A 72,089-nucleotide genomic window follows, 5' to 3' on the forward strand; every position below is an offset into this window, starting at 1 on the left:
CTCTGGATCCAAGGCCCCCTTCTTACTCCACAATGACTATCCTCTCTCTCAAGCTCCAAAAAGCTTCACTAAGGGTTAGATCTTGCTCCAAAACGATTATAGCGGCTAGGGTTTATTGTTCTGAGTGAAAGAGGCACTAAAGGAGCCTTAGGGAAGAGAATGAGGTGTTTAAATAAGCTCCAAGTCCCGGATTTAGGGTTTTCCTTGCCCAGACCAGACTCGCCGAGTCACCTTGGCTGACTCGCCGAGTCGGTCGCTTACTCCTCGACCCGGACCCCGCTCGGACTCGCCGAGTCCCTCCTTGGACTCGTCGAGTCTCTCCTTAAAATTGGGGTTTTCTTTCTTTTCTTGGCTTTCCAACTTTGGGTGTTACACTAATGCTAATTACATCCAAAATCTAGTACAAAAACATTCAGAAAAGCACGAGTTTCCTAGTATGCTTGGAAGTATTGATTGCATACATTGGCCTTGGAAAAATTACCATGTTGCATGGCAAGGTCAATATACTCGAGGTGATCAAGGTTGTCCAACAATTATGCTAGAAGCAGTTGCATCACAAAACCTTTGGATATGGCATGCATATTTCGGGGTTGTCGTGTCTAACAATGATATTAGTGTACTTAACCAGTCACCGTTATTCAATGATGTATTACAAGGTTATGCTCCTTAATGCAATTTTACTATTAATGGAAGAACATGCACAAAAGGATATTATCTTGCAGATGGTATATATCCTGAATAGGCTACAATGGTTAAAAGTTTTCTACATCCGGCTGACCCAAAAATGATCAAATTTAAAGAAATGCAAGAGGCTACAAGAAAGGATGTGGAGAGAGCATTCGGTGTTCTTCAATCTCATTGGGCAATTGTAGGAGGTCCAACAAGATCTTGGCAACTTAAAAAGATAAATGATAGAATGTATACATGCATTATATTACATAATATGATAGTAAAAAATGCAAATAGTAATTGGTGAGATGATATTTCAGAACGTTTTATTAATATGTAATTTCATTATGTTGTATTATAATAAATAAGATGTTATCTTTTTAAAATCTTTTTAAGATTTATATATATTTTTATTGTTTAGAATAAAAAATATGAAGTAACTTAATAAATTAAATTATTGAATATAAAATAAAATAAAGTATATATATATATATATATATATATATATATATATATATATATATATATATATATAGTTTGTTTATTGCAAAAAAAAAAAAAAATATTACTTTCTGTATAAATTGAGAAAGAAAAACAAAAAGAAAAAATAAGTTTTTATAATAAATTGAAAAAAAAAATAATAAATATTTATAATAAATTGAGAAAGAAAAGAAAAAAAAAAGAAAAAAAAAATAAATCTCATACCACATTGAATGGAGGATTAAACCCCCATTCATTCAACTCACCTCACAATGCATATTATATCTATTCAACTGTTAGATATACACTTTTTTCTCATTAAAATCCCCATTGGAGATGGTCTTACACTTAGTTTCTAATAAAATAATAGTTTTATTCTTTTTTAACATGTGTTATCTTATTAGACCTCCTAACTAATGCATATATTATTCTTTTGTCACGTGTCATTCTATTATGTCTTCTAATTAATATTTGCCACTTGTCAACCTATTGATTATTCATTTTAAAATTTTCACTTTATTTACATTAAATTAATAGCATTAACATAAAATTAATATAAATTATAAAGTGATATAATTTCATATATTTATTTAAATCAATGATTATAATTTCATATAACTAAAAGAATCTCTTAATTAAAATTTTATTTAAAATAATTGATTAATAACTTTGAATTTTTACTTATAAAAAATTAATTTATTTTGTAACAATAGACTTATAATATAATATGTTGATCAGAGTTTTGTTTTATTTTTAACGAATTTAAATGTTTAAACTAAACATTTAGGTAGGTCGAACAAATTAAAAAGTCAAAAATACTTCATGGTGTTACTAGTAGATATACTTTTTAATCATATTTAATAATTTAATGATTTATAAAACTAAAAGAAATGGATAAAAAAATCATTTGTGGGTCCGGGTCGGGTCACCCGCTAAAAAGGTCAAATTGGTAAATTGGGGATACGTATAAATATGAAAACGAATCAGTTTGTAGTATATGCTTGTGCAGCATAGAGGGATGGAGGGGAAGAAACCAGAAGGTTTGTCGGGTGAAGTAACGAATCAGCATCCATGTAATCTTCCGATGTCGGTCATCTCTTCGGCACTTTTATTCATCATTCGGGTTTTCCCCAAATCAATGATCGATCATCAACAGCATTTTATCTTTGATTGTCTGCGTATTATCAAGATAAAAGTAAGTTCTTAATTACAGTACGCGTTAAGTTAATCTTTGATTGAGATTCACTGACTAATTTTTAGGGTTTACTACATAGAATCCGGACTGAAACTTATAAGGGATTTCATATCCTTGATTATGTATGATTGCCTCTAACACGTAGTGTGTGGTATTGTACATTAGACATGGATTTTCCTGAAGTAAACAAGAAATTACTTGGTGAACTTGAAGAAATGGGTTTCCCATTGGCTCGAGCAACGAGAGCACTTCATTATTCCGGTTAGTTCATTGTCTACTTTTTTGTTGCAGGATCTTTTTATAAAGTAGTGTCATGTATTAGACTCGGACAATAGAACAAAACACCCAAAAAGATGTTTATTGCATTTTTATTGTTAACATGAGCATAAAGTTTCTTTTGTGAAGGTAACTCTAGTTTACTGGATGCTATTAGTTGGATTGTTGATCATGAGGATGACCCTGAAATTGATCAAATGCCCTTGGTGCGATTCATATTATAATTGTTACATCCTTGAAAAATATCACATATCTTTATATTATTACTGTATTAATTGTGTTCTGATCCACCAGGTTCCATTAAGAATTGAAATTGAGGGTTCCGACTCTTCTTCTTCTGTATCACAAGAAGTAAAGCTAAAAGCACAAAAACTAAGGTTTTTTCATGTCTTTTTTTTTTTGGTAAATGTTATTCTCCCATGATTGTTTGTTTTCTGTATTGAATACCTCTGTTTATGCACAATTCAGAGATAAAGCACGCAAAAGGAACAAGGAGGAAAATATGAAACTTGAACCAAGTAGAGAGAAGGTATCGTGGACATTCCCTTATCATGTCATTAAGGGCTAAATGCAAGAAATAACAACATACTTTCATTTATTTGTATATCATAGCATCCTTACATCATTGTACTTCCAATTTTTTATTCTCATAAGGAATCGAACTTTGAAATTACTATTTCTTGCATTTAACTCTTTTGTTCCTCATTTGTTTTAATTGTTTCTCTAAACTCATATACAGGAAAAAATTTATCACTCTCTTTTACATTTATAGGAAAGAATTCGGGCAGGAAAAGAACTTCAAGAGGCAAAGAGAATTGCAGACGAAAACGAAAGAAAACGGTCACTTTTCTAGAAATCCCAAATTGTTCTTTTTTAATAAAAAAAATTGGTTTCTCTTAATGTATTTATATAAGCTTCTTTAATTACTTCATAATACTCAGTTCTATAGCCTTGAGGAAAGCAGAAAAAGAAGAAGAAAATAGAGCACGTGAAAGAATTCGTCAGAAACTACACCAAGACAAGGTTGCTCCTGAAATAGCAACGTATTTTCATTGATTTGTTTGTATTAGTATCAATGTTATACAAATAAAAAGCAATAGATTTTTACAAGTATTTTAACCTCATAAGAAAAAAGGTTGAAAGTACAATTCTAAGATTGGTAAATTTATAGTCAGTGCTCTTTATGCCATAGGTGGAAAGAAGAGGGGGAATCCAAAGTCATGCATCTCTTAAAACCACCATACCTGTGGTGCAAGAAAATAAGGTTAGCTTATGTATTTAATGTCTAATATTGTGAACAAGATGATGAATTTTTTTATTATTGAAAATCAGATATCGCCTGTTATTACTTCTACTAGAATCAGTGTTAATTCAACAACAAAGATGGATCTCATGAGAGACTGTTTAAGGTCCCTCAGGCGAAACAATAAGGTGTGCTTTAGTTTAACTACTGTTACAGATATTTTTTTATAATTTGAATAAGCTTTTTATTAAATTTGTTGCAAAAACAGGAAAATGATATGAAAGTGAAGAGAGCTTTTGAGACTCTTTTAATTTATGTCAGAAATGTTGCAAGAAATCCCAATGAGGATAAATTCAGGAAGATCCGATTGAGTAATCCAGCTTTTAAGGTAATTGCTAGTGTGTGTGTGTGTGTGTATAGAAGTAAAAGTATTTTGCTATTATGTGTGTAGAATAATAGAACTGAAATTACTACATTGCTATTGGTGATTGAAAAAACAGGAAAGAGTTGGGATATTTGAAGAAGGGGTTAAGTTTCTTGAGGTTTGTGGGTTTAAAAGAGCTGAAGGCGGTGAGTATTTGCTTCTTCCGAGAGATGAAGTTGACGTGGCGGTGTTGAAGTTTGCTGGAAATGAATTGCAGTCTGCTATAACAAATCCATATTTTGGACTTTTATCAACCCAAAAATAATCATGTAAATTCAACCATACTTCCTTCCATAATAAGACCCCATAAATTATAAATAGATATTTTGATTAAAATTCTCATATTTATGTATCAAATCACATGTCAGGTAACTTTTTTTTTTTTTTTTAATATTTGTTTATTATGACATCCTGCTTTAGGACACATTCCACGGTGTCACACATCCTTGGGGGCTACATTTGGTCAATCAAAGAATTAAGAAATGTAGGAGAAATGCATCAAATATGTAGTACTCATTTATGAGGAACATTGTTTATGCTTGTATTTGCTCTGCTGTTTTGTCCAATCATTGTTAAAGAAGAGCCACAAGTGCATAAACATAAATAAAAATACAAGAAAATTTAGTTGCCTCTTTTACTTTAAAATGAGCTTTCAAATTTCCTTAAGACTCTTCTAATTTATGTTAGAAATGTTGAATGAAATCCCGATGATGGATTCATGAAGATTCCGTTGACTTGTACAACTTTTAAGGGAAAGTACTTTTGTTTCTTTTTTTTTTGGAAAATTTCATATATATATATATATATATATATATATATATATATATATATATATATATATATATATATATATATATATATATATATATATATAGAGAGAGAGAGAGAGAGAGAGAGAGAGAGAGAGAGAGTCAAGATCAAATAAGAAGGAAATTTTTGGTAGGAAGGTAAGAAGTTTTTTTTCTAAATATTTTTTTCGTTAACAAACAAAATGAATCATTAGATGATTCATTTGTAAGATGATTCACAAGAAAAAATTCTCAAAATAACATCTCGATGATTCATTTATACAATGATTTTATTGTTATTCACTAAAATTATCATAAAAATGAATTTTTTCTTAATTTACTTAAAAATGAATCATAAAGATGTTTTTTTGAGAATTTTTTCTTGTGAATTATCTTACAAATGAATCATCTAGTGATTCATTTATTTTGTTCGTCAAAAAAATATGTAGAAAAAAAACTTCTTACCTTCCTACCAAAAAAAAATTCTTACCGGATCTATATATATATATATATATAACCTATAAATTCACACACAACACACACACACACAAGGAGTGACTCTCTCAATTGAGAGGTCATGGGTTCAAATCTCATTGGTGACATATGTGGTAATTTATGAGTAGATTAGTTTGTTGTTCCAAAAAAAATGATAATTAATATATTTAAAAATTCAAAACAATATCTTTAAGTTAAATTATAACGAAATTATTAAAATACATATTTGCATTCTCTCCCTTAATCAATCTTCTTATTCACAATAGCAAAACTCATTGATTGCATATTATAATTGTTAAACAATGTGATTCATCTCCTAAAATCAATTTACAACCAGTGGCGGATCCAACTTGGAAGTCAAGTGAGGTGCAAAGTTAACCGTTGACCGGTGTAAAAAAAAACAAAAATTAGAATAACATTCGAACGTTTAACTAAATATCATTTTACAATTGAAATCTACGAGGACACATCGCTAAGAAATATTTGATAATACTTTCATTTGTAACCTTGGAAAATCTTTCTCGTTCAACCACGCTAATTACACAATCATTTAAAAATTCATCCGCAATTCGATTCCGCAAATCCGACTTTACAAGCTTCCTGGCGGAAAAACACCTCTCCACCGTTGCGATTGCAACCGACAAGACCAATGACAACTTCACTAACCGATAAATAAAAGGAAAGGAAAGAATCATCTTGGTTTTCACCATCACTTTAACAAGGTTAAATATACTATTCTAAGTGGCAAATCTTCCATCCTATTGCATATAAGTCGGGTAAACCGAAAGTTCATATAAAATATCCAACCTATCTTTATAGCTGAAATCATGTGGATAGAAATCGATCAATTTCTGTAACTTTGATGGGTCAAAGTCACAAAATGAATCACGTGGATTCAAACTCATTATACAAATAAGCAATTCAGAACTTACTTCATTAAAACGATCACCGAACTCTTGAATTTGCATATCTAAAACCATGTTGAAACATACACACATACATACAAAAAAAAAAAAAAAAAAAAAAAAAAACCTCATAATAATGGCGATTGGAGATATTGGTATATTGTCTTCGGGCTCTTGGATTAACATAAAATTCCTCCATGTCTGACATTTGAATGTCATTATTCTCACAAAAAGAGGTGATATCCAATATAAGTGCATTAAACCCATCATTTGTCATCTTTTTTTAACGTTGCAATTGTTTATTTCACCAAACTTATAGCATTCACGATATCTTGATCCTTTCTTTGTAGAGCTTGTGATAATAATTATGTGATCCCCAAAAATTTCAACATCAATTGCAACCGGAACACAAAATTAAGTGATTGAAGATATATTGGAAGACCATTTGCTTGGCATTGACTAAAACTATTAAGGCACACATCTTCAATATATTCAAGCACCTCAATTGTAGATGAAAACAAGCCAACCAAACGCGATAGAGTTTTGTAATGAGAATTTCAACGTGTATCTCCGACTCTAGTAAGAGAAAGACTCTAACATCATATTTGTTCATTTACAAGAAGCACACACAACATTCATTAGAACAACTACCATATCAAAAAAGACTCCAACATCGTGATGTTTTTTTGCAACCATCACAATGACTAGTTGAAGTTGGTGAGCAAAGAAGTGAACATAATATGCAAATGTATTTTCTATAATGATTAAAGATTTTAAACCATTAAAGTTCCTAATCATATTGTTTGCTCCATCATAACCTTGAACCCTAATCTTCGTCAAACTCAATCCATATTCAGAAAATAAAGAGTCAATAGCATATTTTAAAGACAATGCAAATGTCACTTCACATGAATAGGACTAATAAATCTTTCTTTAACGATATACATGATCTCAAACTGAGAAACTTGGGAACATCAGAGTAGTTCTAAAAGACTTTGATTGTGCAACAAGGGAGTAGAAATTGTGTACATGGTTTTTGGTCGCACATGGGTATAAAATTGAACAATATACAAAAATGTTTGACAATTTTATTGATTGAATCTTCGGCTGAAACTTACAAATCTTTATTTTGGCAGGTACCCTTGCTCGTCTGGATAGGGATGCTCCACATTATAAAAAGTATGTTACTTCACTATTTTTTTTAATTATTTTTATCTTTATTTATATCACTAGTTAAAGTATATTGCTATTTCTAAAGTTATAAAGTTATAGAGAGTTCATTTTGATGAAGTACAATCAACAAGTTTCTAGCTTTTTTTATCATCACCATTTATGATTTGTTAAACATAAGTATTATATATTTTTCGACTTTTTGACACTTGTACATTCTAAATATGCATAAAGATTTTAAGATACAACCAATAATAGATAGGATTACTAGTTAAAGAAAAAATCAAATTCTTTATTTGCACTCTTTAATCATTGGAGTATTAGTAACTAAAAGCATGTGCTAGCCATCTCAACTTATGTAACATCCCCACATTGAGGTATTTCCAAAATTAACTCTTAAGTATGAAGGTTTATGTTTTTATCCCTTGTGTAACACTTGAATTAGGTATGTTCCTTTTAGCCCTTTTAAATTAAAATATTGCAATTTGGTCCTTGGGGTTGGTACGTGGGGCGTACCACATGGTAGGTGTAATGTCGCAAAACTTTCAACAAATTTTAACTTTTCAAAACAACTCATTTAATAAAAACTATTGTTTCCAAAACATTATTTGAAATTGGAATCGTTTACAACATAGTTTTCAAAACACTTTCATTATCAAAGTTCGCATAAATCATAAGTCCCAAAAACATGAGGATGTGTACGGTCACGCCTTCACCTTGCTATCCACTGAAGTAACTGAAACCATAAACCAAAACTGTAAGCACGAAGCTTTGTGAGTTTCCCCCAAAATACCACGACACGGACAAATAACATATACCAACAAATAGCATGCATTAGGGCCTTCAACATAACTAGAACGCCCTACCAACCTACAGTCTATCTGGTATGCCCACAAGGCCTTTAGTCTTACTAGAACACCCCACCGGCATGCAGTTTATCTGGTACGCTTACATAACCTTTAGTCTGACTGGAACGCCCCACTGGCCTACAGTCTATCTGGTATGCTCACAAAACCTTTAGCATGATTGGTATGCTTTACCGGGCCTTCATCCTATCTGGAACGTTCTCCAGGCCTTCGGCCTGATTGGTACGCCCCACTGGCCTTTAGTCTATCCAAGACGCCCTGGGTCTGTTGGCCTTTAGCACCAAGCAGGACCGCCTTAACCTAACTACACATACACCATGTCAATACACATATATAAGCCAGTAAACTATATCAACATATCGATATAAACATTATCGGGTTTGTTGATTGACAGCACGAAGCAGTACATACTCAACCCACCCACACCATAACGACATATAAACAACTAAACATATAACCAGATAATCAGGAAGATCTTACAAATCTCTAAGCATAGCATCATCCTGCATACCAGGATACAAATCTAACATATCAATGCAGAACAATAGCGTACATATCCGGATATCAAAACCAAAGGGTCGGCCTTGGTGCCTTCGACCCATAAGTACAGTGAGGAACACTCACCTCTTGATCTGATCCATAGTTGATGACGCCCCGAATTCGAATCTCAACTCTAACTAATACCTATCCATCGAAGTGAACAAAATAACCATCAAAATTCCAAAATATCAAAATACCTAACATACCCTTTAGGTCAACTTGGTCAAAGTCAAAAGTCAAAGTTAACAATCCATGTTAACTCCAACACGCCATGTTGATTTGCAAATCCAAATGGTCGGCCTTGGTGCCTTCGACCCATAAGTATAGTGAGCAACACTCACCTCTCGATCTGATCCATAGATGATGACGTCCCGACTCCAAATCTCAACTCCAACCAATACCTATCCATCGAAGTGACCAAAATAACCATCAAAATTCCAAAATACCAAAATACCCTTTAGATAAACTTGGTCAAAGTCAACAATCCATGTTAACTCTAACACGTCGTGTTGATTTGCAAACATATCATGTTCCTCCCGCATCCAAACAGTCGGGAAAACCCTAGCCAACACGCCGTGTTTGCCAGAGTTCCAGCAACTTAATCCATTAAGCTGCTTCCTTTGATTCCCAGAGCTCCAAAGCTTAGATCTGGACCAAAATAATAATAAGAAGGATAAAGTTTCCAACTTTATCCTCTGGGACTACTCCATAGGATCCAAAACCCATCTATAAGTTTTGAAAATGCAAGGACTTAACCAATAAGTACTTAATTCTTAAATTTGATGCCCAATACTTTCCAGAAGAGGTTCTAGCACTAAAACCATCCTAAAGGTAGGTGCTTTATAGACATGTATGTCCAATGTATGTCTTGAACCCATATTAGGTCAACAATGAGGATTATGAACTAATCTCTATGCATGGCATCAAAACTCAACTATAAGCTAGATCCAACACTCTACAAGGTCACCTTGACCTGTAGATTCATAAAGTTGCAAACTTTATGAGATTTAACCATTCCAACACTTAAGAACAAGAAGCTAAAGGGACAAAACTCAATATCTAGCAACATGGAATGATAAAAATTGGATCTTGGATACTTACAAAGGTCCAAAAGAATGCCAATTTGAAAGATAGATCTTGCTTTCTTCTTCCAACTTCTTCCTTATTTGTCTCCAAAAACACCATACTAGCTCGCAAATAAGAGGGAAAGACAATTAGGGTTTCTTTCTAGACTTAAGGGTTAATAGGGGGTAAGGGTGAAAAAACCCTAGCCTCTTCATTCCTTTAAATATGGAGAAAAACCTGGAAGATTATGGGTTCATTTCCAGCGACCAACACACCATGTTCTAGGAGGCAACATGCAGTGTTGCTCTTAATAAGACCCACGTCTTTTCTTATTTCAAAACGTTGTGTTGGTGCCTCCAACACGTTGTGTCCAATCCCAAAAACGTGATTTATACCCAAAGTAGCTCCTCAAATTTTCGGGTGTTACAGTACGCTTAGCATACTAAGGAGGAAGCTTGATCACGTAGTCGAGCCTCGTACTCTGGGCGTATGAGGGTTACGCTAAGCGTACGAGGGTTTAATGAAACCTGAATTTTAGGGTGTTGCACCCTATATAAACTCCTTAAGTCCCTAGGGCTGGACTCTTTATCAGCCTCCATTGCCCTAAAACCCTAATATCATTTTTTAGTGTTCTTGAGCCTTGGTCTTGATTTTTGGTGATTTATGCTCCTTGAAGTAATAGAAGAAGAAGTTGGAAGACTCGTTCATTGGAGGGAAGCTTATAGATCCAAATTTAGCTCCATCTTTTGGTGACTTTTGAGGTGTAAAGTCTCAACCTTGATCTTTGTATGCTTAGTATTCTTTATGTTATGGTTATATGCTTCTTTGTCCCTTTTTGGTTGGTCTTGATGGGTTAAGGACATTTAAGAAGCTAAATCTTATAGAACTGGATGTTTGGAGAGTTCCTAAAGCTTAAAGGTGCAAACTTTATGGTGTTTATGGTCTCATGCATGTATTAAGTCATCCATTAAGATCTTTTGAGCTCTAAGAGCCTCATTAAGCCATGCATGCATATAATTTTGGCAACTTTACGTGATAAACCACCTCAAGGAAGTCAGATCTAAGATTGGGAGTGAAGTCTTAATCGATTAAGAGATTGAAATGGAAGTTGGCCAAATAGGGGAGTACGATGGGCGTACAAGCATGTATACTTAGCGTACAAGCCCTAAAGTGAGTATGTTGTGCGTACGAGTTGAGTACACCCTGCGTACTCAGCAGGTTCGGCCTCAGAATCTTGAACTTTCAGTTTGGTCCATGTTTGGGCTTAGATGTTTAGGTCCTTCTTGGGCCATCAGGTTTTTGGGCCGATGCTTATTTTGAGTTCGCTTGGAAAAGGCTTACAAAGGATTTGGGTCCAATTTGGAAAATTGGGCAATGATTGGGCATTGGGTAATTAATTTGGATTTTGGCCTTTTGGATTATAGGTTTGGTCCTTAGTCTTGGACCAAGCTAGGTAAGGCATAAAATGGTCTTTTTACCCTAATATTAAATTGATGGTTATGGATTGGATTCCAATTATTAATTGGATGTTATTTGGTATTGATAGCTTGGGGATTTTTTAGACCAGTAATGAGAGATTTATCAGTGTGATTCAGCAGTTCGAGGTGAGTTTCCTCACCATGTGTTAGTGGGTCGAAGGCATCAATGTCGGCCCATGACCTATTAAGCTAGAATACTAGATGTATGTGTGACTCTTGTATGTGTATGTGCTTGTATGCTTACTGGCGGGACCCGATGATTTTTCTGTATGCTATGATCAGTTATGCTTATATGATTTATATGTGGGCGGGACCCGTTATGCGAGTTTGGGCAGGGACCGTTATACTCATTTGGGTAGGGTCCGTTATACGAGTTTGGGTGGGGCCCATTATAATCATTGGACGGGGCCCGTTATACAAGTGTAGGTGGGTCCCATTACACTCTTTACTTGGGGCCCATTATATGATTATTATGTATGGTATGTGGTAATTTCGAGAACTCACTAAGCTTTGTGTTTATAGTTTTGAGTTTATGTTTCAGGTACTTCCAATTCCAAAGGGAAGACTTCAGGATGATTGCAGAGCACACACCACCTCATTCCGTATTTTGTGATTTACTCTGATATGATATGATAATTAATACATTTGTTTTATCTAGATTTTTATGATGATATTATTTGGGATACTGGTTTTATTAATTTAAAAATAAAATTTTTGGGTCTTATTTTTGGGATGTTGCAAGTTTGTATCAGAATCTTGGTTTTGTACATACTCTTGGGTGTGTCTGAACTCAAACTGAGGATTTGGTAAAGTTTTTCAAAAAAAATGTATTTTTAAGAAAAGAGTTTTCTAAGACAAGAAGTGTGTGGTGCATACAATCAACCGAGCTTAGGTAAGTTTTCCCAAAATATCCATACATGTTATCTGATATGATTTGAATTGCGGATCTATGAATCGCATGCTAGTTAGGGCTAAGGACCTACTTAGTTTTTGCATGATAGAATGCTAGGAGAGATGCATTAGTATGCCTACTGTATGAACTTGTAGACTTGCATGCTAGTACTAATCAGTCAGTGATAGGATGGCCTGATTAGGTTATGCTTGGTTCTGGTTACTTGATGCTCAAATGTTGCTTGCTTTGTGCTTTTAGGAGTTCTCACTAACTTCAGCTAACTAGTAAGAGAATATGCTAAGTTACATATTATGGGAACTAAATAATTTTAGAAGGTTAGGTTTTAACTTTATTGCGCAGCTCTTGTTTGAGTCCAATCGTTTTAGTGTGAGACCTCTCATTCGAAGAATTATCTGGTTTTAGTGATATGTAATTGTATTCGTGAGATAGTTAGAGGAAGTTATCGGGAGTTTCTTCTGCATCTGATGGCAGAGAGTGGTGTGAGGTTCACCCTAGGAAAACCTAGGATGAGATCTAGTGCTAGGAGCCTTGTCTTGATGAGGGTTGATTGTTCGGATATAAGGTGACTTGTCGGTAATCCTTGAGGAAAGTATGGATATACGTGGAAGGTAGTATGGGCCCGTACTACTAGAAGCAGAGAATATGTACTCGATTCAAGAAGAGAAACAATGAAGCTTGTAGAGATTGCAATCCCTCGATATATTTTGATGCTTATTCTAATGGTTTATATGGTCTATTTTTTAGTATGGTGACATTGTGAGGCAAACCTGTTGGCAGTTCTGGTGCTGGAGAGGGATCGAGCTCATGTTCTAAAGTCGGATAGTTAGATGATCAGACTAGGGAGTTCATCTCATTTGAGATTATGCGTTGCATTCTTGAGCAGACTCCAGTGATCTTTGGTACGATTAAGGAGGACATTTTGGAGATTATGGATGAGTGGTTAATCGCTTTTCATCCTGAGATGATGGCCTTGCTTGGGGAGCATCCATTGACATTCAGGGAGTTCCGAGCATGTGGAGCTTCAGACTATCACGAGGCGAAGGACCCGATAGCAAGCAGGAGGTGGTTAGCGGATGTTTCTAACGCCTTATGCACCAACAGTTGCCTCGAAATGGGAAAAGGTCATAATTGCTTCCTGTCTTTTGAAGGACATGGCACGAGATTGGTGGGAGGAGGTCGATCACGCTGTGGGTGATGAGGTTGTTGATTCGATGACCTGGGATGATTTTGACCAGGTTCAAGGCGAAGTTCACACTAGTGATTTGAGTCGTCCTTTTATACATTTTAAAGTGTTGTTGTTCATAAAATTATGATCTTGAGTGTTGTATGTAACCCATGCATGCGTTAGATGGTCTTATTGGGTTAAGACCATAGGGTTTTGGACATTAATCACTTTATATCCTTGAAAAGTCATAAAGTTGGAAACTTTATGACTTAGGACATCATTTTGGGCTTGGATATAACTTTTGGATGGAAGGGCTTAGTGGGATAAGCTCTTAATGGAGTTTTGGGATTGGGCAACATATGTTGGGTGTACCTGGAAGTACATTGTGCGTATGCGGTCAACGCCCCACTTTTGGTCAAGATTAGAGTACGATGGGTGTACTCTCTTGATATGTAGGGCATAATCCGTTGGGAAGAAATATTGACTTTTTGACTTTGAGCGTTGACTTTGAATTTGACCAGGGTTGACCAAGTATGACTTAAGGGTATTTTAGGTATTTTGAGCTATAGTTAAGCCTTAGTCTCTATCTGTTGAATAGGTGACATGTGGAGGTGGTATTCGGAGCAGTGTATTGTTCAGCTATTCGTCAGACTGAGAAGTGAGCTTTCCTCACTGTATCTGTGGGTCGAAGGCACCAATGTCGGCCCATTAGATTATTTATGTTGGTCAGGATAATGTTATGATAGTTTGTAATTGTTCAGTAGATTTGTATGATTATCTGTATTTGTTGGCTCTGTGTTTATGTTTATCTGTTGCATATGTCGACATATTATGTTGGGTTGAGGCGATCCTGCTTTGTGTTGTAGGCCAAGACACCCGGGGACGATCAGATAGGTTGTAGGCCCTGCGAGGAGGTCCAGTCAGGTCGGCGGCCCGTAGAGCAGTCCAGATAGGCTGTAGGCCCTACGAGTCGGTCTAGTCATGTCGAAGACTTGTAGAGTAGTCCAGATAGGTTGTAGGTCCTGCGAGGCGGTCCATTCAGGTTGGTTGCTTATATTTGTAGGCTTGTTGTTATGTGGTGTGTTGGTACTTTGGGGTAACTCACTCAACTTTGGCTTAAAATTTTTAATTTATTGCTTCAGGTACTTCTGATGATGGTAGGAAAGCAAAGTTGTGATCATACGCAACTTCTTGTTTTATGTCATTAGGTCTTCGGAAAACTCTGATATGAAATAATGATTTGAAACAATGACTCTTTTGTAAACAATGTTGATTGATGGTTGATTTTGAAATGTTAACATTTCTTTGAATTTTGGGAGTGTTACAACTTATATAAAACTTAATGTTTATGGAAAAATAGAGGGTAGATCGAAACCATAACAAAAATAATGCTAAACTAAAAAAATAAGCAAGGGCAAAAAGGTAAATAAATTTTCAAACTTGAAATTCCAAAATTTTGAAGCTATTAGTCATGGGTTTGAACTAAGAATTTATCATAACCATTTAAATTGTGTTATTTATAGGGGTTTTAAGGATTATGTATGCCGAAAGTTTGCAGAAGATATATATACAAATGTGGGGTGTTTGATGCCAAATATCTATGAGTATGACCAAAACTTTCACTTGAGCTACATGCCAAATTTTAATATCTGTTTAAACCATTTAAGTTATGAATTCTCTTTTGATCCTGTAATTTTGTCAAAGTATAGAATTCAATGAATCGTGTGTTTCACTTCAAGTATTCACAAATAGTCATATTGAGATATCTATTTAACTTTCTCAACATAGAAGATGAAGTCCTATGTTTATTAATTTGTTTTACAATCAGAAAATAAATATTTTTTATTAACCAAGTAAAATACTATGATAAGAAAAATGTATTCACATGTCCCTTTCCTTTTTGTATTTTCTATTTGTATGGACTACTAGGAAGCCTAAGGGTGTCATGTTAAGTCGTTCAACTTTATTTGTACAACAAAGCAAGAGGAAAGCCCTACAAAGTATGAAAAATGTAATTACATGTTCCTTTCCTGTAAAATTCATTACTCATGTAATTTACATTTCTGACCCTAGAAATAAGATTTTCTTACATTTTGGTCAATAGCTTCCTTAATTGTAGGACACGTTTTTTTAGTACGTTGGGCGTACACTCGGGTATGTTGGGGTACGTGAAAAAACCCAAACCCTAATTTCTAGGGTTTGAGCCATATTTAAGCATCATTAACTCCCAATACCTCTTCCCATCATCAGCCTTCATTGCCCACTTCGTCCCTTACAAACCCTAATCTCCATTGGTGGTGTTTTGAGCTCATTTTTTGGTGTTTGGTGTCCATTATGGAAGAAAATAAGCCATTAGAAAGCAAGAAAGGAACTCTAAGCTTTGAGATCTGAGTTTTACACTCCTTGAGCAACCTACAGAAGGTATAAAGTTCTGAACTTGTGATTATCTCATTAGCTCTTGCTAGATATGGAGTTTTGTGCTTTTAGTCCCATATTCTTGGTCTAAGTAAGTATGGACTACCAAATGAGTTGTCCTTTTGGACATTTTAGAGTGTCTAGAGTTATAAAAATGGGATCTTGATCGTTCACATCACTCCATGCATGCTTTTTGATGGTTGAGAAGATTATGATATGTTAGGGTTTTGGTGTTGGGCACTTAATAGTCATGTAAGATCATAAAGTTGGAAACTTTATGATTTTGAACGTTATTTAGGACTAGATCTGGGCTTTAGGAGAAAGGACTTAAGAGAATATGCACTTAATAGGCAGATTGTTATCTGGTCAAGTACGGTGGGCGTACTTCGTTGGAGTCTCGTTTCTGGAAGGGTGAGTACGTCATGCGTACATGCTGAGTACGTTGGGCGTACTTAGGCTAAAGTTAACTTCTTTGACTTTAACCTAGGGGTATTTTAGGTATTTTGAGAAGTAGTATGAGATTGGGTCGTTTTTTGTTGTATAGGTGACCTGTAGAGTCAACAGATGAAGTTGTGATTTGTTCAACTATCTTTTCAGGCTATGAGGTGAGTTTTCCTCGCTGTACTCATGGGTCGAAGGCACTAAGGCCAACCTACTAGATTTCGTATCCTGGTATATTAGATTGTTGTTTTGCTGAGTATGCATTAGATTGGTAGATTTGCATGATTACATGTATTATTAGTTATTGATTGTTATTATATATGTCGACATGTTATGGTTTGTTGGGTTGAGGCGGTCATGCTTTGTGCTGAAGGCTAAGACACCCGGGGGTCCAGATAAATTGAAGGCTTGCAAGGCGTTTCAGGCCGAAGGCCCAGAGAACGATCCAGATAGGCTATAGGCCATGCGTGACGGTCCAGTCAGGCTGAAGGCTCGTATATGCATGTTGTTATCTGTTTTGGTTATGTGTGATACTTTGAGGGAACTCACTAAGCTTTGGCTTACGGCTTAGGTTTTATGTTTCAGGTACTTCAGATGATCATTGTCTATTTTCCTTTCAATTTCTTGTGTTGTAAGTTTTACTTACAACTACTGCTCATGTAGATTTACTATTTCGGGATTCTAATTAAAATTGTCTGAAAACGATCCAGATAGGCTATAGGCCATGCGTGACGGTCCAGTCAGGCTGAAGGCTCGTATATGCATGTTGTTATCTGTTTTGGTTATGTGTGATACTTTGAGGGAACTCACTAAGCTTTGGCTTACGGCTTAGGTTTTATGTTTCAGGTACTTCAGATGATCATTGTCTATTTTCCTTTCAATTTCTTGTGTTGTAAGTTTTACTTACAACTACTGCTCATGTAGATTTACTATTTCGGGATTCTAATTAAAATTGTCGTTTTAGAAACACAACACTAAAAATGAAACAACAAAGTTATATTTGGGTGAAGTTTTTAATGGATAATGTCCTGAAAAGAAAACAAAATATAAGGAAGTACAATGTTATTATCAGGTGAGTTTTTTAAAATGACCGGTCATATGACTTGATTTAAAAAAGAAAATCTAGACAAAACCATGAACAAAATAACAAATGAGAGAAATAGGAATTGCAAAACCTCAAAATACTTAATCACAAACCATCTTAGAACACTTGCTAAAGAATGAACAAACTACATTAATCCGTATGAAATCTAATTAAAGCCCGGATTTGTATAAAAAAAACATTTGGAATACAAGAGGTAATTGGTCTACATCTTCAGAACTCTGGTTTTCTTGCAGCTTTCCAAGCTGTATACTTTCGGGTTTCTTGTTTGTATCTTTTCAACTCCCTCACAACCGCAAGAATCACATGTAGCGAAAGTGGCAGAAAGAAAGGCTGCAAATACACACAAAATATTATTTTATGAATTTTTTATTTCATATTTACCATTCACCATTTACCAATTAACATAACTATTACTTTTTAATAAGGAAAGAAAGAAACTAACCGAATAGACAGCAAAGTTGTGCTCAAATGAGTAGTAACTGACAGACATTACAGATGGATGAAAGAAGGCATCCTCAGCCAATGATCTTGCATGCCTCGAGTAAACTGCCAAAAATACCACATAAATCATTAACAAAAACATATATATTTTATATATACAAATTCAACAATAATACCAGCTGAAGCATCATAAATGCCTTGTGATGCATTACTCTGAGCTAACTTTGCAGCCTCGAGAGAAAACTTCACCTGTAAAAGCCAAGATGTAAGAAAGTTGCTTCTGTATTAATTATTAAGTCCTTCTTTCTGTATTAAGTAAGGAACCTGTTTTCCAATCTCATCCTTGATGATCATTCTTGGTAGTGATTGCACCTGCATTGAGATTGGACAATTTTTTCAGTCAACATTTCTGATTCAAGTGATTATTATTATTATTAAAATAATCTGAAAAATACCAATCTTGAAAGTGACCCGAGTGTTGCGCCACATTGGCGAAGATTATAGCATGCATGTTGACGAGCCAACACATCTAGTTCCCTGAATTCATAAGTAAACAATTTGATTTAAAAAAAAAAATGAGGGGTAAAAAGTATAAATGATACAAATTAATACCATTCTGTAAAGCCTCTCTCACTGGCTAAAAGAAGAGATGTTCCTGATGTACCCTTGTGGAAACCACTTGATTTTAAACCAAATAATTGTCGAAGCTGTCCCATGAAAACTTCAAATATTTGGTTAACTTCCTGTTTCAGATTCATCATCATCATCATCAATACTAGTCACAAATCACAATATATATATAAAACTTGTCAATTTGGAAGATTTGTAAGAGTGCATATTTGTTTATAACCTGGGGAGAAATTTTATGTATGAGAGGGTGCATGCTATTGGTATTTTCCAAGCAGTTGGGAGGATTCAAAATTACAATACCACCCCATGTCTGCAATATGTAACGCTTTTACAATGAAATCAAGATCCCAAATGTATTTATTGGTGAGAAAAGTAAATTTAAACATAGAAGTTCACCGGAGATATAAAGCCATTTGTCACTGAAATCTCTCCATTTGGAAGCTGTAACCTGAGTGGGCATTCATTGGCAGATGGTATATATCTGAAATTAAGTGCAAACACACACAATGCACACATCAAGATATCAATTAATAACACCACAAATTGCAAACTCTTTTTTAGTTCTTCATAAAGGTGATATTGAGTTAAAGAATATACACCACAAATTGCAAAATCTTTGACCTCCCACCAGCTGCAATGGAAGTATCCAGATGCCATTCATTTGAATTCACCTACAAAGCTTACACAAACCTCACTTAAAAAACCTCTAATCACACACCATAGTAATAATAATAATCTTCTGTTGGAAAGTAATTAATTACTTGTCAACTTACAAAGAATGGGAGATCTTTGGTGCTAAAGACATGACTCTCTTGTTCAGCATCCCAATAAGAATATGAAGATTTTGGAGTGTGATACAGAACCTGACTTTCCACACTTATATTTGCTATAGGGCCCAATGCTTCAAGTGTAGGGGCTAAAAGTTTCTCATCTACCTCCTGAAAATCCCTTCATATAGAATCAGATGTTTTAGTACCATATGTGGGATCCAATAAGAATGTGATGCATAATTGCATATACATATGTGGGATCTAAAAAGTAAGAAATCAAGAAAATCTTTCATACCAATCATAAATCCAATCGCTTGGATCAGCATTCAACAAATTGAAAGAAAGCACAATTTTCCCATCAGCACCAGCAGGCATAAACTCCCCTTGGATACTCTCTTCTTCTTTCAGACCACTCACAAATATCTTGATGAAAATTTCAGCTACTTTCTCTGCGAGCACATTCATCTCTGAAACCCTACCTACAATCCAAGCATGTCGATACTTCCCCACCACTGATCTAATCCTATCCCCTTCACCAGTATTCACAACTACAACAGTGTAAACCCTGTTCCTTCCTACAACAGATTCCAAATAATCATCAAAATTGTCTTCGTTCTTCAAGGTCTCATCATGATTCAACTTGCTTAGTGCTCCACATCTCCATGCCCTCTCTCGATCAACGTCGCCATATTGTACACAATCGTTGCCGGAGTCTAAACTCACTGAGACTGTGTAATTGTTTTCACAAGTACCACAAACGGAATTCCGATCAGCAAATCGTAACATGTGATTGGTAACCAAAAACCCTAACTTTTCAGCGTTTGACTTAACTGGAGTACTGTGATCGAGATTTACGAACACTACGTGGAATTTACACGGATACAAGAACGGTTTTGAATCAATTGCGTTTGATAGTGAATCTATATCTCGAAAAGGAAGTGGTGATCGATAGATCTCTATCGATTTAAGCAACCATGGTAAACCTATTATGACATATCCAAAACAAATCATCAATAATGCGCTTGTACAAATAGATTTTAAGTGTATCCATATGATACCTATATGTACAAATAGAGTAAGAGAGATACCCAACAGGAAGGAGAAGAAAACAGATAGGGTTAGTGCGAGACGCTTCAATCCAGGTTTTGTCTTTCGCATGGTTTTATGGTCGAATATCAATGTCTCCGAGTTCTCCTTTCTATCTTCTTCTGATGGCGACAATTCAGTTCCCATGGTTTCAGAGATTTCCGCCATTGATGGACCTTCGAAGGTCTCTCTTCAGCTCGCTATAATATTCTCTAGCTCAAAAATCCGGACTGGAAGAACTTTTAAAATAATTAATAATTTTAGCCCTTGAATTTACAAGTATGAAAGTTTAGTCCCTGCACGATAGTTATGGGTATTTTATGATATCAAGCGTATTTTATTGAACCTAACTTCGGATATTTTCATATTATTCAAGCATTTGAATCAAGATGGACTTGTTAAACATAGTTCTAATAGCTGTAATTGAGCTACTACTGTTGAATCGGGCTTTAACTAATTTCTATGTAAGCAAGCTTAAATTTACAAAAGAAGAGTCGTTAAATTACCAAGTCGAGTTTAAACTTGGCTTAACGCTATTAAAACTCGAGCTATTTGCGGCTTTTTTATAATATTGACTCGAGGTAGAAAGAAAAAACACATGCAGTAGCACAAAGTTGTATATTTTATTCAAAAGTTTGTACATGAAAACCCAAGTTTTGTTTTTAATAAAAACAAATATAAAACAAAGTTAAATCTTTGTTATCATCGTACAACGAAGGAGAAGGTAACGAACAACAAATTGCGTCGCTAAGTCTTTTTGTATGGTAAAATCATTCTTTTAAAAACTATATCCATAAACCTAAGGGATATAACATTGTTATGCATGATTTGTTGTATTCTATTAAGAAGTTTCACCGAATCTGACGTAAAAAAATCAAACATATTAAATGCAAATAGTACGAACACGTGTTGATTTTCCATGCATAATTTCTCATTTTTGGTGACTTTGCACGTAGCAGTTTTTAATGCAGTTTGTCCCGCCGTGAAACCATGTTAGGTGTGTCAGACCCAACAAATAAAAGGGGTACAATAGACTCCAAATACACTGCTTTAATGCACTAAAAAGTAGTACAAGGCAAGTAGGGTCGAACCACAGAGACACGGGACAAAAGTCTATACCTTTTTGCACAAGGTACTTTGGTCACAAAGAGGGGGTTTGTTTGCAAAAGTAAATAACTAAATAACAATCTACTTTAAAAGCATGCACAAAATGAAATATATTTGTAAACAAATTGATTGAATGGTTCTAGTTCTAGTTCTCAATGTTGTTGTTCAACTTGATTATGACTTGATCTAATTCAAGATTGCTATTCTATGTTGGTACTGAAAGATATTAACACACTCTAATAACTCTCGCTTGCCAAATTATCTAACCAAAACACGCTCTTTGATTAGACCTAGCTTTACTAATTCAACCTAAACACGCTCTTAGATTGTATTGAAAAACTGCATTAAGTTTTGTACAAGCTTCCCAACAATGTTCATTTCTTCTCATACGCTCGGAAGTGTGAAAACATGTGATATATGTTTTACAATAAGAAAACTTATTGCTTGTTACCAATTATTAACTCAATAGAACGATTAGGTGCCCTAAAAGTTAATTAACTGCACAAAAATTCAATTCATGAAAGTAGCCAATCAAACACAAATCAAATTCAAGGATTCTAGTTTAAACAAAAACATAATCACTAGAATAGAATCACAAATCAAACATCAAATCATATGCTTCAAGTCAAGCAATCAACATTTTTTTGAACAAGAACTAGAACTAGGGTTTCTTAGCCACACATGGCTAAGAACAAATCAGATAAGAATAAGATGGAATTGGAATGTTTAATCCTTACAAAAGTGAAATCCAAATGTTTGCAATGATTAAGTCTTCTCAAAAGCTCTAAGAATTCTCCCAAAATTGCCCTAGATCACCAATAACTGCTCTCAAAACCGTTCTCCCCTTCAAAATGACGTCTCTTCCTCTTTTATTAAAGTTCACGTGACTTGCCATAAGGCCATGCGTTTTTAGCATGGCCATGCCTTTTGCCCATGTGTTTTTTGGCATGTCCATTTGTCTTGACCATGTGTTTTTGGCATGGCCCATGCTTTTTTGCTAAAATTCCAAAAAGTCTTCACTGTTGGCTCCATCTTCAGTCCAGCTTCACCACGCGTCATGTTGCTCAAATATGAGATGATAAAGGACAAACACGAACCGTGTCAAAGTGACAAGAACCGCGTTTCAAACGTAATCCTTTGCTATGAAGATAATGCAACAATGACTCGGGTTATGTCTTCATGCTTTCCTCCATGGAATTACCGGTTCATTTTCTCTGCATGCTCCAAAGCTCCAAGAATCCAAGCTCCATGCATCCATGCATCCAAGCTCCATGTTCCATGCTCCATAATGCCTGCAAAATAAATGAAAAATAGTGAAATACCAGACATTCTTAATGAAATATGCAACTACCCTAATAATCAACTAAATGCAAGAATTATGAAGTAGAATGCTATAAAAAGATGGAAATAAACATGCAAAATAGGTGCATAAAATGCACCTATCAAACCACCGGCCCTCAAGCCCACGAGAGGAGATATCCCTATAAGGTCCACACATGTGTGTTTCCCTCCAACCTATCCAAAAATCAAAAAATATGTTGGTCTAAGAGTTGACCTTCATTTTGTCGGGTTAGTCAAGAAATTCGTAGGTGCATCTTTCTTGACAAAAACTTCGGCACGTTTAAATATGTCGAACAAAACATCGACAACTATATCGTGCCTGTATTTGAACCTCGAGAGCTCTTTACAATTAATTGCATAATATTATACACGATATGTACTTGAATAATTTTATGAGTAACATGATTATTCATGAGATGCAGATCACTGTGTATGATATGCACATTATCATTCTCCTTTATAAACTTCATGGTCAAAATGTAACATCCGATTCCTGGTGCGCAGTTAATTCAAGCATTTCTTGTGTTTTTCTCTGGGACTCGACGAGTTGGAGGCCCAACTCGTCGAGTAGAGTCGAGATCCGTGAACAATTTAAGTGACCTACTCGACGAGTCGGAAGACAGACTCGGCGAGTAGGTGCTGTTTGGGTAAAACCCTAAATTGAGGGTTTGCACCCTATTTAAACACCTTATCTCAGCCTTCATCGTCCCTTATACTCCCAGAAGACATCATATCGAAACCCTAGCCCGTTTTCGTGTGTTCTAAGACCATTTTGGTGCTTTTTAGTGGGTTGTGAAGCTTGAGAAGAGGAAAGGGGTTTGTGAAACCAAGGGGAAACAAGAAGATCCAGAATTTGGAGCTCATTTTCAGCTTATTGGAGGTATAAAGTTGAACCTTTGTCTATAGATCTTGATTTTTGGTCCTTTTCCTTCATCTTTCTAAGCCCTAGAGAGGTTGTATTCGGGATTAAGTGTTGGAAGTCAAGCGTATGCTTTAGATCCAGGTCTATTGGGGGGTTTTATGGCACAAAAGGTGCCCATTTTGCTACCATGAACACCCATGCACCTTGGAGGCCATCTTTTATGGTTTTTTGGGCCAAAGACCCCTTGCATCTGATAAGTTTGTAACTTTACGTGTAAAATGGACATTAAGAGGCAGATCTATGGTTTTGGTGTGTTAATACCCATTTAAATGGACTGTATAGTGTTGGAAGTCATCTGCTTAGAGTCTTATAATCAGAAGTATTGAATGCGAAACGAGAATTTGAACTTATAAATCGAATCTATTTTCTGAAATCAAACTGGGACGTATCTAATCGGAAGCCTTCAACGATTTTGGAAATTATTAGTGGAATCAATTATGAAATAAGAAGTATACATAATCACGATTGGAATTTAATGTCACAAACTCATAAATCATTCACCGGGATCGGAGTTTACTGGAATCGGAAGTAAACAAGTGGAATCGGAAGTCGCATTCTTTCGATGTTAACTGGTATCAGAATTGATAATCTCATTTGATGCTGATTTTGGTATCACAAATCGGAGTTATCAATTGAATCGTAGAGGTATGCAGTCGATCGGAGGCATTTAATTTCATCAAATGTGATTTTGACTTTTGAAAATCAAATATCGGGTTCGTATCTGTTTAATTGACGACGAAGCTTCACTTTGCAATTTCAATCCTCAGAGTTCTTTTTGTTGGGCAGTTTCAACCCATTTTTTCAAACTATTCATAAATTCTTGGTTTTTGCCATTTTAACTCTTTCTTTCCAAAATATTTTCGTTTCTAATTCTTTTCTTTGGTCTTATTCTTTTCAACCCCTTCTAAATAATTGCTTCTTATTCTATTCTTTTTGTCTAAAATTTAAAAAATCGAAAATACAAAATTAATTTTTGTTATTTTTCTGGTTTTAATTTTTGAGAATTGTGAATGTTCTAAAAGGGATTTATTTCATCTAATCTGATGACTTTTGAAGACTATTGGTGATTCTTCTTAACTTTTCGGATACTCTTCATGGTATTTGATGATTATTCAATGAGAAGCTCGTATTTGGAAGACGATATTTGTTTCTCTTAATTTGAAGACCCCATGTACTAATGAGTCTCACAATTTAAGGGGAGAAATGCCAAGAAGATCGAAAATCGTGATCTTCATCAGTTTCAACATCTAGGGAGAGATTGTTGATATTTGAGATATTGAAATTGATTTAACAATTTTGATTATTTAGGGAAGCCTTTTAGGGTTAATCGTTTTATGATTCCCTACAGTGCCTTTACAGTAGAAGTTCTTCATTGAGCTCTTCTAAGGCTTTGTTTTTATATTAAGACATTGGTTTTATATTTATGGTATATATTTTATGTTCCTTATAAATAATCATTAAGTTAGATTTTGATGTAGGTTTTTTACCAGATTAGGTTTTTCTCTGTACGTTCATATCATAATCAATACACACAAAAACCTTTATCAAATTACTTGCATATTATGGTGATTGATTCTTGATTGTTCTTGATATTCCGTATTTGTCATCTCATATTTATTCCCATCAGTGAAGATTCAAAAGTTGTTGGTGTTCTTAGCTATGATTCAAGCTATATCAACCTTTTATATTCTTTTTTGACCTCTGTAAGTCTTCAAGATTACATCTTTATGCTTATAAGTTGCTAGATCTAGGTTCTAAGCTTGTTTTTGGTATATCTGATGAAGTTTTGAAGTTTGGATGTGATAAAGTTGCAATATTATCATTTCACCTTGTCCCATAAGTATTTTGGTCCATGAATCTAGTATTTCCTGGTCTTTAGGTACCATGCTTGGAGTTAGGATCTCCTTTTTGTCACTTTTGACATAGAATGGTAAGTGAGATGCATGTCTATAAAGTTACAACTTTTAGGAGCTATGGAAGTATATTAAGGTCTTCTAGAAAGTATGAGACTTGGACTTGTCGGATTAAGCACTTAAGGGATTAAGTGATTCATCAGCGGGGCCACGATGCGATATAGGCATGGTCGTGATGTGGTGGCAAGGGAGCCATCATGATATGATGTCGTGACCACGATGTGGTCAAGGGCTTTAGTCGTGACGCGATGGTCAGTTTAATTGACCATTGACTTTTTACCGTTAATCGTTGACTTTTTACAAGTTTGACTTTTGATCAAACTTAGGTAAATTTGAGTATTTGACTAAGGAATGGTCTCGATTTGGCTTTATGTAGCTTGAGTTAGCTATTCTGTTGCTGAGGTTGATGTTGAGCTTCTGTTTGAGTAGATTATGTGAGTTTCTCACTATATTATGTATGACACTAGGTGTCAATGTATGTTTGTTGGCTTCGTGACTCATATGTGTATGTTATATGCTTGGTTGAAATTGACCATTGGGCAAGGTCCTTCGGCTGAAATAGGTCGTAGGGTTGATATGGACCCCGAGTAGAAACATGCCATATGACAAATATAAGTTGTTGGATTGAAAAATACTCGTTGGTTGAAATAGGTCATTCGGTTGAAACAGACTTGTTGACTATTTAAAAAAATTGTATTTTTAATAATAATTAGCTATGTCGGTACACATGTTAAAATAATTAACCATATGAATAATATGACATTAATTCCTGTTTAATTCATTTTATTTAGTGAAAAGTAAAAATATTTTATATGTTTAAAATGTTTGTGATTTAGAAATAATAATGTATCATATTTTTTATTTTTAAAGTACAAACCTTTTAAACGTATAAAATATTTTTATTTTGCTTTAAATAAACTCAATGAAACAAAATTAATATCATATTGTTAGTTATTCTAGCATGTGAGTGTAGTTAATTATTAGTTAACAAATATATATTTTTTTAAATTTTATGTTTTTATTAAGGAGTATATTCAAAATTTGATAAAACTAACTAATTTTTTAATAATCAATTTCAAAAGTTTATATCTAACCAATATAAAATTTATAGTACTTATATTATAAAACTAAAATCAAAACTGAAACATATTTTTACTGTTAAATCAAAATCGCATACTTATATTTTTAAAATAAAGTAACAACATATATTTTTTTTATAATAATGTATTTTTTTTATAATAATACATCGTATTTTTTTATATAAATAAATATATTTGTATAAGAAAAACAAAGATAAATCTTAAAAATTACATCATGTAAAAATTAAAAAGTAATAAAATAATGTTTTATATTCTAAATATTTTTGGATAGAAAATGAAAATATATATATATATATATATATATATATATATATATATATATATATATATATATTTACTGATGCATTGTAGTTTGAATATTTTAATTAAAATCTAAACAACGTAAATTATTTATATATTAAATAAAATATATTTGCTAAGTTTTAATTTTTTATTTATATAAATAATATCTTTTCTTTGTTTTAGTTTTTCTTTAGTTTTTTTTTTATGATAATTAACACCAAATTTTAATAAATTTATTTAAAATATTAGAAATGGTTATGGGGCGAAATTTCACAAATAGTGTTTAGACAAGTTTCAAAAAATGACAAAAATAGTCCTTAGCTAAAATTCTTTTAACTTTACGAATTAATTTAACGGACATCCACAATAAATATCATTTATGTATATGGTTTGATCCCACTATCTATGCACAAAAAGATAAATAAATAAATAAATAAAATTGTAGGTAGACAATCGGAAGAACAATTAAAAATGGGATTGGTTAAAAAGATACATCATTTTGCCATATAAACACCTTAATTAATTTTTAAAATATTTTTATTGGTTGAAATTACATTGTGTTCCGAAAAAAGTTGATTATAACTAGTTAATTTAATGATTGACTTTTTATAAAAATGATAATAGGATAAGATAGTACCGTTTGCTTGTACTGTGGAAATAGTTTAATTTTTTTAACTATGATGCATGCATGATCGATGTGCGATTAAAATATTCTGGGTAATTAAAGTTGACAAATATAATTGTGGATAATTAGGGAAACAATTCAATATAGTAAATCAAATTGCAGGTTTTAGGCACATTTGCTAAAAATTGAATATGAATTAATCTAAAAATTGCAGGTTATTGCGTGGAACATCCAAACGCCTGCAGGTTCAATGGCAGTTTTCATTGACCTGAACCCTCCCGAATACTTTGTCAATGTCAACCATCTTTTGTATATATATACATCCCATCGTCCATTTCACTTCGACATCATCTTGCACCTAAAAACAATTACAGACAAGTAGAAGAAAACAAACCAATTTCACCTCTCTCTCTCTCTCTCTCTCTCTCTCTCTCTCTCTCTCTCTCTCACACACACACACACACACACACACTTCATGGGTAATGTGATTCCTGCTTGTTGCATGGTAAGTCATGATCAAGGGTCATTCCCGAAAGTAATTTATTGGGAAGGAAACACAAAAACCCTAACAAGAAAAAGACCAGTAGTTGCAGGAGAAATCATGTTTGAGTTCCCAGAGAGCATGGTCTGCGATGCTGATCGCTTCTTTATTGGCCACACCATCCCGGCGTTATCCATTGATGACCAGCTCAAGCCTGGTAAAACGTATTTCGTTCTCCCACTCGACATCTTCTCTACCGAAATTCTCTCAGCTTCTTCAATATCAGCCTTTGTTTCCCACACGCCTAAACAAATTAACCCAGCTCATCTCAAGGAGTGTCCTCTAGAATACATAAAGGGATCAAATGGGAGAGTTTTGATCAAGGTGAAACCCGAGTTTATGGCAAGGCATCTTACTTGTAGGGGTGAAGGTCATGATGATGATGATGATCAAACAAACAAAGGTACTATAGGTGGAAATAATTCAAGTCGTAGTTGTTTGTGTAGTACACCTGAGCTGAAGAAGGAGTATAAACAGTTAGTTCGGTCTAAGGATCAAACATGGTCTCCTAATCTTGAGACTATTTCAGAAGCGAAGAGGATTTGGTATTCTCCATATAGAGTGATAGGATTGGAATGGAAAGAGAAAGATGAGTTGGACGCATAACCAAAAAAGAATGTTGCAATGGTAGTTTTTATAATTATGTCGATCCCAATTCTTTATTCTTTTCAAATGTTCTACTCATGTGGATGTATATAGATTAATTTTGGAATGAAATGTAACAAATAAACTGTATAAACATCAATAACATGTAAGATTGATTTTTTCTTTTTGATATCTAACAAATAGTAAGCTTGACGTTGGATACAAACTTCATAACAATATTGTTTGTTTTAGTTAGTTTTTTAAATGGTGCTCATCTTTATCTGTCTCATTTTAAGTTCATATATAGTTGATATAATGTATATTTTATGTGTTAATTAATACCCATAGTTTTTTGAATGTTCGTTTGTTCACTTATTGTGAGACTAATATTTTAGATTGTGATGTAATATATACATTCTTCCTTAATCTACCTTTTATATATATATATATATATATATATATATATATATATATATATATATATATATATATATATATATATATATATATATATATATATATATATATATATATATATAAAGGTATTTTAAAAATCCTCATTAAAAATAAGGCATTTTCAAATTGCATTAAATCTTAGTTGAGAACTTGAGCAATTTCTTTAGTTATGACCACATTGATGACATAGTCCACATCTACGAGTTTCATCATGATGACAAACGTCCATCTCGTTATGAATACGGTTTGAACGCCTTCGACCTCGGCTAACAGAAAGTTTTGAGTAATCTGCTTCGATTATCCAATCAGAACCTGACCAATAATCAATATGAGAAAGTGGTGCAAACACATCATTGTATTATTGTTTATATGTCGCAGCAGTGTAAATTGTATTAATAATGGAAAGAAGGTTATCCCCTCTATATCGACAAACCGCAAGAGCATATGAACATGGAAATCTTTCCATCTGCTACTTACCACATGTGCATTGATGTTGAAAATAATGGACACTATGTGTATTCCCTCCCTTTCCATTTATCCGAAGCTTAGTGACAATTTTTTAGACACCTTTATTGTAGTGAAACTCGGATATCGTATGACTTTGTGCATGGGTCTCACGTTTAGTGGAGAGGCGGCACATACGTGATGGTAGATGTGTATTACAGTTCATTGTAGCAGAACTATGCTTTTGAAATAGTTGCACAATTCTATTGAATGTAAGATCAATACACGCCCTAATTGGTAACTGTCTTGCTCCTCGTAACGCATTATTCATACTCTCAGAGATATTTGTCGTTAATAAACCCCATCGATGATTTTCATCATATAAAAGGCACCATTAAATTTTAGGAATTTCTTTTAAATATTCCCATGCTTCCCATAGTCCAACAAAGTGTTTTAAGTCTCACATTATTGTACCTTTTCATGAGATTACTTCTAATGTGTCAAAGATAAAAGCGATGATATGCTAATGGCTCTTTCCACTCCTTTAGATTTTTCATTGCACGAATTATTCCTTGATGTATGTCCAAAATAACACGTGATTTTCTATCTTGAGTAACATAATGTCTAAATTGATAGAAAACCCAACACCAATCGTGTGAAGTCTCTTCATCAACAACTGCAAAAGCGACTGATAATATATAATTGTTGGCATCTTTGGTAACAACAATAAGCATTTTTCCTTTGCATGAACCCTTCAAATGATAACCATCAACAGAAACAACAGGTTGACATAGATGAAATGCATGAATAATATGTCCAAAAGCCTAAAAAACATATTTGAATGTTGCTACATTTGATGAACCATTTGTATTATGAAACCACTTAACAATTATACTAGGATTGGAAACCTGTAAAGCTGCAATGTACTTGGGCAACTCAGCAAAGTTACTCTCCCAAATTCCATAAATTTTCTCAATGGCTCTTCGTCTACCACGCCATGCCTTTCCATATGTAACATCAACATGCAAAACATTTTTAATATCTACTTGTATCTGTTTCATCGGATAAGAAACATCATTTTCAATTGAGTGCATTATGTATGAGGTAATAGTTTCATAATTCAAATTTTTGTTGTTATTACCTATACATGACCCAAAACAATTGTGTACACCCATCCAACGTGTAATTGATCGCCGCGTCGTGGCCATATGCATGTCATGGCATGAAAATCATAATAATACCGTATATGCCAAGGAAAATGTCAAGTCCGTAGAGGATTCTTCTGTTGACATGTAGTTATGTCGTGACAAGTATTGCGTCACGTCGTGAATATGGTTTATGTTGGGATTCAAGAAGATTCTTTATGCCACATCGTGGGAATCAATTGTCCACGTTATAGGAACTGCCTTTTGCACATTTTCTTCATCTTTCTTCTCCTCAATTTCAGCTCCACTGCTCCAAGTATCCAATTTTCGTCAAATTCAGCTCATTTTCCGTGAGAATGTCATTTTTGGCTGCAAAATACAATTTAAACATTATAAATACCAAATATCTTTGTATTTTACTAAAATACTAGATTATAACTCGCGTTAAACATGAAGGAACGCATAAAAAACATACAAACATCATTGAATTTATTATTTAAATATTATTTGTTTTTTTTTTTCAATTTCGAAGTATACTTTGTTATTTTAGGGTTATGAACAAAATCTATATAACTACAGTTGTTATTTTAGGGTTATGTCCCGAAATATATAATTTTATTGAGTCCTAAAAACTATAAAAAATTATTGACAAAAAATAGTAATATAAATAATTTATGTTATTTATAGCAACATACTTTCAAAGTACGTTGTTATTTTTGCTCATTTATGTTATCAACATGTGTATTACACAGATTTAACCTATAAATGGATCTTAAAATTATATTATGTTCTATAAGGTATAATTATATTAAATATCCTAACATACATAACATATATCAAATATTAAAATAAAAGTATATATTAATTTAAAATAACTAGCATAACAGTCTAAAAAAACTTATATCTTATTAATTTTAATGAATGCATCTACAATTGTGAGGTTTGTCTAATGTGATATTGTAATAAATCAAAAGTAAGCAATGTTCATTTGTTGAACATATGAAAATAACAGTTTTACCAACACCTCTAGCAAATAGAGCTGTTGAAGCATCTATAACAATCCTCATGATTATACAAAGAATGTAATTATAGATTATTAGTGAAGATAATAACAAATTAAAGTTGGTTAACAAACATAGAGATATAATTGGAAAATATGTGCTGTGATGTTATATTAAATAAAAATATATATCAAAAATAGATGAATTAAATCCTTTTTAATAAGATTAAATTAAATGATTGTTTCAAAATTGATAAGGGTACATGTTTTTAAAAAGATTTAAAGATAATATTTACTTATTAAACGATTTAATCATAAATGTTTGCATTCTATATATTGAAACATGATAAATATACATATAATTATTTTGGAAAGTGTTTATGATTGACAGTCTAACTAGAATGATAATCTGCATAAATAAAAATATAAGATTCATGAAAGAAATTAAAATTTGTAGAGTATGTGCTCGTGTTGACAATTATACCATTGATCATAAGGAAATTACCTTTGAACTTAAAACAAATTGACAATAATAGACTTGATAAACATAGTTTGTTATTTAAACTTAAAACAAATTGACAAAAATAGACTTTGTCAACATAGTTTATTAGGAACAATAAAAAAATTATTGTTATAAAATCTTGTTTGTGGAATAACAAATTTAGTGGCTTAAGCTAAAGAATAAGGAGATTACCTTTAAACTTAAAACAAATTGAAAATAATAGACTTTATCAACATAGTTTGTTATTTAAACTTAAAACAAATTAACAATAATAGATTTGGTCAACATAGTTTGTTACGAACAATAATAAAAAATTATTGTTATAAAATCTTGTTTGTAGAATAACAAACTCAATGACTTAAGCCAAAGATTAAGGCATGAAGAAGTAACTTTTAGGCCAAAGTCTAAGCGGTAAAGTCAAATAAAGGGATCCTATTGCAGATTTGCAAAGTAGGATGATATAATGTGTATTTACTTTTAAAAAATAGTTGAAATATAATTGTTATTAATGATAATATGAGACAACATTGAAAGTGAAATTATATTATGATCCATGTGGAAGAATATATTGAATACATGTTCATTTAGGTGATTGTAACATAAATGATCCATATTATTTGTAAACATTGTTGCCTAATACATCGATATATTCCAGCATGTTGGTTTTATGCACCTTGACAACGATTGTTGTTGTCATGATTGTTGTTTTAATGAAGGAAAAAGTGTAAAACACACCTTCAAAAAAAATCGTTTTCAATTCAATAAAGACGGAAATCAAATAGCATTCGGCAAAGGAAGTTCGATGACAAAATGTGAATTAAGAAGAGTTGGAATTACTAAATATTTTAACATGAAATAAAGCAGTTTGCATACATGATAAACATATTCAAAACATCATTTCATACATGATTCATAATATAACAACAAAAACAAACATTACAGAGGATAATGAGACCTGTTATGGATGATGGATGATGGAAGTAAGCAACAATGAGTGTAAAGAGAGGTTGAAGAAACAATTTTTTTTTTCATGATTGAGAGGTTGAAAAAACAAATTTTTTTCGTGATTTGTATGATACTTAATATTATCTAAGGCTAATAAGGATATATAGAATGGTAAACAATGATTTTATAAGATATCTATATCTATATATGATAACAAAATATGGAAAATATTATAATTGGAAAATATGAGTCCTGATATTATATTAAGTTAAAATAGTTATAAAAAATATATGATTTACATCCATAATTAATAAGATATAATTAAATGATCGGATTTGAAATTGATAAGGGTACGTGAATTTGAAAAGATTTAAAGATACCATTTCTTTATTAAACGATTTAATCATAAATGTTTGGATTCTATGTATTGAAACATGATAAATATATGTATAATTATTTTGGAAAGTGTTTATGATTGATGGTATAATTGGAATGATAATCTAAATAAATAAAAATATAAGATTCATGAAAGAAATGAAAATTTGTAGAGTATGTGCTCGTGTTGACAATTATACCCTTGATTATAAGGAAATTACCTTTAAACTTAAAATAAATTGACAATAATAGACTTAGTCAACATAATTTGTTATTTAAGTTTAAAACAAATTGACAATAATTGACTTGGTCAACATAGTTTGTTACGAACAATAAAAAAAAGTTATTGTTATAAAATCTTGTTTATGGAATAACAAACTCAGTGGCTTAAGCTAAAGATTAAAGACATTACATTTAAACTTAAAACAAATTGACAATAATAGAATTGGTCAACATAGTTTGTTATTTAAACTTAAAACAAATTAACAATAATAGACTTGGTCAACATAGTTTGTTACGAACAATTAAAAAAATTATTGTTATAAAATCTTGTTTGTGGAATAACAAACGCAGTGGCTTAAGCCAAAGATTAAGGGATGAAGAAGTAACTTTTTGGCCAAAGTCTAACCGGTAAAGTCAAATATTGGGATCCTATTGCAGATTTGCAAAGTAGGATGATATAATGTATATACTTTTAAAAAATAGTTGAAATATAATTGCATCATGCTGCAAAACAGAACTAATCAAGATGATTCCAAACAAAAATTTCTTTTTTAATTAGGGTAAAGATCCTAAATGTTGATGAATTATAAGAAAGTTTGGTAGTAGAAATCAAAATTAGTACCTCCAAATCAGTAAAATTGCAAGGATGGATGAATCCAGAAGTATAATCATAGTATGTGTATGTGGTAACCATGCCACCGGCTGTGTTCTGACTACTTCTATCTTCAAATTTGAAGAACACATTAGTGTTTTTTTACTTAATACATAACAGACTTAATTAATTCAGAAAGAATGAGTACCAAATATGCAACCAGCAGACCACATGTCAACAACTGTTGAATATTGAGTAGCACCCAAAAGGACTTTTGTAGCTCTATACCAAAGGGTCAATATTTGAAATGATACAAGCTATTTAGCAATCTTCAAATTAACTTTTTTTAAAGAATTTTAACCATTTTGTCAATCGAAATGGTAATTTTTTAAGAATTTCCACCCAAGAGGACTGTCTTCCCATCTTTGTTTACACCTTGCTTCACATCCAACAGCCTGTTTGATTTCGTTAATCGCAATCAAATCCAGAACGAATCAGTACCATTTCGATTTGATTACTAAAAAACCATAGATAGAAACATAAATCGAATACGCATAATATAAACCTAAAACCCAAATAAGAGTGATTCAAATCAAAATTCTCGTTAGAATAATCAAAATGGAAAACCAGTTGCAGATTCATAAAAATTCAAATATCTTGAGAAGAAGAAAAGCGCAATGGGAGTAATCTTTGGTGATGAATCTCAATTTCAAGTTGTTGGTGACAAACACGATGCAGGAGATGCATTGATAGAGAAGAACATGGATAAAAATTGGAGAGATCACTGACTCTTGAGGAGGAAGAACATGGATAGAAACTGGAGAGATCATCGGCTCTTTATATTATCTTCTTCAGAGAGAGAAAAAGCAAGAGAGCAATCCCTATTTTGGAGGAAAATGGTTATAAACAGTAAAAAAGACGTATTTGTAGTTCCCTTTTTTTACGATGATATCTACGAAATTGATCCAGTGGTTTAAAATAATAAATGAAAAACATTGAATGGGCCAGATTGTTTTAGGTGATGTAATTAAGTTTCTATTTTAATATATATATATATATATATATATATATATATATATATATATATATATATATATATATATATATATATATATATATATATATATATAAAGATAGCTTAAATGTATTAAAATAAGACCTAAATAAATATATAGATATGACAGTATCAGATCACTAAGCATCTTGAATCATTAACGATTCTAACAAATAGAACATTATCTAGTTAAGGCGCATTATCCAAACAATAATATACAAAAAGTAAATGTTTATTCAATAGGACTCACATTACAAAAGCTTTATTCTGTTATTTTATTCAATATTTTTTTGTGCATATTAATATATACATAATCCACAAGAGGTTTGGCAATAGTAAAGTTTGATAGCTTTGGGTTTTTGCTGCAACTCTTTACTCATTTTGACACTTTTGGTCCATGCAGTCTATTTTTCAAAATTGTAAGTTTTACAGATTTGCAACTTTAGTCCCTATCATCCAATAATACCACTTCTTCCAGTACGATCAGCATATTTTCCACCACCTTTTTATTTCTCAATTTTAAAGAAATATACAGCCTTGAACTTCCTTTCACCACTATTATTTTCTCTCCATTGTCTCATATTCCCTCTTACTCTCTCTCAAACTGTTTCCTCCACCAACCAACTCATCGATCTTCAACATCAAAGCATTCCCTTCGAACCTCGAATCCATGTCACTTTTACTACGTTGAATCCTCATCATCACCTATGACAACCCGATATTTCGAGGCAATATGATGGAACGTAAGTCAAATTTATGTCAAAATTTAACTTTCCAAAAATCTTATTTAGGTTAAATAAAGTAGTAGGAATCGTACCAAGGTTTTCGTACATATAAAGAACCCAAAAATCCGAGTTATAACGAAGAAGTTATGACCAACCGAAGATTCTCGGCAAAACCGACAACACTGATAGACGTAAAACGCGAAGTTTCAATACAATAATTTTAGCCTTAGGTATCTAAATGAAAGTTTTAGATATCATTAAACCGTAAACATACATAAAAAGAACGTCCAAATCTGACTTCGTATGAGGAAGTTATGATTTTTCGAAGTTTCAAACATAGCAGTAGCCAGCTAAAAACTCGAAATCGAGATCGAGCGGAATTTTGCCAACATTACCTAAACTAGAATCGAAGATCTCATCAATGGTATTACAACGGTAAAAAGTCTGGCGAAAACAGACATCGGATGAAGGAGTTATGAAATTTTAACGGACTTTTACTGTCCCGACCTATTAAAAATATAATATTAAAAATAAATTCAAAATTAGCAGAAGAATTCTGAACGAAAGTTGTAGATCGTAGTCTCTCCTACGTGTGGATATAAAGAACGTCGAAAACAGAGTTCATATGAGGAAGATATGAATTTTTGAAGTTTACTAAATAATTAAAATATAAATTTAATTCAAAATCCAGTATTATCCGAAGGAGGAGTCATCGGGCCAATCCAGGTTACGCCCAACGTACCCTCATACGCCCAGCGTACTCGAATGCTAGGCACCGGCTCGTCTACGTCGCTCCGATGCTTCGACCGAGTATGCAGTCATGCAAGACGAATGAGTACACCCCGCGTACTCTCGTACATCCAGCGTACCGAGGACCTCCAGCCACTATAAATAGAATGCGAGGATGCCGACCATTTTTGCTCAATTCTCCCCTTTCTCGCGCTGAAGCTCTGCGTTTCAACCCTCGGAGTTATCCCAAAGTCCCGGTTTTCATATCCAAGTTTAGAAGGAAGTTTTACGCTCCCGAGATTCCCGAGAAATCCGCTTTCTCGAGTAGAAGTTCTGCTCGGTTTTCGTCTCGCTTTCTTCAATCTATCAAGTGAGTTCATACCTCTACAAACACACTTTAAATACATTTTAAATGGTTTTTAAATACTTTTAAGGGGTGGAATACAAGTAAACATACGATTAACCTCGTACGAAAAACATCAATCTTTTGCTATACTTGTTGTTAATTAATCAATCATATGTGATTTATAACCAGTATACAAATGGAGTTACTACACGTTTAGCAGTTTTACCAAACATATTACTTCAAATGACTTTTTAAACGTTTTTACATGTTTAAAACTCTTTATCAAACTGTCTTACACACTGTAAGTTCCTTTCAAACTCTGTTACAAAGGTGTTTTCAAACAAAGGTTTTCCTTATACTTAAAGTGTCTTATCAAACAAAATACTTTCAATCATTTTATAAACTAACATCAAGTCGACCTTTTCTTAAATATTAATCTTTTTCAAAGGTTTTACAAAACTTCTTTTATGCTTTTAAATTATCAAATGCATGCCTATATATGTATAGTTATATAAGTAATGTTTAAAGGACTTAGGGAGGCTAACTCACTCTATTTCCTTTTCCTCGTTGGGATGTGGCTATGGGATATCCGTTATCCGTCCGAATGTCGTCTGAATATTAGTTATATATCATGTGTATATATGTAGACATAAAAGTTTTCCTCAGTCAGTTCAGTACCTTTGGGTAGCAAAGGCATACTTCAGGTTATACACATACATGTTAGTAACTATTATAGGTATAGTTAGGAGATACCACTTACTATTCCAAGTATAGGGAAATCACACAAGATTTAGTTCATTCATGAGTCTATACTAGTACATTACATGATACATGAGTACGTTTACATAGATACCCTTACACGAGTACTTTTACATGAATACCTTTACATTAATACTTTTACATAGATACTATATGATAAGATACTATTACATATTATTAGTGTAAATATTATTAGATTAGATATGTCGATCCTAGTAACAAAGGATACTATAAGGGGTTAACCACTCCTAATCCCTCAGTTAGCTACAGAGGTAAATGCACATCTACGAATGTCTACGGTTGATACCATTACAGGTATACTTTAAGGGACTAACTATTCCTACACCCAGCTGTTAGCTACAGAGGTAAATGTACATCTACGAATGTCTTAAGTTAACACTGTTAGTTATCCTAGTACAAAAGGACAATACTTAGGTCATTATATTATTTCTTCCTTTACTTTGTGACACATTCACATGATCGACGAGGTAGGATATATTTGATATAGATAACTAATTTCCTTATTACCTTTATAATGTGACTCATACACATAAACGATGAGGTATACTATAGTTTTATACTAATAGTTAAAATAGGGAAAAACCATCACATTTACAGAGATGCTTACCTTCAAAACAGTAGGGTCTTGGTAGAAGACTTCTTTTATAGGGATCATAGGGATTTCTTGGATTATTCAAATGCTTTCCATTACTTACAAACCTTTACATACTTATACGAACTTTCTTTCAAAACAATGTCAAGACTTTCATTACAAGTTTTACAAATCAAGACACATTAATACTTATGAATTCACCAAATTTATTGTTGATACTCGCTTTCAAAATAACTTGTATTCTCAGGTCACAAATAGATAGGTACGGTGACCAGGCTTTGTGAAGACGAAGCAGTCCAGACTCGTCTTATTTTATGATTGTTCATTTTATTGTTGTATATTATGAAAGAAACACTTGTAATTACAATTATACTATTAATGCAATGGATGGTGTTGTTGCTTGTTTACTACTTTACATTGTTGTGATACATTACATGACGTCCTCCGCCCTAGAACGTTTCCGCCGTTCTCGATTTTGGGGTGTGACATCACCGGTCCACCTCAATGTCCTCCAACCGTAATCTAATTGTTTCCCTCTTTTATACCACTCTGCAGATTACCTCAACCATATATATATATATATATATATATATATATATATATATATATATATATATATATACCCAATATCGTCTTCATCTTCTCTATCTCTCTGTAAAACTTGGATGAATTTAGGTCAAACCAAAGGATGAGTTGGGTTGATGGATTAGCTTAATTGAATAAGATGGTATTTTTTCATATTATTTTCTCTAACAGAGCCTTTAAATTAGGTTTTCTGTTTAAATCTTCTTCCCAAACACATCTTTGCTTGATTTCTTGAGACTAGCCAATAGGGTAGTTAATCTACTCATTACAACTCATAAAGTTTATGCATTAATTTTATCTACTTTTGGCATTTGATGTTGATCCTTAGGCTTGAGGGAGTGACCTCGTCATCCCCCTCGCTATAACCCTCACCATGAGTTTCTACACTACCCCCTAAGCCTCGCTTGGAGACTCACAAGCAATGGCTCATTACACCCTCAGCGAGAAAGAGGGAACATGGCTTTTGATTGGTGCATTTTCTTTGCTTTTTTGTTTTTTTTTTTATTTCAAGGTCTTTGATTGGTTCTTTTTTATTTGGTTTTTTACTTATTTTTTATTTTCTAAATCCAAGTGTATATGTGATTAAGATAAAAGCTTAGGTAGAAAGTAAAAACGTGATGTGGCAATGTATTTAGCATGTGCTAATGAGTATATGCTAAGGAATACTACCATTCCCTCTAGCCTTATGATATGCTACATAAGTTATATGAATACAAGTGGAGTTAAAGGCCTGGCTCTTAAGTGACAATAACATAGCAACATGACTAACTGGAATGGATTTTTAAACATGTTAGTGTTATATTTTTGTTGAAGTTGATATGAGTTTGAGTCGTTCCTATTACCACGGCGCAACATCAAGAATAGGTACTTTCACGTTTTTGTTTTCTTAAGAATAGTATATAGTAAATTTTTACAATTTACATATTTTCTTGGATCATGTAACAAATTTATAGATTTTACAATTAATATTAAGATACGGGATTTCAGGTGTGAAGAGAAGACGAATTTACAATATTGAACTTTTTGGAAAGAGTTGTTGTATGATTTCTTCCTTTTTTGATTGTTCTATAATGTTTTATGAGAGGAATTTAAGTAAATTTCATATTTAAGTTCTTGATATTTCAATTGAATAGGTTAATGTAAGGAAAACCAAAAATACATAGGCGTTAAAACAGGTAAATGTGATTACTTTTGTATTCACATAGTTTAATTCATAGCCATTGAAAGGTAATTATACAATGTATTTACAATTTTGTTATAGTCCTCTTTTCCATAACCCAATAATAGATCCAGATTCCATGCATAAATCTCTAAGGTTGTTCAAATCATCCATCTGCCACGTCATAAACTGTAAGCATTATTGTTACCCTTTAAATTTTCAATAAAAAGATGGATATTTCAATTTTTGTAACTTATATGCATTTTACAACTGCTAGATCTGGACTTACATGGACAAAAATGCCTACAAGTTTACAAAATCATAAAGTTAAGTGGATTTTGATAGCTTCGGAGATATTAAATATGATTTACATTTCCAGATGGACTTTTTGTAAGAGTAGTTCTATTTGGTGCACCTGTTTCTATACAAGATGAAAGAAAGGTATGTTAAACAATACTACAACCTCCTAAAACAAGGATTAGCTATGGAATTGAGAATGTGAGTTTGCAGTTTGCATCATTTGGTCAATTTATTAATATTATTTGTTTTTAAACTGATATTTAATATTTGTGTTGTTAACAATCATAACATAACAGGTTGATTTTATAAAAGTGATTGATGGCCATTCATCTTATTTATGGGCTACACAGGAGATACTTGATTGTTTGGAATTAGAAACATCATTCCCGATTTTTAATAATAGAAGTCGCAACATATAAGTTAAGTTAATGTTGGGTAGTGGATGAATTAAGTTGGAGGTTGTCAGGAACTAAAAAGGTAAAGGTATATACACTACAAGAAATGGGGGTCTTTACCCACACACGTTATGTGTTGATAAAAGCATAAGATGTGTTGGTAGTCAATATTACCTACACATAAATTAAATGTCACTATGTGTTGGCTCATGCCTGTAGAAATAGATCATTACCGACACATAGTTTATATGTAGCTAAAGATTACTCTATTCTTACACATGTATGTGTGGCTGAAAGTAGTAAGTATGTGTAGGTAAAGGTATTTTGGTTTGTTTGGGATGTCGATGATGTGGATGATGACTAGGTCGATGACATGGCTATTGACGTGGCCGCTGACCTGGTCTACTTGGATGATGTGGACTACATACATATCAACAAAATATGTGTGGGTAATAGTGATTATATGTGTAGGTAATATTAGTATATGTGTAGTTATTACCTTAGTTATGTGTTGGTAAAAATATATTTATATGTGGGTATTAAAAACAATATTTATAGGTAATAACATTCAAATATATATAAAATATATACAAACATTTGCATGAATAGAAACATAAGCGTTAAAAATATCATTATAAATTAAAAATTGTATAACACAATATTTCAAACCACAAGAAAACTACAAGTCATAAAACTTGAAATACTTAAACTAAGAAAATATCACGAGACTGTCCCGACTGATGTACCACACTTCGATGTATCATCATCGGTCAAATCCTTGTGCACAGGTAGTGTTTCCTAAAAAAATAGATTTTCATGAGTGAAGTTAATATAAAAGTGTGTATAAACATATGAAAATAAGTAAAAATATGAAGTGTTATTAAATTTACCAAAGCAATGTATACACCTCTCTTAGCATGCCACTATACTTGAACCTCCTTCGGCTTCTTCCTTCCCCTTCAGCATTAAACATGTGAATGAAAAACTGCTACAATTAAACCATTAAAATTGGATGATATAGTGAACAAATAGGTGAAAGTAAATTGCTATTACAAGGAGCTTATCGTCTTCTAACCATTGGGATCCCACCAAGAAGGTTACATGCTTCAAAAGTTTTATAAACATCACCTGTACCTAATACTATCTGTGATAAACCATAAAATTATTTCGTACCTTTGATCGTACCAGGTTCTCTACTTATAATATCACCTCTTACCTTTATGATATCAATAGTCTTAGCAACCTGCAAAAAAAAAAAAAAAAAAAAAAAAAGTATCCATGAGTAATAATGTATGTATGGACTATATGACCATTTTGAATATTTAAGAACGTGGAGAGAAAAATGGTACAATTTTTACTAACATTATCAAATGCAATGTCAAAATAACCAAAAATCAATAAAACTCAAATGAAAAAATAAAATCCATATACAAAATAACTTCTATTGAGCATTCCATCGAACACCGTATGAACAGAATCCAATTGTCTTAGCTTTACCTTGGCATACATAATCAATCACAAAACACCTTCAAGAAATTCTGCTGCACACCAAACACCTTCATAACACCAGAAATTGTATAGCTAATGAAACCTCAATGGTATTTCTAATGTAAAATCCCCATAATTTCCACCCATGGGTATAAAACAATTAATTTAGAAGTTTATTTTAATGTACAAAGGACACAAGAAATTACCTCTCCATCGATCTGAATTCTATTTTAAATAACACTCCCCATGTCAATCTATGTCAATCATCCAAGATGCTTATAAATTTAAGCAATGATGATGTTGGGGAAGGAGCATGCAATGACTGTTGGTATGCGAGAGGACGAAGTAGGAGGCAAGATTTCAGAAGAAAAAAAATTACCTAGAACCGAAAAACCGACGATTGATGTGGTGGGCGTCGCTGGCCGGGCAATCGGCAACGTCGTCGCTAGTAGAGGCGGATCGGAGAGGGGTGGGATGGGATGGAGGAGAAGGGGGTGGTATCGACAAGGCGTGCGATGTTGGCCTACGAAGGCTGTGGTACGTGCGGCGTTTTGTACGACGGCGGTAGTGTACGACGCCCGACGGTGGTACTTTAATCCAACGAGATGCAGGGAATAGGATGGAGGCGAGTATTCATTCGTGGCGGCAAGAATAGAGAGAAGAAGGTGACGAGCTAGGGTTAGGAAACAATAGGATTCGCACGCCTCTTTAACTATGATGGAGAATGGTAAATTTGGCTAAAGGAGGGAATCGTTAGAAAAATTTGGGGGCGAGATAGTTTAAATTAGATCGAATAATTTGATTGGATAGTTTTTTTTTGAAGTATTCCAAAAAGAACGATAATACTCCACAATTCAAATTACGTTGTTTAATTAGATGTTATAAATTAGTAAAAATTAATAATTTCGCTACACATACGCTCAAGTTCATCGTATTTAACTAAATGTTATATATTCCAATGTGTAAATATTTATTTCGCTAAGTATATATATATATATATATATATATATATATATATATATATATATATATATTATGTGTTAGTAAAAAGTATTACCAATACATGTTTTTGATGACTATTATTTGTAAGTGTACATAAATTTATACCTACGTATATTTCATTATCAAATATGTGTGGTTATTTTATTTGCCAAGTCATTTTCGAAATAATAATAATGATTTTCTAATATATTTACCCACACATAAATATATTGATATTATGTGTTGATAAAACTTGATGAATTACTCACACATCTATTTAATATATATCCATATGTGTAAGTAAGTTACCTACACATAAAAAAACACATGTGTGGGTACTACTTTGCCATGTCATTTATAAAATATTAAATATTATTAATTATTAGTTAAATTAGTTATGTACACATTTGTGAACTAAAATCTTGTGTTGGTAAAACCAAATGAATCATCCATATATTTATTTAATCCATATATATGTGTAGGCATATTACCAACACATAAAAAAAATTTCAACGTGTGTAGGTAATTTCATATTACGTGAATCACAAATTTTGGAGGCAAAATTCCCTCCAAATAAAATGTTATTATAAGGTATTATCTACACATATTAAGTGTTATTTATTATGAAATTTTATTATTTTTAATTACCTACACATTTGTAAAAGATGTGTAGGTATTTACATACACATAATATGTGTGGGTAATTTATGTGTAGGTAAAGGCCACAATTTCTTGTAGTGATATTCATAAATGTACAATTTTAATGTAACGAAAGTATCACTTTAAGAGCACTATAATAACAACCAAATAATCATAATTGTAGTTAAGGCAAAATGGTTTTTGCAGGGTAAGAATTATATAGATGAATGTGGTGTCACATGGGGGGACGATGAAGAACAAAAGAAGGTACTTTATAACGGTGTGGAAATGTAATTACAACGTTGGATTTTATTCAGTTATTCCTCTTATGCTGATTTGCAGCTTTCTTTTATTTATATTAATGTTTCTGCAATTTTGACTTAGGTGATGTTTGTTTTTTCGAAGCAAAAATGTTTGAGGTCTGCAGACTACCTCTGGAATCCTCTGTAGCAAAAGAGGTGGACCAAACGGCTACAACATGTAATAAAAAGTTTGTTTGTTTTTTAACATCTGCAGATTGCTGCAATAAGTTAAAGTAAGGTGTGAAGAAGTTTGAAGCAGATGGTCTAGTGTTGCGCCACGCAGCACACGCACAATAATTTTTAAGTTAGAAGTCTTTTGAAAAACAAACAGCTACGAATGACCAAGTGTTGCGCGTGCGCTGCACAACACAACAATAAGTGGTCAGAAGTTGTTTTTAAAAAAAAATAAACATCTTAATGTTATTGAACCAGACATTATATTGTTTTATCCTTACAGGTAATTGTCTACCACACCATTACAATAAGTGATTGATGAAGTTTTAAAAGGAAACTTGGATCATGAAATGACTAAACTCTCCTTGTCATCTTCAATGAATATGCTAACAACATTACTTACAATGTTTTACTTTTATTTTTCGTGGTTAAAGCAAGTTGTGTTTTCAATATTATGTGTTTTCAACATTATGTCAATTTTTGTAGGTATTGGAAGAACCTGTGAGTGGAGATCGTCAACACCATTGGTCCCAAAAGCATTTAAAAAGCATATTGCTATTATATTATCGTATTTTTTTTCTTTTCTTATTAGCTTATTGTATTGTAAACTCATTCAAACCTATGTCAATCGGGAGCTTTTTACTAGTTTTTATTATTACTACTGGACACTATTTTTGTCCAAAATTTTATTATTGTATTGTAATCCTTTTTATCATATATCAAATCAAACATTAAAATGCGAATTTTATTTGTTATTCAGAAAAAATTATGCTACTTCTGCCTCTTCATTTGATTATTTAGTTTATTTATAATATTATTTTATTATTATACAAATATATTTATATATTGAAATTTAATGAATATATATTTAATATATTTTTTTGAATAACTTTTATATTCTAAAACAAATTCACATAAGATTTCAAAAAGTAAGTGCTAAATTGTAAGTAGGACTTTTCTTGCAAAAAAAAATATATTTGTACTAAACTTATATAGGATAGTTGTAAAATTTTATGTGGTATAATTGAAAAACTAGTTTTATTTTTATTGCGACAGTTCAAATTATAGACCTTAACTAAAAACATCAAGTTAGTTTTTTCTGACAAATGTCTTTAAAAAAATATAACATTAATCATGTCTTCGTATCTTAGTTACACAAAAGTTGTAGTTGAATCGGTAGCTTTGTATTTTAATTACACAAAAGTTATAGTTGAATTGGTAGCTTTGTATTTTAATTACACAAAAGTTATAGTTGAATTGGTTGTTATTAAAAAGTAGCATTTTAAAGATGCAAAATTTCATATATTAAAGATGCAAATGGATTCCGATTCGATGCGTATACTTGCTTCAAACTCCACAAACCCGGGTTCTAGTCATATTAATGGTCAAACAAAAAGACTACATGTTATTTTCCTATTTTTTATACAATAAGTAAACACATTTTGATTATCTTAATGGTCAAGGAAATTGTTATAAAAATATATGTTCCAACTTGTTTTTCAACTATGGTCCAACTTTTGGTTTTTTCACTTCATTGGGTTTTTTTACATCGTGTATTGGTTTTGGTATTTAATTAATACCCCTAAAACTTACTCAAGTATTTGACATTGTAATGTTTTTTTAACAATATGAGGCTTCTTTTTTGTTATTACACATGATATGTAGTTGAATAATGTTGTGAATTGTTATTTACATGATTATTCATGAGATGTAGATCATTGTCTATGATATGCACATTATTATACATGAAGAGTGCGCCATCCGATTCAAGAAACTTATTTCGAGAGTATAATTTATAAACACTAGTTAAGTGGAGAACAGATCCTTCCTTCCCAGCTCAAAAACATCAGGAAATCTTGATTTAAAAAACAAACATATATGGAATGGATGTTTCCTCCGAAGAGAATGAAATCGTTATATCTCGCTTGTAAAGATTCCCCAGCAGTCGCAAAGATCCATGCTTTGCTGATAGTTTCCGGGTACATTAATACTGGGAATTGTAATACCCAACTCATAGCCTCGTATTCTAGAACTGGGGATATTGAACTTGCTCACAAGGTGTTTGATAGAATTCCTAAGAAACGGGTGGATGCTTGGAACGCTATGCTAATCGCTTACTCTCGTAAAGATAGTCCTGGTGAAGTAATTAATCTATACCATGAATTGAATTCTGAAGGAATTAGACCTGACAGCTCCACTTTCACGGTGGCACTCAAGGCCTGCACAAGCATGATGAACTTGGAACTGGGAGAAGAGATTAGAAAGCAAGCAATCGAGTACGGGTATGAACATGATGTGTTTGTAGGATCTTCACTGTTGAATCTCTACGCAAAGTGTGGGAAAATGAATGACGCACTTAAAGTGTTTGAGAAAATGCCAAGAAGAGATGTTGTTTCATGGACTACGATGATAACAGGGTTTGCTCAAAGTGGGAGAGGCGATGAAGCCATAGATATATATCGTCTTATGCAAAAGGAAGGCATGAAAGGAGATCGAATTGTGATTTTGGGTTTGATTCAGGCTTGTGCCAATGTTAACGATACAAAATTGGGTCTTTCTGTACATGGCTATTTAATTAGAAGTCATCTTCTTCCCATGGATGTAGTAATTCAAACCAGTCTTGTAGACATGCATACAAAAACTGGAAACATTGAGCTTGCAGCTCGAGTATTCAAATCAATCCACTACAAGACTATAGTTGCTTGGAGTGCCTTAATTTCTGGTTATGCTCAAAATGGGTTTGCTATTAACGCATTTGATTTATTAGTAGAGATGCAGAGCTTCGGATTCAAACCAGATACGACTTCCATTGTTGGTATACTCTTAGCTTCTTCTCAAATCGGGTCTCTGAAACTTTCTAAATCACTACATGGATATGTGATAAGAACGGTAGCTTTGAATCAAATTTTAGGCACAACTTTGATCGATACCTACTCAAAATGTGGGTCCCTTCCTTACGCACGCAACGTGTTCGATGAAATTCCCCTTAAGGATACAGTCATGTGGAACACAATGATAGCTAGCTACGGGAGTCATGGGCATGGGAATGAAGCTCTTTTAGTGTTCCATAACATGTTAGAATCAAAATCAAAACCAGATCATACCACTTTTGCTTCTCTTTTATCAGCATTAGGTCATGCAGGTTTAGTAGAAGAAGGTAGATTATGGTTCAAGCTCATGGTTCATGAATATAACATTAACCCAACCGATAAACATTATGCTTGTATGGCTGATCTGTTGGCACGTGGTGGACACGTTGAGGAAGCTTATAATCTGATTGGTTCAATGAAAACTGAACCAGGGCTCCCTTTTTGGGTTGCCCTTTTGTCAGGATGTCATAACCATGGTAAGTTTTCAATTGGAGAAATGGTAGCTAAAAGGATCTTGGAGTTGAATCCTGATGATAACTCAGGGATTTATGCTTTGATATCGAATTTTTATGCGAAAGCAAGGAAGTGGGATGAAGTAGCTGATGTAAGAAACAAAATGAAAAGGAGTGGGAGAAAGAAAGTGCCTGGTAATAGTGTTGTGGAAGTAAATGGGAAGCTTCATGTTTTTCTTATGGAAGATAAGAGCCATTTTCAGTATCAAGAAATGTTGGAAATCTTGAAAATGCTGGATTTTGAAATGACTTCAACAGATGTAACCACAACAACAATACACACATCCTATGAAAATGAGGTGAAGGGGGAGGTAAGGATAAACAGGGAACTGTTGTGCGGATAAAATTTAAAAAAAAAAAAAAAAATACAATATGCGCCCACACCGAATGATGATGTATGTCTAAATACAAATAAATAACCATTATATCATCCTTTATAAAATTCATGGTTAAAATAAAATAACTATCAATTTAATAATTATCATATATAAAATTCTAAATATAAGAAAACTACTAAAATAATTTTATTCTTAAAACAGTAAATTATTTCTTCCCATCTCGATTTTAAAGTATTTAAACAAATAAATGGTTTCATATATAACAAAAAAGAAGGCATATCTCACGCTTATCAATGTTATCACCTCATTCCAAGTATATTATATTACACCCCATTAATTTAAAACTCTTTCTGTACATGGAATTTAGAAGATGAGCGAAGCAACGAAGATGATTCAGAATATAAATAAATAAACAAAAATATAAATATACAAATAAAAAGTCAAAACATTATTTTTATTTTTGTGTTCGTTGATATTTGATTTTGAGCATGATGCTCATGTGACTCAATGAAGCTTCAATACATCTTTACAACAAAAAAATGTGGTGCTAAAAAAAACCTATCCTAAGGTTTAAAATACATTGTTTCGTACTTTACGTCGTAATTATTATTTTAAGTTGTAATTCATTTATTATTTTAAGCCGTAATTAATAGATTCGTTTTTTTTTTTGATCGTCTTAAAGTTTTCAATTTTTTTACTACTTACTCTTTAAAGTTTTTTACTTATACGATTCAAGTTTTCAATTGGATATAAACAACGCCTTCTTACAAGGTACCCTAAACGAAAACGTTTACATGTCCCATCCCCTAGGCTTTGTCAACCCATCTTATCCTCACCATGTTTGCAAATTAAACAAAGCCCTATATGGACTACTACGACAAGCATCGCGTGCTTGGTATGATGAACTCAAAACATACCTCATCTCTCTTGGATTCAAAGCCACAATTTCTGATCCATCTCTCTTTATTCTCAAAAACAACCAAATTTTCATTATAGTACTTGTCTATGTTGATGACATTATAGTCACCTCTCCATCTCCCACCCACTTATCTAAATTCCTCACTCACCTTTCATCTAAATTTTCTCTAAAAGATCTTGGTTCCTTATCCTACTTCCTAGGTGTTGAAGTTCTTCTCCACTCAAATGGAATCCTACTCTCTCAACGAAAATATATTCTTGATATTATCACTAGAGCTAAAATGACAGATTGTAAGCCTATTTCCACACCAATGATCAGTTCAGAAATACTCACATTAAAAGGCGGCACACTACATCCACTCCCAACTGAGTATCGCACTCTAGTTGGTGCCCTGCATTATTTATCCTTGACAAGGTCAAACATATCCTTTACTGTAAATTGTTTGTCTCAATTTATGCAGGCTCCAACTTCTATACATTTAACAGCTCTGAAATGATTAATACGATATTTGCATGGTGTGACATCCCCAAAATCACGGCCAGAAAAGATCGGTTTTATTTATGTTTTTAAAATAATTTCAGAGTAAATCCATTGATTTAAAAGAGTTGCGTAATTTGTTTCCAAAAATAAAATATGATAAAGTAATATTTACCAAAGCATTTCGTAAAGAAATGTATTTTCATTAGATAATTAAAACTCAGGATATCATATTCCAATACAGATACAAAAGCATAAACGACATATTACAAGCCATACAACAGTTATATACAACTACAGGCTTATAAACAAAATAACTTGATGATTCATCCATCATATGCCCTCACGCCACTTCCTGTAATACAAATAAACTGAGTGGGTCAAGTTTGGGAGTCTGGTGAGCATATAGGGTTTTCAACCTACAATAAATAATTATATTTAATTTCATCAACCAACAATAAGCCGATTACCCATTCCCGTTATCCTCACTTTACGTCCCTAAAACAACATCAATTACAAGGGACCTAATCTAAGATTTTCATCGGGACGGACATTACTGCAAGGGGTTTCCTCAACAATAGATGTCCTAAAGGCAACCATGTGGGGGATAGAGTACACCGGTAAACACATCGTTCACAACACCTACAGGTTATGAACCTGCTAGCGTTCCACTGGACTGTCTAGAAAGAGTCTGTGGTCGTCATCCATACTCCGTTAGATGACTAGATCAACAACAACATCAACGCCTCTCATCAGTTTATCACACATCAACTATCTACCCAAGTTCTACCCAACATTTTTGTAGATAACAACATACATATGCATTCATATGCAACTTAAAAACTGATAAGATACTCATCCCAAATAAACAAATAACATATATACATATGTATATTTATACATACGTAACACGTATTCTAAAGTAGATAATTCATATCTATGTGTTAGAAGAAAGGGAATATACACTCACTTGATCAGAAGATGATCGGATAACACTACGGCTCTAAAAGTAGTATTCTTCGGTAAATCTGGAAGATCTTCACACACCAGGCTTCTCTTGGGCAGAGCTTCGGCTCAGAAACTGTTTTCTTCTCGGGATCTTCACGCTTCAGGGCTCGCTTCGGGTCTCGGGAATGATATCGGGGCTTCGGGGTATGAGTTGCACGCAAAACGAGGTAATACGGAGGGGAAGAGTAAGGGAGGAACAACCAAAATCGCCTGACCCTTGATTTCTATTTATAGGGTGAGATTTCTGCACTCACGTCATAAGTTTCTAATTCTCACGTCGTAACCCCTGTAGGTCACTGCGTGCGTCACTCGTCCATTTTCTCTGGAAGGCGTCAGGTCTGTGCTCACGTCGTGAGTTCTGACACAGCCTCGATTTTTGTATTCCGAACTTCAGAAATTCATATATTTTGTATACAAGCTCCATTTTCGATGTTCTTTATGTCCACGCATAGGTGAGATTATGCTCTAGAACTCTCGTTTAGACTCCATCGGCTAATTTTGACTTTAACTTTTAATATATTGTTTTAGTAGGCTGTGACAGGAAAACTCCATTAGAAAATCATATCTTCTTCATCTGGCGTCCGTTTTCATCTGTCTTTTTACTGTTGGACTACTATCGACGAGATCTTAGATTCTCATTTAGATTGTTTCGGCCAAATATCACTCGATCTTTATCTCGAGATTTGGGCTGCATACTGCTAACTCAAAACTTCGAAATATCATAACTTCCTCATACGAAGTCAGATTTTGATGTTCTTCTTATGTACGCTCTCGGTTTAACGTATTCTATGACTTTCGTTTAGATCACTAATTCTAGATATCTCTCTATCTTAAATTCATGTTTTACGTCATTCAGCGTCGTGCCGGTTCTGTCGCGAAACTTCGACAGGTCATAACTTCTTCGTTATAACTCAGATTTCAACATTCTTTATATATTCGGAAACCTTGTCATGACCACTACCACATCCTTCATAGATATCAGGTTTATCTAACATTTTATTTTGACACTTATTTTTATCTTTAATTCATTTAAGTCACATAATTAAGCATAAAACACATAATACTCAAATAATACATCTTTATTATTTCAAGACGGGTTACAAAGGTTAACCTAGACTGTTACATCATAATTAATGTCTAGTCTAGAAACACGGGCGTTACACATGGCACTCTACATCATGGCATAGTTCTACATCGGAAATCACCACTTACATTTCATGCTTTCACTGATTCTGATTGGGCAGGAAACAAAGATAACTATATAAGTACTACTGGATATATTATTTACCTTGGTTCAAATCCTATCTCATGGATCCCCAAACGCCAAAGCACTCTTGCTCGAAGTTCCACAGAAGCTGAATTTATAGTTGTTGCATCCACAACCACTGAAGTTCAATGGCTTATCTCATTGCTAAGTGAAATAGGCATTTCATCTTCTACCATACCTGTTATATACTGTGACAACCTAAGTGCCATTTCACTCAAGAATGAAACATAGACTTCCACTTTGTAAGAGAAAAATTCCAGCAAAGGTCTATACGGGTGCAACACATAGCAGGTGATGATCAACTAGATGATGCCCTCATCAAACCTTTACCAAGACTAAGGTTTCATTATCTCATTTCTAAGATTGGTCTTCTCAGTGGATCGTCCATCTTGCGGGGGTATATTAAGATATACCCCGGTTATATCTATTCACATATTTAGATCCATATATTTAGTCCACGTTTATATTACTTTGTCAAATATTGTTTCCGTAGATATATCCATTAGTTAGCCGCCTCTTTCAATATATATACCCTAATTGTAATCCTATGTAATTCAATCAGTATACAATATAGATACAATTCCTATTCATCTTCTTCTTTCAATATATTAAGAACCAAAAAGTCACCAAATCCAAGAGGAGTCAAATGCTTTCACTACCAGGTTGGAGAAAATGTTTTTGTGACTGTGTGAAGTGAAAAATAACACAAGAACCACTTGTTCCTTGCTAATTTGAAGATCCATTACTTAATCAAAAAATTAGCCAACTAATCACTACAAAGACATTTAAACTCATGAATAAAAACATACAAGTAACAAGAAGATGTTAAAACATAAAATATTTTCATAAAAATTCAAGAACAAGTTCATGGAGTTCTTCAACATTCAACCAAATATTCAAATGATTTCACCAAAGTCAAAAAATATTAGTTTAGATTAACATGACTAAACTCAAGATAACAAAATGAGAGTAGATTATACCAAACATCTAGCAGGAAACAAAAGCAAAAAAATGATGTTTTTGATGTGTTATTGGCCTTCCAAATGCTCCAAAATCTCCAAAGAAACCTTCAAATTTCGGATGTGTAGAAGTGTAGAAAAGTTGCACACCATCCTTCCTCATATAGCACTAAATACAAAATTCCAAAACTACCCCCTGTAGCTCCATGCACGGGTCGTGCAACCGTGCGTAGGTGCCTCCTGATGTGGGCTAATTTGAGTTTTTGGGCCTCCAAAGCTTAGCCCACTGCCCCAGTTCGAGTCTAGACATCTCTTAGCCCATTTTTCTTCATGTTTTCTTCATTTTAAGCCCAATTTGGCTTCTCCAAATCACCCATAGCTTCCGTATTCGCTCGCATACTCAAATATTCTTCCATTTTCTTGCAAATTCAAAGATCATATTCTCCAAGCCTTCAAATAATCAACAAGCACATGATTTGCATCATCTTTATTGATCTTTTTGCCCATGAATCTTCATTATCCTCCAAGTCCATTTGCCTCCCAAAGATCCCGCTCCACTAGTCTCCTTAAAATCTTCAATTACACTCATAAAACTAGAAAGTACCCAAAATAGTCATAAAATAACAAAAAGGAAAATATGCATGAAAGTTAGCTAAACTATGAATGAAACATGCTAAAATAAACTATAAAAAAAAGTAAATAAAATGAAACTATCAGACATACGCATCTAGTTTACCAAACATATTTTTGGTTTAGATATTAATTTCACGTTTCGTAAGGTGTTTTAATGCCTTTTAGGAGGTATTTGCAAGTAACTTTCATATTATAACATATCTCTAGGGTTATCTTAAGATATATTGCCAAACATCTCACATTATCACATTTTGTACCATTTCAGGTAACCTACTTTTATAAAGTTTATAAAATACAATTAATTAACCTACTTACCAATTTTTATCAAAGTACCATTTACATGTCAACCATCCATTAACATTCACTCGAAATTTTTCGTAAGGTTATTTATTATTTTCTAAATTTCTGAATTTTATCTGTGTAGGACATGTAAAGAAAATACCATGTACAACTATACAACTTCTTTTATTACTATGACTACCATCTACAGATGGGGCTTAATTATTCTCGATCTTTTTTTGTTCTTACACTTTTCTTGATCTTCCATCTAGAAATCAATGTTATAAGAAATCAATGTTATATGAAACATAATCAGGGAAAGATTGAAAGCACTTTACCTGAAAGGTAGGTGTAATCACATCAAGATCGCCTAAAAATCTTATGGTTGGGTTGTGCCGCCCACGCCACAGGCCAATGAAATGGAAGAGTATAGCAACTAGGATTGGAACCAAGCTTTCGATTCTATGTTTGAGGTGGTGGCCATCAGTGCGGTGGCTGGTGGTGGCATGTCTGTTTGTGATACTAAAAAAGTTCATCGTGAAGATGGTGTTAGAGGGGCGGTATAAAAGCTTATTATTTATTGATGCCTATACTCAAACCCCAAACTATTCCCCATGTGTTGTTGTTTTTTCCTTTTAATGTATACATAACAATACATTTTAAACATGATGCAAAATTGTAAATCATGTTTACTATTTTTATTTTTTTTATTATTATAAGTGTTTTAATAATGATCATAAGGAGTAGGTTCAAAATTATATGAATCGTACTCGGAAATAATGTCCATTTTAATGTTTCCTTCTTGTGAAGTTACAATGGGTAAAGGTTGTCATATAGGTTTAGGTTAAAAACATCAAACTGATTTGTTTGTTTGACCAACTAAAACAACAAACACAACGAGCGTGTATGTTACGTTTCTAAAACAACAATTTTCCATGCACAAACTAACTAGTAAATCTACATGAGCAATAATTGTACCTAAATTTTAAAAACAAATTGCAAGGAAAATAGATGATGATTGAAACACAATTAAATGATGTTTTTTTTAATACTAACAACAAATCTACTAAAAATCATGACATTAGAATTAAATAAAATCTTCAACCCTCCCCTCTCAACGAAATACCAATCTGTCAAAGTTTATGCGAACACCCAAAAATACATATAGAACAATAGAAAACGAAAATATGTATGTTATTGCTTCTTCCACCTTGTTTGCTTCTTCCTGTCAATAAATAAATTCACATTATATAATCATATAAACATTTGTTGTTTTAACATATACAAATATAATCCAAGGAAATGAAGTGCATCACAACCCTTAAGCCCAACCCTACCAAACCCAATTACTAATACCATCACCACATTACCCCTTAATACACTGTAGGGGAAGGATAAGGATACAATTCATAATTCATACTCTTTTTTTATCACTTACTTATACCTTTTATTGATGAAATTACTACATTATCACTCATGGTATTCCTGGGGATGTAAGGAAATTTAGGGTTTGTGGTGGAGATCTGGATACCAACTTGGATCGTGATATCACTTTCCGAACTGATTTTTCTACCCTATGTCTGGGTTACAAGAAATTAAGCCTATGATAATCCAAGTGGACACTTACGTTTCTAGGCACAGAAAATGTAAGCCAATATGCTAGAGATTCTGTGAAAGTATGATGAAAAACGAGAGCTTAAGATCGTCACCTCCTTGTAGAGGAAGAACTGTTTATATATTAAACAAGATTAGAGTTTCATTAGGGTTGGGTCGTCATTAGTTGCTTTGGAAGCAAGTAATGTTAATCCGAATTTAATGAGGATTTAGGGTTACCAAAAACTAACGAGTTTCGTTAGTTTTACCATAATCACCCTCAAGAAATTGGATTTAGGTCAACGAGATCCCAACCAGGGGCTCTGCCCCTTGGACCCCACTAGGGGCGCTGCCCCTACACTCTGTCAAATGGGTGCCACCCCTTTGGAAACCCCGGGCCCAGGGGCGCTGCCTCCGGACCCCCGACTCGATGTCGAACCAGCTTCTAATTCGATCTTATACATGCGTGCACTCCGCACAACTCCGTACACATATTAGAGTACAAATTATGAAACGCCTTACCTCACATGTTAGTTTCAGTTACTTAAAATGACATGGTGACACAAAAATCACCAACATGGGAGGCATTGGATACCTCATCATAATTCATATGATTTTTTTTCGCATTGTCATTAGCTCTTAATTGATACACTATTTCATATGATTTTCTTCATATTGTCATTAGCTCTTAATTGATACTCTTTAATTGCCAGTACTTTTGGTTATTTCAAGGATACCTTGAGGAATTACAATCCTTATTAGGGCCATTGGGTTTTGAAACATCCATCAATTCTAAAATCTCGAAAATTGATGTTAAACGATGCATGTGACCAATTGACCTTGAATTTACCACCATTCGTGGCCCAATTAGATTCATCTCATAAGCTTACAACCACTTGCATTGTCTTATGAGGAAACCCTATACCATCATCATGCGGTTTTTGTATAAACTTATTGGTGCACCTTCCATAAAAATCTAGGAAAAAATAATTATCGTTAGCAGGGCGGTCCTACAATGGGGGCAGCTGCCCCCACAACAAAAAAATTAATTAAAAAATAGTTTTTTTTTCTTTTTCAAAAAATATTATATTTTAACCATTCAAAATTATATATTTTGACTCTTCAAAAAAATTTGCCCCCATAAAAAGTTCTAAAAAAAGGTTTTGCCCCCACTTCAAAAAAATTTGGGTCAATCCCCGATCATTAGGCCTTATTTACAATGGTTTTTTTAATATTAAGATCTAGTCGTTAATCAAATATATCTTTATTTTCAACAACCAGGTCGACCTATTGAAACTTGTGAGACTTAAACGTGGAACCTCTCCATTTTAGAATGTTTACCACTTAATCACCTTGATGATGGTTGTAAATTTGATATATTTGACTAGAGTATATGTTATCGTAATACTTTTTTCATGGGATATTATCTACAATAATATTTTTGTGTAGTATTTCATACACAAAAAACTTCAGAAAGAAATGTGAAAGTTAGGTTTACTTAAGAACAATTTGTTTGTGTTAAACGCAAAGAATAACAATTGCTCTATGTTGATACTTAATTTAGAAAATGTGTTCATTATTATACATATAGCAATATACGTTAACCATTGTCTTATTCCTAAGACCACCAACAAAAAATGAGTGATCATTAGAAGGATAAAAGATTCAAACACATAGCAATGGAAGAATATTCAATATGCTCAATGGCGGAGACAACAGGGGGACATGCGGGTGTTAAGCCCCCCCCTAATCTCTTAATTTATGTACTGCATCTTGTCCATTCAAAGCCCATATGAGATCACTAAACCCTAAAAGCCCCTCCCATTATTTTTTAAGTTTTAACTGCCACTCATTTTTTTTTCTTTTAAGTAGCTAGTAATATAACAATAACATCAATATAATCTCTAAAATTTTGGAACACGTAAACTTCATTTGAGACTAATTTACTTTTTAAACAAAACCAAAAAAACAAGTTCGTTATTAATTTATATCTTCATAACTCAATCCTATAAACTTTAAAACCCTAAATAATTACCAGGCGTAGGCATATCGTAGCGGCCGCTCACTATCTACGTATCAATAAATCAATTCTTTTCAAGTTTGCTGTAAATTTTTGCCACTTTCGCTTCTGTTTGCATATAAAAAAAAAGGAAGAAATAAAATTTTCTTCTTTTTGCCACAGAGAAGAAGAGATCAATATCTCTTATTCTAAATTATTTCAACCTTTTTTGCTATAGTAAAATTGTTGGCGCCGTTGTTGTTGTATGGTTAAGGAGAAAAAATCAAGAACATATTCTTTGTGATTTTTATTGGAAACAAAAGGTAACCTCCTAGCACTACTTTACTTTTATCGTTATCATTTTATTTGTATTAGTTTTGTGTGTTGGTTTTGTTTCTTTACTGTGTTGAATAATTATTTATCATTTGTAAAATAGATCTTATGATTTAACAAGTTGAGATAAGTCTCAAGAAACAATTTCAAGTTGTAAAACAATCAAATTGAAAGATAATTATCACTAGGTCTATTAGAATTTAACAAAAATACACTTATTGATTGTTAATTTACTATCTTATGTTTTTATTTTTATTTTGTTTTTTAGCTAATGATTTCCCAAAATAATTAGTTGTTTGACAAAACTTATTTTTCAATTGTTATTTTGGTTTGTCAAACATGCGAGCTTTTTCAAGATCATGGTGAGCTACTAGCCTACTATATTGTTTTTGATGAATATACCCTAAGTCTTAATGATCTTATTACCAAGAACCAATCTAGAAAAGAAGAGAAAAGATTGGGTATTTCTTTGGGATTGTTTTGAAGTTTTAGTTTCGGTCTTCTAGTTTTTGTGCTTGTATACCGCCTTTGATTATAATGTAAGCCCCCCTTATTTCAAAATCCTGGCTCCGCCCCTGAATATGCTAACATGTTTCTTTCCAAGTTTGAATTCGAGATGTCCGCGAAATTATGGGCTTAAATTTTGAGTTTCATCCGCATTGTTTTTTTAAGGATTTTATGGCTTTTTTGAGTTGCCGAAGAGAGAAGGGGTACATTTCTAAGGTTTAATCATATACGGTTTGACAAAATATAAAAAAAAAAATTATAAAGAACCAAGAGTAAAGAACAATACTACAATAGTCATATGAATGTTTGTGACCCAATTATAGCCAGGAGTGGGCTTGATTTTTTTCAGCTAAAGCCCAATTCCCCCAACTTTCAAAGTGCAAGCCTTAGCCCAAATTTGATTGAGAGCATGTGCCCGGTTGTATTAATAAGAAAAACATCAAATCTAAGCCTATTCCAATGTGAAAATTCTTAAATCGTTGACTCGTTGAGGGAACCTCCCCTCCTCTTGTTGTTGCATCATATCATGCTCTTAGAGTCTTCTTATTTGAATTTGTTCAAGAAATTGCATAACATTTGTGTTTAATTTATTTGGATCTGATGAATTTGTTTATCTCGATGTTCAACCAATTATTTATTTCAATTTCAAGTAGTCACGGACAAATAATGGTTGGCAGAGAAGATAAAGAGGGGGAGAATGTGAGTTGTCGATTAAGGTGGGGTGGGAGAGAGGTGTTGCAAGTCTCTCTCTCTTTTGTGTTAATAATAAAACATTAAGAAATTAACAACTAAAAAATATACATTAAGATAAAATAGTCATTTTAATTTTGACGTAGACAAAACCTACAATCAAACTAGGCTAAAAACACCATATCCGTAATTTTTAAACTGTTTGGAAGACACCTAAAAACAGCAAACCACAATGATCATTTTTACAAGTTTGTCTTATAACAAATTAAAGTAAATTACAGAAAAAGGATCCATGTGGTTATTTACTTTTTTTAGGTCATCTTCAATGCATTGAACTCAAATGAGTTAAATGGATTGCCACATTTACATTCCACTTACAATACAATTTTACCTATTAAACTCTACACTCCATTAAACCCAATACAATTTAATGGATTGCCACATCATTTATATGTGTGTGAGAGGAGAGAGAGTGTGGAGTTCAATGGGGGATTGAACTTCCCATTCTATTGAGTGTCATGTCATTAACCCACAATGGGGATTTTGAGTTTAATGGGATTAAACTCCTCATTCAACTCCCTATTAAACTACCATTGAAGATGGCCTTAGTCAAGTCCCTAGTTAAGAATTTATACATAAATTGGCCTTAATGTTTATTTTGTCACAAGAGTGGTCCCTAAAATACATAAAATGATTAATTTACACTTATCAAGTTTATTTGTTTATTTTTTTTATGTTATCAAACAAAAAAATAGGGCCACCACTCAACCTCACCTCACACCTCCTCCATACCTTCCTTACCATTTCATATTCTTCGATTGTTTGTTTATAGGGAAAATAACTTAAAAGCTCATCGAAGTTTTCAAACCGTTCAAAAAACCCAATTATGTTTTGTCTGTTCAAGAAAACTCAACGAACTAATATTTTGTCTAAAAAATCTCAATTAACTTACATTTTCGTTCACTTCACATAAAGCTATGATGAATGAGGTATTATTCCTTCATAGTATGTTTTCGAGGGTACTGAATTGTTAGGTCAAAACAGTTGGCTCACATTATTAATGGTTCATCATGAAAAAATCATAGCCTCAATAATAGTCAATTTGATCTATGTATACTACCAACTAAATCGACACCTAAGTAAGGATATTAGCCAATCTGAAGGGATTTTTTTATGTTGACTCACACTCACTTGAGTATGGATTAACTCATTATGTCTACTTTTCATGTGTAAGTTATGCTTGTGGCTTGCTATTTTTTGAAACATGTAAGTAGTAGAAAGTTTGAAAGTAGTTGGATATATAATATATTTCCATTGTTGCATACGGGTAAAGTACATTGCAAATTTGATATCTTTATGAGTTAGGGTTTTGGCGTATTACTTGTTTTTCTTTTTGTTTGTTATGATAAAATTAATTGGTCCTGCGTTACGTGGTAACATTCAACTTTAATCCACATAAATAAGTAAAAAAATACAAGTATCTAACTTACCTTACTCACTAACAACATAGATTAGTATTTTTGATCCTATTAATTACTTTGTTCACGCAGTTTTATCAAACTTATGTATGGTTAGCAATCAAAGACTTCTGGAAAGTGAGTAATAGAACTATTTGTTTTTATTTTATGATTTAAATGCAAGAAATAACAATTTACTTCTTATTGTTTTTTTTATTACATCCTAGTTTTTATTTAATTTTTTTTATTGAAATTACAACGTTGTTACAGAAAAAAAAATGGAAGTATGGTGCTCTTACACACAAATTGATAGAAGTATGTTGTTATTTATTACATCCAACTCATTTCTTTAATGGGTATGTTTTAATATGTAGAATCAAGATGTAAGGATTTTATAAAAAGGATCTTGCGAACATGCTTCTTTCGGGGGAAAAGTGTATCTATTCATGCTAAAAATCCAAGATCTCCAAGAGTCCAAAACCACCCTTTTTCACTTGCTATCTTGATAAACATATTTTCTGATTATTAATGTACTCTAAAAGCTGAAACGCAAATGTGGTAGTCAGTTCAACAACAAGCTTGAAGGAATCTACAAGATATTGGGCGTGTTTGGCACAGAGCTTTTGGAAGCGTTTGGGAGCTTTTAGCTTTTAGCTTTTGATAAAACGCTCTAGTTTAAACAAAAAGTTTCGTTTGGCAGTACGAGCGTTTAGCTTTTAGTTTTAACAAAATGCTCCGATTCTAAAAGCTACTTCATGTAGTGTTTAACAAAACGCTCCTGAGCTTTTGAAATCAATTTCCATAATTACCCTTAAAAATATATTTATATATTTATTTATTTTTAATGAATTGTCCTTTTATGTAATTTTATATATTTTAAAAGCTTCCAACTACTTTTGCCAAATATTCATATAACAAATAAAAGCTACAGCTCCCCGCTATCAGCTACCTGCTACACGCTACCCGCTACCCGCTTCCAGCTAACAGCTACTTTTGCCAAACACGCCCATTATCTCCCAATAAGAAAATAGTTAAAACTTTAAAGTAGGATGTTATAATTTGGTATATTTTTAACAGTATGTTTCATAGTAAATAAAAAATAGAACTACAACGCTACGTTTGTTTGTTTAAAAAAAACATTAAACACAAGGTTGTAAATGTTCTATACTTGAAATGGTTAAAAGGAACATGTTGACGTTGTAGTGTAATCAACAGTATTACAGAACCATGTGAAGAATTATGTTTCATTATATCAACGTAATATCTCACTTAAACATCTGTTAATATATTTTATATCTTAAATTAGTATTTTATAGTATGAATCTTTTGCCAAAACACAATAACTAATAGAAAATACAATAACAAATGTACGAGAGCATGTTGTATTAAGAAAATAAAATTGATAAGGTTTTAAGGCTACTCTAATGTGATAATTTCAAACCGTTGAGGGCACCTTGCCTCTTGCATTAGCCCCTGATCTTGAAATCTTCTTATTTTAATTTTTTCAAGAAATTGCAAAAACATAAATCAAGTAAAAACAATATTTAACGTGGTTCGGTCAAGGTGACCTACGTCCACGGGTGAACAAGAAAGAGAGAATTTTATTAAACTCCCTAGAACAATTATAATCACACACAAAGGTTACACCTCACTTGAGCTCTCAAAACAAAAGAAACTTTCTTGCTTACTAAGTGCTTCAAAGGATGTGCAATCAAACCCACAATGATTGTTCTCATGAAATTATTGTGTACAAGCACTCGCACACACTCGTGCAACATATCCATAATTAGCCCATAAAGGGGATGCCATAATTTTCAACCAATCACAAAATGTCATGTGGACACTTCTGGAATCTTCAACCTCATGAGCATCGTTCATGAACATTATCGATGAGCATCTTCCATGAGCATCATCCATAAGCATCTTGCATGAGCATCTTCCATGAGGATCATCGTTAAGCATCTTCCATGAGCATCATCGAAGAGAATCTTCCACTAGCATCATCCATGCGCATCTTCCATAAGTGACTCATCAAAGGATATCATGGCTCAACAAAGGAACACATGTGGCGCACCTTTGTCATGAAACATTACAAGATGCTCCATTCCCTTCCTAGGTGTTCCATACCTCTTTTTAGAAGATTTGTTCCTTTGTCTGATGATCCATTCCCTTCTTAGATGATGTGTTCCTTTGGCACATGCTTCGTGAACTCCAAGTGCTCCATGCTTATTTATGATGTTCCATTGCAACTCCAAGTGCTTCATGTTTCTCCAAGTGATTCATGTACCTCCAAGTGCTCACTTGTGATTCCTATACTCACTTGCAACTCCAAGTGTTCCATGTGTGGACAAAACTTCATATCCCAACATTTTTTTGTCTTGATGTTTGACCAATTCTTTGTTTTAATTTCAAGTGTCGCTGACCAATGGTGGTAGGCGGGGAAGATAAAGAAGGGGAAAAGTCTGATAAGGTTGGGGTAGGGGAGAGGTGGGTTGCAAGTCCCTTTCTCTTTGTGTTAATAATAAAGTATTAATAAAAGTTAACCATTAAAATATATATTGAGGTAAAACAGTCTTTTTAATTTTGAAGAAGATGATAACTAGAACAAAACCCAGCTAAAAAGACCATATCGTAATGTTTAAACTCTTTGGATAGTACCAAAAAACAACAAACCATAAGGACTAATTTTGCAAATTTGTCTTATAATAAATTAAAACAAATTACAAACAATGATTCATGTATTACATGTGGTTATGTACTTATCTTAATCAAGTCCAAAGTTCATAATTTAGATATAAATTTCTATTAATGTTTGTTTTGTCACGAGAATGCTCCTCCCTAAAAGATATGAAATGACTAAATTACTCTTATCAGGTTTATTTATTTATATTTTTTCATGTTATTTAAAAAAAAAATCCCCTGCCACCCAATTCTTGCTCCACACCCTCTCCATATTATCGCTAACACTTCATATTTTTCGGTTGTTTGTTTATGAACAACCTCCATTGGTGCCACTTTCTTTCGCGAAGTATCCCCCTTCGGTAGTAAACTAAACCCCTCCACACACCTTGTCCACAACAATAGGTAACCCCTCCCCTGCCTCCTTGAAGCTCCTTAAAATCATAGAAAAGTTGAGATTATAAGCTCTAATCGATGCTCCATAGTCCCATTCATTCGTTCTGGTGAAGCTCCTTTTTTTAGTATTATAATGAGTAATGATGGAAACGTTTGACAACATCGATTTTCTCCGTTACAAGCTTGTAAGTTAAGAGATGATAGCTGATACTGGACTCCATATACGATGGGATTCACCTCTGAAGGTAACATATGATTTCATTTGATTTGTGTTTCTTGTGTTCATGATAAGAACTACTTGAAAACCGTCCCAATCTGCAAGATTACATTAAGAGGTATTGATTTTGATTCGCATTGGAATTTCGGGATAAAGGGTTAAGTATATTCAGTCCATGGTTGTATAACAATCACATGACACAATGTATAACTTGTTATCGACATGTTGCCCAACGATGCGAACGGTGAATGAAATAATGGAATAAAGAGCTATTCAGATGAAAAAGAAAATATGGTTGTGGAGACCAGTGATTAATCGGTCCAAGAAAGTGATAATGGGCCTAGAAAAACAAAAGGAGTTCGATAAAAAAGAATAATGTTAATGATGGGCCTTAAGTTGCATCACAAATACCTAATGTTAAGTTGTCTTTACAAGGAGATTTTGATTCCTAGTTTATACCAGAGGGAGTTTAGGATTGAAAGTTGATATTTTGCCACAAGTAACCGTTTTTCGGTTGTTTTAATTTGCTTTTTTTTTTTGAGAAAATTGACTACCGTGAGTAATTGAGAAACAAAATCTTAATAAATATCATCTCATCATAAGAATATTATTTGTTATAATGGGTGATGTCCGATGATGACAATTATGGATTGTTATGCTATGATTTTATTGTATTTTTACAAAAATATCAATCATATATTGCTCATCAAATTCAAATACATCATTACAATCGGACATAAATAAAGAGAGTAATATATGATTGATGTCTTTTTCATACCAACCATAAACTACTAAAGACCATGCATGATATTTTACAAACTACTACCCTTAATCACTCTCCAATATACTCGACCTCACTTTTCAAGGAATTCCATGCAAATATCGAAAATACATTTACAACACTAAACTCATAGATTTATTAATAAAAACAAATCAAAATAAAAAGATACCTCTTGCAGAACACACAAACATGTGCACATCGAGGACAAGCACGACTTCCACCTTCCACCTTGTTTTCTTCTTCCTGTCAATAAATAAATTCACATTATACAATCATATAAACATTTGTTGTTTTAACATATACAAATATAATCCAAGGTAAAACTAAAATATCACGAAAATTCTATTCATAACTTTTTCTCAATTAAAAAATGTCAAAACTAACCTTCTCCGGTGTCTTTTTGTCTTCATCATCATCATCATCATCTGAATCCTCATCACTTTTACATACAGTGATCACAGAGAGCACACATGCAAATTGGTCAAGGGGTGAACAACACCAAACTTCAATAATAAAAATATTATTATATTTTGAGAAAAGGATATGAATATGGATAAAAACTTTTTTGTTGAGATGTGATTGCATAAAGGTAGACACTGGTATTACTCCCAGTGTGAGAGAATTGGAAGTCTTTATCAAAGATGATATCCAATGTTTTGTGGGGCCAGCTAGGAAGGTTCAGCCTTGCAGCTACAAGCTGTGTGACACCACCATCAAAACTGACTTTCAGAAAAACAGTCTCGTCTGTCTCTTTTCCAAGTTTAGCTTTTTAAGCGTCACAAGTTTGCCTTCATCAACATTCACCTTTAATGTTTCACCACTTTTAACCTCATAAACTAAATTAAAAGTTCAAAACAATATGAGTTTTCCCAAAAATAAAATAAAATTATACAACTTGGGAAAAAGATAACACACATTCGAGTTAATTTCCACGACATTAAACCATCACAGATCATAAAATTGAAAATAACATACATACAAAGAATCATCTAATATCCAGATGAAAAAAAAAAAAAAATGTGAAGGAAAACGACGAGACGAGAACAAAAGAAGGCAAATGAAAGGGAAGATTTGTGTTATCAAAGCTAAAAGAAGGTCTAAATTTTCATCGGAAAAAAACTTAAACGACATAAATGAAAAGGAAGACAGAAACAGAGGGCCTAGATACACACTGAAATAGAAATGAATAGAGATGATTCGTTACCCATACGCGTCATTGTTGCAAACAGAGGGAGGGAAAATGGTGTGGAAGCTGCCGGAGATGGAGATTGAGGGGCTGAGAGCTTTTGAGATGGTGACGGTGAGAGAAGAGAGTAAATGAGTAATAAGTAAAAGCTCTGCAACTGCGAGTAAAGACACGTAAACCCGATCAAATGTGTTATCTGTGTATTGTCTCTTTCGAATCTGGATTGCAGGATTGTATTTCCATTTTAATGTTGATCTTCTTCACTGATTTCCAAATGCATGCTTTGACTCATGCTATAAATGTGTAACTTTCTTTTTCTCTTTATCGTATGACTGTATGTTTTCAGCTTTGCAGAAATTGATGATTCTCTATTGTTACAGTAATTGCTTTGAAAATGCATATACAAACGTCCCCTCAATATGAAAGGTTTCGTTTATTAGGCTAAGCAGGGCCCGCCGGTTCTGAGGATACAAATGCCCTCGACGAGTTGGAAAAAAATAAGCCCTTAGGCCTTAACGTGTAACGAATTAAATTATATAAACTACTTTTTTTTTAAGTTGACGATAAATTATATGACAATAAACATAACAAAATCATAGAATTTTAATGAGTATCTACTAATTGTTCTGGATCGGAAATTTTATACTACAATTGCACTGAAAATATAAATATTTTAATTAAGCAAAGATGTTAAATGTTAGTTAGGTCATTAGTAAAATGTCACAAAAATCTACTCTTCTCCTTCAACCATCCAACTATTCTCTATTTATAACTAGAAACCATCACTATTATAATCTTTTTGGAAATCATTATAAATTAATGAAACAAATGGATGCATGGTATAAGAAAACTCAATAAAAATAATTAATCTTTTAACAAAAATAAAACTTAATATAATTTAATAATATATTATAAGAATGAATCTTGCAAACTTGTTCTTAGTTGATGAAAATGAAAAAAAAAAAAAAAAAAAAAAAAGATAAAAAAAAGAGAGTTTAATGGAAGCGCACAAAGTAAGTTTTTGCTAAATTAAAAAGGCACATTCTTAAACAATGACGATAATGAGATTCGAATCCGAAGTGTACGCGCATAGAGTTACGATACAAGGGGTATACTTACCGGTTGAGCAACACGACATTTATGCTCTTATTTGAAGGATTTGTTATTTATATAAATATTAAACAGATAATATGGTTAAATCAAAGGTCCTATTTTTTTGGGGGGCCCTGTGCGGCTGCCCTTCTTGCCCCCTCTCAAATCCGGCCCTGAGGCTAAGGTACAACTCACTACATATTAAAACTCACTACCAAAAAAAATAAATCGAACGTGAATTATGTTTATTTCAGTTTTGTAATAATTCACAGCCAATATTTAGTAAAAGTTTGTAGATATATGTCGAGTTAAAAAAAAAAAGACATCGATGATTGTTAAACAAGTTTCTTTACTCACTAAGTCTCGTTGAAACATTAACAAGATAAGCGATAGCACAATACCTAAAAAGTAAGATTATGTAATTTGAGCATGTAGTTTGTAAAGAAAAAAGGTTTGTTTAATTAGGTTACTTGGTGTTGAACAATTATCTAAAATGAAAAATATATATACCAAATTTGGTCCTATACTAATTAGGGGTTTCCACCAAGGTTGTCAAGATCGGGATCCTACCTAGGATCGATTTTGGGTTTGCAAGATCGGGATCGTAAGATCGGGATCGAGATCCTAAGATCCCACAAAATAGAATATAATTTTAATTTATAATATTTAATCATAAAAACTATTTCAAACATTTAGTTTTTCATTCAAAAGTTATAAAAACTTCAAAATATTAGTCATAAGTCACAATAAAAAATGATAAATGGTAGATTGGTAAAGGGTAAAAGGCATAAAGTGGTAAAAAAAATTCATTTGTAAAAAAAAAAAAAAAAAAAAAAAAAAAAAAAAAAAAAAAAAAAAAAAATCAAAGGAAGGTAGGATCGGATCGAATCTCGATCCTACGATCCTACCTACGATCTTACGATCTTACCTGCGATCCTACCCCAAATACGATCCTTTTACGATCCGGATCGTTTTTCATACCTAGGATCGTAGGATTGTACGATCCTACGATCAGGATCGCGATTTTGACAACTATGGTTTCCACTTTTACCAACTCAAAACTATTTCTACGTACATTTGTTTGCAAATAGTTAATTATGGCACTATAGAAATACTTAATTTTTTATACATTTAAATACAAACTTTTAGGAAATGAAGTGCATCACAACCCATAAGCCCAACCCTACCAAACCCAATTACTAATAGCATGATCAAATTACCCCTTTATACACTACAGTGGAAGGATAAGGATACAATTCATAATTCATACTCTTCTTCTTCTCTTTTTTTTGTTTTCCCTCACTTTCCTATTCCTATACCTTTGATTGATGAAATTACTACATTATCACTCATGGTATTCCGGAGGAGGCATTGGATACCTTGTCATAATTCATATGATTTTTTTTCGCGTTGTCATAGCTCTTAATTGATAAAGTATTTCATATGATTTTTTTTCACATTGTCATTAGCTCTTAATTGATAAACTCTTTAATTGCCAATACTTTTGGTTATTTCAAGGATACCTTGAGGAATAACAATCCTTATTAGGACCATTGGGTTTTGAAACACCCATCAGTTCTAAAATCTCGAAAATGGATGTTAAACGATGCATGTGACCAATTGACCTTGAATTTACCACCATCGGTTTAGATCCATCTCATAAGCTTACAACCACTTGCATTGCTTTACGAGGAAACACTATACTGTTTTTGTAAAAACTTATTGGTGTACCTTCCATAAATATCTAGGAAAAAGTAACCTATTTAACAATAGTGTTTTTTTTTTTAAATAAATAAATATTAAGAAGTCAATGAGATATATCTTTATTTCAACGACCAGGTCATCCTATTGAAACTCATGAGACTTAAACGTGGAAGCTCTCCATTTTAGAATGTTTACCACTTAACCACCTCGGTGATGGTTGTAAATTTGATATATTTGATTAGAGACAGTATATGCTATCGTAATATTTTTTTTTCCATAGGATATTATCTACAATAATACGTTTTTAGTAGTATTTCATACACAAAAAATTTCAAAAAGAAATGTAAAAGTTAGGTTTACTTAAGAACAATTTGTTTGTGTTAAATGCAAAGAATAACAATTACTCTATGTCGAACCTTAATTTAGAAAATGTTCATTATTATACATATAGCAATATACGTTAACCATTGTCTTATTCCTAAGACCACCAACAAAAAATGAGTGACCATTAGAAGGATAAAAGATTCAAACAAATAGCAATGGAAGAATATTCCATATGCTAACATGTTTCTTTCCAAGTTTAAATTCGAGATTTATGCCAATTTATGGGCTTAAATTTTGAGAAGTATTGATGTGGATTCCCATTGGAATTTAGAGAAAAGAGGTTAAGCATATTTTATTGTTAGGTGTGTGGTTGTATCAATATTAGATGCAGTATTGATACAACTTACAACTATATATTTGTTATTGACTCATATTGTTTACCCATATAAATCTTGATTAGTGGAATATGTAATTGATTAGGAACATGGTTTTCGTAAAGAAGATGGGCTTCTCAAAAAAGACAAGTTTGCTAGGGAAAGTGTTAGGTTGACGCATGCAAAGAAAGGGAGGGGTGAAGGGGTTGGAATAATGGAATTGGATGGTTGGCTCATCCTTTTTTAATAAATAAAAATATAATTTTTCTTCAACGGCAAATAAAAATATAGTTAAATATTAATATTAAATAAATATAATATGATTAGACTCTAGACTAATTCAATCATTTTATATCTCTCAAAGGCCATTCTGATTAAAAGAATAAAATTAAATTTAAAAAAAAAAAAAAAAAAAAAAAAAAAAAAGCATTAAGAACGGTTTTCAAATTGAAAACTCAACAATTAATAAATAAAAATATATAGCCAATTAAACACATGGACCATTTCGTAATTTACTCTAATAAATTAAAAACGCTTATTTGGGTTTCAACTTTCAAATGCAACATATTGTAACTGTTATATTCAAATAAATTAAAAATTAAATTCACATCCAGTTCATCACCCACGTTTTAAATTGGTTTATCCAAAGTCCAAACCCAGATTCGATGAACAGATATGTAAATAACCGTATACAATAAAAACATTTTGAGTTGAAAATATCATTTATCCACCATATGAAAAAAAAAAAAAAAAAAAAAAAAAAGTAATGTTGAGTTTTCACACGATTTAGTCTGTATGTTGATGTGGATTTTTAGTATTTTTTTTTTTCACGTTGCTATTTTATTATGAATCCTGAATCAATTCACACCATTATTGGTCCCTCTAGAACCTATCGTCGCCGAAATCACCATATGAGAAAGTCACATTAATACAAATAACTAACTATTTTATTACACGTCAGTAAAATACATGCATATGGCGTATGCATTCACATGTAACGATACTAGTCATATCATATAAATTAAGCCGAAAACCCAAGTTGTGGACTTTACCTGAAAATATATATTACGAGAGACTAGTAATTGATTATCTTAACTCTTAAGATAACATTTTTTGAGCGGCAACAAAATATTTTAGAGAAAGTCTAGTTAGAAACTAACCAATAAAAAATTACATGGTTTTGGAATTAAAGCAAAATTGGGATTCCTAAGGACCTAAGCCAAATAAAAGTTATCCAAAGAGACCAAAGAATGCTAATATAACCACATCAAAGCATTGCACAATAATCTTTGTACCCACATCACTAATCGTAATCCTCCAAGAATTTTCCTCCATTACTCCTTGACAAAATTGCAATTCATGAAAATGTAATCAATCATCTCAATATCACCATCACAAATAACAAATGGGCTTTCAATCTCAATGCAACCCTTCACTTTGAAAGATAAAACGGATCCCATTTCAATCTCAAAAAGATTAGTTGCTCTCGGCTTAGAATTATTAACAATTAACATATCATCAAAACTATTGACGGTTTTTAAAAAACACGGAATGAAAATGAATGATATAAGGTAACATTAAGTACTATTATTAAATAAGTAATGTATATTGTTATTGTCAATAAGCAAAGTCATTTTCATAAGAAAGAAAATAACAATCGGTATATATTATATATTATTAAATAAATGATATTATTTTAATAGGAAAATGCAGGTTTGTCCTAAAATGACATCACTTATTTTATAATATAGATAATTGGGATTTTGAACGAAAATAAAATATAACAAGCAGTACACTTTTTATAATGGTCCAATGCGAAAGTCAATATCATGGAAAACACAAAGATGACAAGTTTTCATTATATTCCAGTTCAGTAAAATATTCAATCGCTATAAAAAAAATGTATGTGCTATATGAACCGAAGTTCAAAATATAAACAATCATACATTTTTAAATCCAAGTTGTGACAAAAATTGAACATGTTGTAATTTCTATATGTTTGAGGAAAGGGGTAAACTTGTCCACGGATATGTCGCGTAATGGATTGTGAAGTTTGTTTAACAAAAAAACAACTCAGCTCTTTTAAGTCCTCACCAACTTTTTAGCAATTTTATGCCGTTTATGTAAGATAAAAATTTGGATTTTAGCCGATCACAAATAAGCCTTGGGAAAAAAATAACTAAGGTGGTGTTTGAGATTGTTTATTTAAAATAATTTATGTTTATTTTTAACTGAAAATTTTCCTATATATCCTTATTAAACATCAAAAGGTAATATTTATCCAATTTAATTTATAAATATTATATTTATCTTTTATAAAACTTAAAAATATTGTATATATCCTTCTAAAACATCAAAATATTATGTATATCATTCTTAAATATCAAAATATCATATATGATTTTTTAAACATCAAAACATTAATAATAATATCTACAATATTATCCATCTACAACATGATAATATTCAACAACAATAAAAACTAAACAATTAATGCATACATTTTATGAAGAGGGGTGAAGATGATGTGTTTTGTTTGTTAGAAGTAGAAGCTTAATTTATAAGCGTAAGGATAATATAGTTAAAAAT

General features: G+C 32.7%; 6 protein-coding genes and 1 long non-coding RNA gene across 23 annotated transcripts; 3 read left to right on the plus strand and 4 right to left on the minus strand.

The window, feature by feature from the left end:
- Window positions 1–2,163: 2,163 nt before the first annotated feature.
- On the plus strand, window positions 2,164–4,831 carry LOC145016358 (uncharacterized). 2 transcript variants are annotated; one of them, XM_078974703.1, is made up of 12 exons: window positions 2,164–2,344; window positions 2,510–2,605; window positions 2,750–2,826; window positions 2,915–2,997; window positions 3,089–3,149; window positions 3,393–3,460; window positions 3,562–3,643; window positions 3,813–3,884; window positions 3,953–4,051; window positions 4,132–4,251; window positions 4,364–4,556; window positions 4,708–4,831. In XM_078974703.1, the coding sequence occupies exons 2-11, from the start codon at window positions 2,512–2,514 to the stop codon at window positions 4,550–4,552; spliced, it is 945 nt and encodes a 314-aa protein (XP_078830829.1). In that variant the 5' UTR covers window positions 2,164–2,344; window positions 2,510–2,511; the 3' UTR covers window positions 4,553–4,556; window positions 4,708–4,831. The 2 variants fall into 2 exon arrangements, with proteins under 2 accessions (XP_078830829.1, XP_078830828.1); XM_078974702.1 differs by lacking the exon at window positions 4,708–4,831 and having other exon boundaries at window positions 4,364–4,631.
- Window positions 4,832–17,694: 12,863 nt separating this feature from the next.
- On the minus strand, window positions 17,695–20,782 carry LOC145017372 (GPI transamidase component PIG-S-like protein). Its single transcript, XM_078975414.1, has 12 exons — window positions 20,563–20,782; window positions 19,770–20,457; window positions 19,478–19,652; window positions 19,302–19,375; window positions 19,101–19,185; window positions 18,925–19,014; window positions 18,687–18,817; window positions 18,530–18,611; window positions 18,399–18,446; window positions 18,251–18,323; window positions 18,076–18,179; window positions 17,695–17,963 (listed from the first exon to the last, which is right to left on the minus strand). The coding sequence occupies exons 1-12, from the start codon at window positions 20,726–20,728 to the stop codon at window positions 17,844–17,846; spliced, it is 1,836 nt and encodes a 611-aa protein (XP_078831540.1). The 5' UTR covers window positions 20,729–20,782; the 3' UTR covers window positions 17,695–17,843.
- A 7,432-nt stretch (window positions 20,783–28,214) lies between these two features.
- Window positions 28,215–29,107, plus strand: LOC145018163 (uncharacterized). Its single transcript, XM_078976072.1, has one exon. It carries the CDS (start codon window positions 28,326–28,328, stop codon window positions 28,995–28,997), a length of 672 nt encoding a protein of 223 aa, XP_078832198.1. The 5' UTR covers window positions 28,215–28,325; the 3' UTR covers window positions 28,998–29,107.
- Window positions 29,108–30,376: 1,269 nt separating this feature from the next.
- On the minus strand, window positions 30,377–30,970 carry LOC145015974 (uncharacterized). The gene is made up of 2 exons (XM_078974430.1): window positions 30,785–30,970; window positions 30,377–30,700 (listed from the first exon to the last, which is right to left on the minus strand). Exons 1-2 carry the CDS (start codon window positions 30,968–30,970, stop codon window positions 30,377–30,379), a joined length of 510 nt encoding a protein of 169 aa, XP_078830556.1.
- A 10,954-nt stretch (window positions 30,971–41,924) lies between these two features.
- Window positions 41,925–43,579, minus strand: LOC145018245 (uncharacterized). 16 transcript variants are annotated; one of them, XR_013666899.1, is made up of 6 exons: window positions 43,017–43,578; window positions 42,820–42,878; window positions 42,539–42,565; window positions 42,398–42,466; window positions 42,213–42,310; window positions 41,925–42,120 (listed from the first exon to the last, which is right to left on the minus strand). It is a non-coding gene; the product is annotated as an uncharacterized LOC145018245 (long non-coding RNA). The 16 variants fall into 16 exon arrangements; XR_013666900.1 differs by having other exon boundaries at window positions 43,190–43,577; XR_013666912.1 differs by having other exon boundaries at window positions 42,213–42,279; window positions 42,376–42,466; window positions 42,820–43,579.
- Window positions 43,580–46,592: 3,013 nt separating this feature from the next.
- On the plus strand, window positions 46,593–48,703 carry LOC145014053 (Tetratricopeptide repeat (TPR)-like superfamily protein). The gene has a single exon (XM_078972419.1). It carries the CDS (start codon window positions 46,785–46,787, stop codon window positions 48,630–48,632), a length of 1,848 nt encoding a protein of 615 aa, XP_078828545.1. The 5' UTR covers window positions 46,593–46,784; the 3' UTR covers window positions 48,633–48,703.
- Window positions 48,704–63,500: 14,797 nt separating this feature from the next.
- On the minus strand, window positions 63,501–66,305 carry LOC145017814 (heat shock 70 kDa protein 8-like). Its single transcript, XM_078975769.1, has 4 exons — window positions 66,025–66,305; window positions 65,205–65,656; window positions 64,990–65,063; window positions 63,501–64,137 (listed from the first exon to the last, which is right to left on the minus strand). The coding sequence occupies exons 2-4, from the start codon at window positions 65,255–65,257 to the stop codon at window positions 64,013–64,015; spliced, it is 252 nt and encodes an 83-aa protein (XP_078831895.1). The 5' UTR covers window positions 65,258–65,656; window positions 66,025–66,305; the 3' UTR covers window positions 63,501–64,012.
- Between the last annotated feature and the right edge of the window lie 5,784 nt (window positions 66,306–72,089).

This window comes from Lactuca saligna, chromosome 9 (assembly GCF_052625555.1).
Source record: "Lactuca saligna cultivar CGN05327 chromosome 9, ASM5262555v1, whole genome shotgun sequence".
NCBI lineage: Eukaryota > Viridiplantae > Streptophyta > Magnoliopsida > Asterales > Asteraceae > Lactuca > Lactuca saligna.

Coding starts and splice junctions, on each gene's coding strand:
- LOC145016358 (XM_078974703.1), top strand. CDS start 2,512: ATGGATTTTCCTGAAGTAAACAAGAAATTACTTGGTGAACTTGAAGAA. Junction 2,606..2,749: donor GAGAGCACTTCATTATTCCG/GTTAGTTCATTG, acceptor TCTTTTGTGAAG/GTAACTCTAGTTTACTGGAT. Junction 2,998..3,088: donor CTAAAAGCACAAAAACTAAG/GTTTTTTCATGT, acceptor TGCACAATTCAG/AGATAAAGCACGCAAAAGGA.
- LOC145017372 (XM_078975414.1), bottom strand. CDS start 20,728: ATGGCGGAAATCTCTGAAACCATGGGAACTGAATTGTCGCCATCAGAA. Junction 19,653..19,769: donor AGCGATTGGATTTATGATTG/GTATGAAAGATT, acceptor TTCTATATGAAG/GGATTTTCAGGAGGTAGATG. Junction 18,818..18,924: donor TACATAAAATTTCTCCCCAG/GTTATAAACAAA, acceptor AATCTGAAACAG/GAAGTTAACCAAATATTTGA.
- LOC145018163 (XM_078976072.1), top strand. CDS start 28,326: ATGGGTAATGTGATTCCTGCTTGTTGCATGGTAAGTCATGATCAAGGG.
- LOC145015974 (XM_078974430.1), bottom strand. CDS start 30,970: ATGCACTCAATTGAAAATGATGTTTCTTATCCGATGAAACAGATACAA. Junction 30,701..30,784: donor AGTACATTGCAGCTTTACAG/GTTTCCAATCCT, acceptor TATGTTTTTTAG/GCTTTTGGACATATTATTCA.
- LOC145014053 (XM_078972419.1), top strand. CDS start 46,785: ATGGAATGGATGTTTCCTCCGAAGAGAATGAAATCGTTATATCTCGCT.
- LOC145017814 (XM_078975769.1), bottom strand. CDS start 65,257: ATGAGGATTCAGATGATGATGATGATGATGAAGACAAAAAGACACCGG. Junction 65,064..65,204: donor ACAAAAAGACACCGGAGAAG/GTTAGTTTTGAC, acceptor ATTTATTGACAG/GAAGAAGAAAACAAGGTGGA. Junction 64,138..64,989: donor GTTTGTGTGTTCTGCAAGAG/GTATCTTTTTAT, acceptor GTAATCTTGCAG/ATTGGGACGGTTTTCAAGTA.